The 53,743-nt window shown below is 46.0% G+C and overlaps 1 protein-coding gene and 1 pseudogene across 3 annotated transcripts; both read left to right on the top strand.

Moving 5' to 3' along the window:
- The first annotated feature begins 17,006 nt into the window (after nucleotides 1-17,006).
- On the top strand, nucleotides 17,007-45,015 carry cdk2 (cyclin dependent kinase 2). 3 transcript variants are annotated; one of them, XM_085972830.1, is made up of 7 exons: nucleotides 17,013-17,782; nucleotides 21,352-21,429; nucleotides 30,092-30,212; nucleotides 32,937-33,107; nucleotides 33,861-33,962; nucleotides 40,579-40,782; nucleotides 41,403-45,015. In XM_085972830.1, exons 1-7 carry the CDS (start codon nucleotides 17,454-17,456, stop codon nucleotides 41,505-41,507), a joined length of 1,110 nt encoding a protein of 369 aa, XP_085828956.1. In that variant the 5' UTR covers nucleotides 17,013-17,453; the 3' UTR covers nucleotides 41,508-45,015. The 3 variants fall into 3 exon arrangements, with proteins under 3 accessions (XP_085828957.1, XP_085828956.1, XP_085828954.1); XM_085972828.1 differs by having other exon boundaries at nucleotides 17,017-17,782; nucleotides 33,861-33,977; XM_085972831.1 differs by lacking the exon at nucleotides 21,352-21,429 and having other exon boundaries at nucleotides 17,007-17,782; nucleotides 33,861-33,977.
- A 1,991-nt stretch (nucleotides 45,016-47,006) lies between these two features.
- LOC147097058 (uncharacterized) lies at nucleotides 47,007-48,282 on the top strand (annotated as a pseudogene).
- Nucleotides 48,283-53,743: the final 5,461 nt, after the last annotated feature.

Genomic DNA, 53,743 nt, shown 5'->3' with positions numbered 1-53,743 from the left:
CATAGGCACAGCGCGTGCGACTGCACAGGCAGCGCTTGCGCAGTGAACTTCGTAGATTTCATTCATGGATTCAGTGAGGGTAAGTCCTTACAAGTTACACTTGAAAAAAGCAGGTGTAAAGTTGTTCCAAGGCTGCGGAGGAAGATATATTTTATCGTGGAGCTTCTGAAAGGCAATATTTTTGTTTGGGAAAGGGAGGGAAGTTATTTTAAGAAATTTTAAGTAAGTTTTAAAGTTAAATTTTTTTTTTTTTAAACGGGTTTTCAGAACGGTAGGTAGAAGGAGCAATTGTGGCTGTGTGAATGGAATGTGAAAATGAGTGTTCTAAAATGAGTAATGTAACATTTCCAGCACTTTTAAGAAAGAAACTTTTCATCAGTAATAAGTAATTATGTATGTATGTCCGCATATATTCCTTTACGTATATGTATGTATGTTTTATATTCCTTTACTTATGTGTATGAATGTATGTTTTTAATTATGATTTTCCAATAAGTTACTTTCTCTGAAAGTCATAATTAAATAATACATTCATACACATAAGTAAAGGAATATATACATAACACGCAAAGGAATATATACAGACATACATACTTTCAGAAGCTCCACGATAAGAAATATCTTCCTCCGCAGCCTCTGGAGCAACTGTACCCATGCTTTTTTCATGTGTAAGTTGTAAGGACTTGACCTCACTGAAAGCATGAATGAAAGCGGCGAATTTTACTGCACACGCGTTCTGCCTCTGAACCCCTTCGTTCAGAGGACAGGAAATGCCGGTTTTCCCCGCATGCGCTGTGCATGCTGAAAACCGGCATTTCCTCCGGCCAGACGCGTAAGTACCCCGACCGTACTCGCGCATTTGGAAGGGAATTACTGGGCCAACATTTTACATGTAAATAAAATGAAAAATTTAACAATTGCACGATTTGCCCCCTCGCATCTGCGACTGAGGGTCCAAGGAGGTGCATTGCGCAAGAGGTCATCGTAGTACGTATCCTCACACTGTTCCCTTTCGGGAACTGTATGAAGTGGTGGAAGGATTTATGGCCGTGATTAACGCTCATTCCGTGACCGTAACCATCTTTGAACCAGCCATTAGGGTGGTTAGTCCTATGGCGTGAGGGTTTTACGGGCTCCCACAACCCATCTGAGGGGGGGGGGCCACCCACACCCACGGACGCAAGTATCCCGCTGGATGTCCACCCAGAATTTATAGTTGGAGCTCCGACTCCACTTGCCGGGACTGTCTGGAGTGGGGTTCGAAACCCTACTCCTTCTGGCCCAGCGGCGGGGATGCTTACTGCTACGCAAAAGGCCCACTCCGCACAAAAGGTGACACCCATACGTTTCCTGCGCCTTTTCCCTCCCCGTGACTGGAGCCCTATGCTGCCACTTGAAAGACCAAGCTATCATCTGCCCTTTTTGCGGCGCCTTTGACTTCTCATTACCAATGATGAGCAGGCCCTGTGCCTCCACCTCCTTGAGGAGATTGCTGAGGTCATCATCAGTTCAATTGTGAGTTCTTTTAATGCCGTGAATTGTGCTCATTCCAGCCATTTCACGTTGCTAATCGGATTGGGCCTTTGGCATAGCGGTAGGATCCCCGCCGCTGGGCCAGATCAGGGTAGGGTTTCGAACCCCGCTCCAGACAGTCCCGGCAAGTGGAGTCGGAGCTCCGGCTCTAAATTCTGGGTTGACATCCAGTGGGATATTTGCGTCCGTGGGTGTGGGTGGTCCCCCCTCCTTGTATAGCTTGTGGGAGCCCGTAAAACCCTCCCGCCATAGGACTAACCGCCCTAATGGCTGGTTCAAAGATGGTTATGGTCACGGAATGAGCGTTAATCATGGCCATAAATCCTTCCACCACTTCATACAGTTCCCCAAAGGGAACAGTGTGAAGACATGTATGACGACGACATTGCTAAATAAATAAATGGAATTAAAAAAATTCTTTTAGGGCTTTTAAAAGTCTTTAAATTGCTTTAATTCTGTTTAAAACTACTTCAGATTCTTCAAAATAATGTAAACATTTTTAAAAGTTTATAAAAGTTACCAAAATCTTCAAAAAACTTCCAAAAACCTATTTAAACTGCTGCTTTGCATGTAAAAATGCTTAGCAGCTTGGCAGAAACATTGGGGGCGTGTCCTGTGAAACTGAGACCTCAAGGGGCGTGTCTCAGTTGCACTGCGCGCTCCAGGCTTCGCGCTGGCTGCACTCCTGGGCGGCGTGACATCATACGCTGCCCGGGATTCTTTTTTTGAAACACCAATTCCAGGCATCCCTGGAGGTGATCGGCAGGAGCGTCGGGTAAGTGCATATACGGGGCTTGCACGCGCGGCAAGCCCCGTTCACGAATTTCTGGCCCATTGTCATTTTGAGCTTGGCTTTAAGTGATGTGATTTCATCTAGTTTGCATACAGTCAGTCATCTTTCACTACATGCTGCACCGTTTCTGTCATCCTAGTGACCAATATTTGCCTATACACCCCTGATGGTTAATAATATTCAGTAATAGCAATTTTGTGTTCTTTATCGGTCTTTCTGTCTCTCTCTTTTTCTCTTTCTTTGTTTGTCCTCTTATCTCTGACTTACTCTTTTTTCTGTGTCTGTTTCTCTCTCTTTCCCTTCTCTTTCCCTTTGATTCTGTCTCGCTTTCTCTGCATATTTCTCTCTCTCTCCCTGTCTGTCTCCCTCTCTTTCTTTATTTCATAGAACCATTGAAGTTTGCAGCACAGAAAGGCGCTATTTAAGAACATAAGAATTAGGAGCAGGGGTAGGCCATTCGGCCCCTCGAGCCTGCTCCGCCATTCAATAAGATCATGGCTGATCTTCAACCTCAACTCCACCTTCCCGCCCGATCCTCATATCCCTTGATTCCCCTAGAGTCCAAAAATCGATCGATCTCTGTCTTGAATATACTCAACGACTGAGCCTCCACAGCCCTCTGGGGTAGAGAATTCCAAGGATTCACAACCCTTTGAGTGAAGAAATTTCTCCTCATCTCAGTCCTAAATAGCCGACCCCTTATTCTGAGACTGTGACCCCTTTGGCCCATTGTGTCTATGCTGACTCTTTGCTAGAGCAATACAAAACTAATCCCACTGCCCTCTTCTGGGGACCGGGAGACGGGGGACGATCGTGAGGGGGTGATCGGGAGGGAGGGAGCTGGGCAGTATCAGGGAGGGTGGCACCAGTGATCAGGGGAGGGGGTGGGGAGTGTTGGTTGGCAACAGCCCGCCATTTTAGGAGGAGCACTCCTGGTCCTCCCAGCTCCACATTCAGGGAGTTGTATTTTAAAATCTTACCTTTTAAAGATGGCCTGTTAGGCCACACGTACATCTGATTTTCCTGAGTGCAGCCGGCACCGCGATGGCTGCCTCAGGGCAACACAATATTGCAGCGGGAGCCTCAAACAGGTGTCAGGCAGAATGGTGCAAGCACAACAACCTCTCCCTCAACATCAGCAAAACAAAGGAGATGATCGTGGACTACAGGAAGCGGCAGGGGGAGGGACACACCCCAATCTACATCGAAGGGGCTGAGGTGGAGAGGGTTAGCAGCTTCAAATTCCTGGGTGTATTCATTACGGAGGACTTAACGTGGTCCAATCACATCGACGTCGTAACCAAGAAGGCATGCCAACGCCTGTTCTTCCTCAGGAGACTGAAGAAATTTGGAATGGCCCCCCAGATTCTCACCAACTTCTACCGGTGCACCATCGAGAGTATCCTGTCCGGCTGCATCACTACCTGGTATGTCAACTGCACCACCACAGACCGCAAGGCTCTACAGATGGTGGTGAAAGCTGCACAACATACTATAGGAATTAAACTACCTGCTGTGCAGGATATCTACTACGAGAGGTGCCGGGGGAAGGCCCTGAGAATAATTAAAGACGCGAGCCACCCCAGCCACAACCTCTTCGCCCTGCTCCCGCCCGGTAAGAGATATCGAAGCATGCGGTCTCGTACCAGCAGGTTTCGAAACAGCTTCTACCCCCAGGCCATAAGACTCATGAACGAATAATTTATTATTTATTACTGTTGTTTTATTTATTATTACTGTATTTCTATTAGTATTTTTATCATTGCTATGCCATATTTATTCCAATGTTGGGAGGACTCGTAAAAATCAACATTTCATTGTGCAGTACACACGTTTGCTGCATATATGACAAATAAAATTGAATTGAATTGAATTGAATTGAATCTCCCTATTTGCATATGCAAAGACCCCCAACGCCAGTTTCAGCCGTGGGCCCGAGACACCTCTTTTCTTACCTACACCAAGCGGGTGGCACGCTTCCAGCTCGTAATGAGCATGCGCTTCCTACCTGCCATATTGGAGGCTTAGGCACCCGAAGAACGGGTACGACATCATCAAATTTCTCGGCCTATGTCCTTTCGGTAATGGAGTGCCCAAAACTGCACACAGTTCTGTAACTGTCTTGTATAAATTTATCATTACCTCTTTACTCTTGTACTCTATGCCCTGATTCATAAAACTCAAAATGCTATGGCCTTTTTATGGCTATATCTACCTGGACTTGCAGTTTTCAAGAATTATGTATTTGAACCTCTGGGACGCTTCAATGTCTTTCCATTGAGTTTATTCTCACATTCCTTATTTTGCAATACCCTTCTCTCTCTCATTTTTTGTTCCCTTCTCCCCATGAGCAAAAGGACCTTGTCCACGACTCCGATAGTACAGTGTTATGTCTCCCTGACTGTAACAAGGAAGACCACAGTTCGATTCGGTTGGGCGATTTTTAGCTAGTTAGGTTAGTACACACAGGGTTAGTACACACAGAAATCTGTTTCACGGCTGTTGTGTGATAGGTGTGTTTATTTTGAAAGCTGCAAAGGACACTCAGTCCTTGCAGGATTCAAGTACTTGCGATGTGTAAAATGCTGATTTGTTTGTCTTTACAGGCACTGATGCTTAGTGCCAAATTGTGAGACACAAAGTTCACACCTGCTTGTGTTGCTGAGTTCCCAATTTAGCCGTCTTTCCATTTGGAAGAACAGAGTGAAGGACAAACACTTCCCCACGGCCAGTGAGGAAAAAACTGAAGAGAAAGACATTAATGGCCTGAAGGTATGCACCTCCTCATGGTTGGTTCATAGTGACAATGACAGAGGCTTGGGAGTAGGTTACCTACCGACCCTCTCAGCTGCAATAAGTGTATGGCCCAGGAGAAAAAGGGTTTCAACCCTTACAAAAAAGAGCTTGATACCAAGCCGTATAAACTAGGAAGGTTCCAGGGTTGACCCCTCATCTTTCTTGAGCTAGCTGATCTGAAGAGGGTGCAAACTTTTTCTCAGTGTCCCTGAACTGGGGAGCGGAAAATCATCCAGAGTTCTTGCTCCTGACCAATGTTCCCTCTCATTTTTTTTAGTGCGCGGTCCCTTTAACTGGCTGCGTGGCCCATTCAAATTTTCGTGCATGTGCGGTTTCTTCCCTGTAGAAGCCGGTGAGCGGCCTGCGCGGGACCTCCAGACTGCTGCACGGCCCCACAGCTTAGCGGGAACGTTGCTCCTGACCACGAGCCAGTGACTCCTGCTGAAAAGTACCTATGTATTAATGTGGGGTAGGTCATGACTGTGATCTCTCTCCCTCCCACTGCCTCTCCCTGACTGACACTTACCATCTAGGTCTGTAAATGAGGCATGGCACCTGGGTGAGCTACTGGATGGCTGCTGTAATCCATGGAACCACACCCAAACATGAGTTCGGACCTTCGGGAGACAAGAGGATGAGTTGGGCGGGGAAAAAGTAAAGGGAAAAAAACCTCACACAGTACGTCATGTGAACCAGAAAAAAGGCTTCTTTCATTGACTTCAGTGAATGCATCCATTCTGTTCAAAGATCAAGAGATGGGATCGCTCAGTTGCTTAATATTTGCTCTATAAAAGTACTTAAAAGAACATTGCATTGGGTGTAACTCCCGCCTCGGAGTCAGGAGGTGAATCTAAAAGATCCCATGGCACTATTTGAAGACAAGCAAGAGAGTTATCCTGGTGTCCTGGCCAACATTTATCCCTCAACCAACATCACTAAAAGAAAGAAATGATCTGGTCTGTTGTGTGCAAATTGACTGACGCATTTTCCCTACATTACAATTGTGACTACATTTCCAAAGTAGGCTGCGAAGTGCTCTGGGACATGCTGAGGTCATGAAAGGCGCGATAGAAATACAAGTTCTTTCTTTCTATCATTGTTCCTGTAAGGTTTTTAATATAGCTTTTGAGCTATGAACATACATGTGATAATGGCATCGATGATATGGTTACATAATTTGAGAGAGTACAGCATCATAATGACACAGCGAAACTTAAAATGACACTCACTCCGCCAGAACCACCCAAAATTGACATTGACTCCCCGAACCAGCATTGATCCCTCTTTTTTACAATAAAAGCTTATTTTGTCTTTCTCTGCTTAATGCCGCTACATTTGCTCCTTGATCCAGACAGGAAGGATGGTTTGCACTGTAGCCTGTCAATTATTATTCTGTCATCACCCAGACGGAAAGGTACATCAGCCCGCTCGAACTTGTCCTATTTTCTTTCCATTTTTCTTTCACCCACAGTTTATCACAGCTTATCCACAGTTTCACAATGTCTACCATAGAACCGTCAAAAGCTGCCATACAAAGAGACTGGTGAATTTGAATGAGTTCAGGACAAGGTTTGAAACCCGTGGACCAACAATTGTGACTCCAGTGATCTACCATGAGAGTTATCGTGGTGTTGCCGGCCTGTAGTTCACTTCAATGGCAGAACTACCCAACAGGACAAAACTTTGCGCAATGACAAATCGAGCAGCAAATGTATTGGCCATTTATCTGATTGCTGTTTGTGGGACATTGCTGGTGTGGAATGGCTGTCAATTCCGCCTACATAGCAGTTACTGCACTCCAGAAGTAACTCAATGTATGAAACTCTTTCAAACCTTTCAACAATATCTATATATATAAAGCAGTATGTCTGTCTGTATGTCTGTCTGTCCGCTATACACTCAAAAGTTATAGAGTGTACCTACACATATGTTATATCAAAAGAAAGCTGATGATCAGGGGAGTGTCATAGGTGTATTTACTTTTTGGTCAGACAAAAATTGTTCGGACAGTATACAAAAAACGTTCAAAAATCCGCTCATTAGCGGTTGACCAATCCTACCGCTCATTAGCGTTGAGTGACGTGATGGTTCACCAATCCTACAGTTCAGTGACCTGATGGTTGACCAATCGGTGCATCACGGGCGGGACCTAATCTTGCAGCCTCCCGAAACTTCGCCGCCATTTTTTCCCCTGCTTTTCCTCAACAGCGAGCGGGGCAGCTGCGTCGGCCCGCCGGAGCGGGAGGTGAGTTGGGGTCACTCGGGTCGGGCCTCACAACCACTCGGCCCGAGACACAGAGCGGGGGAGCGGCAGCGGGCGGCCGTCAACCGCGCGGCCCGACACACAGAGCGGGGGAGCGGCAGCGGCCGGCCGTCAACCGCGCGGCCCTCTAAACTGCCCTGGCAACGCCGGGCCCCCCCTGCTAGTGCTATATAAATGCAAGTGTTGGAACATAAGAACAGGAGGAGGCCATTTATCCCTTCGAGCCTGTTCCACCATTCAATGAGATCGTGGCTGATCTGCGACCTAACTCCATATAACCCACCTTTGTCCCATATCCCTTAATACCTTTGGTTAACAAAAATCTATCAATCTCAGATTTAAAATTAACAATTAACTCAGCATCAATTGCCATTTGCGGAAGAGAGTTCCAAACTTCTACCACCCTTTGTGTGTAGAAGTGTTTCCTACCTTCACTCCTGAAAGGTCTGGCTCTAATTTTTAGACTATGCCCCCAAGTCCTAGACTCCCGAAAAGTATTTTTTTTAAGCCTCCAACTCAAACGTCTAGATTCAGATCATCGCTTCTAATTTATTCTTTTCCAGGACCTCAAGACTGTGGAACTCCTTTCCTCCTTCCACAATCTATAAGCTTTTCAAATCCAAACTCTGCATCAACTAATCCCTACATCTTGACTTACCTCGTCTTCTCTCCTACTTGTCAATTGAGCGGACCCATTTCCACCTCATGGCTGGGCAGCTCAAACTACAGATAGCATGACATGGTTCAATCTAAGTTCAGCCAAGCCACTGAAAGTGAATTAAATAACCAAATAAAACTGCTTCCTTCACGTCAATAGTAATGTCAAAATTTGATTAGGTGCCAACTCGGGCTTCACTGGAGGGAGTGGGGAGAAATTCCAACTACTCCAAACCTAAGCCAAAGAAAGCTCAGTTTTCACTTGCCACTTTGTACCAACCAAGTTATGTGGAAGTCTATATTTATTCTTTCGGCCCGACACTGCTTTCTTCCACTGACAGATATAGAACCCATCCATCTTTATGTGTACGATAGCAAAATACTGCAGATGCTGGAAATCCGAAATAACAACAGAAAATGCTGGAAAAACTCAGCAGGTCAGGCAACATCCGTGGAGAGAAATTAGAGTCAATGTTTCGGGTCAAAACCCTTTTTCAAAACTGGAAAGGAAATAAAATAGATCGAAGGCAGGGCTGCGATAGAACAAAAGAAGTAAAGAGGTATTCAAAAATGTGTAACTGGTTGTGCAGGAGGATATTGCTGTGTCTCAGACTCACATTCATATTTTAACATATAAACCTTCAACTTTTTGAAGTACAGAAAGTTGCTGGTTGGAATGTCCTTTCAGAACTCTATTAATCCAGATTTACACGTGATTCGCAGCATTCCTCAACTACTTTTTTTTAATTTAGTTGGTCAGGAGTTGGAACCTCTCCTGCTGAAGGAATTTCTTGCTTTGAATTTAGTACGACTTGTGCTTTAATCATCTAACTCTGGCTAACACAAAGTGAGCAGCAGATCAGGAAGATTAAAGCTGGTGAAAAGAATGCAAGGCTGTTGAGCTTTTAAGGAATGAAGTTGTTGTTTGTGATCTGCACAAAAGACTAGTACACGCTTTCCAAGTTTTTGTGATGTAAAAAGACTACTGAGCACTTGGTTTGAGTATAAAACAAGGCTTTAATCAACTGTTTCACAACCATGAGATCCTAGTTACATCACTAGTTCCTGGTTACAGAAACATCCTGAGCAAGCTGGGCCCACGCCCGAGTATTTATACTCCTTGGACGGCGCCACCAGCTGGCCGCCCAGTGTTACTTCATGAGTCATGATAAGATTCATGACACTTTGCAAGTTTGCTCAACTTTCTCCTCTCTTCTCCTGAATGCACTAACTCGTGCTCGGCAACAGTCTCCTGGACGCTGCTAGCCCACTGGTACTTTGCCTAAGTGCCCATTCTGCATGTGTGAGTCTAGACGGTGAGTGTCGGCAAGCTATTTGATGATGAGGGTCAGTACAACTGAGCCTAGTATTGTCCTATCTGACGTCCATGCACACTTTCCAGCAGGTCACTGGATAATGATCATGTTTATTCTTAACGATAGCAAAATACTGCGGATGCTGGAAGTCCGAAATAACAACAGGAAACGCTGGAAAAACTCAGCAGGCCAGGCAGCATCGGTGGCAAGAGAAACAGAGTTAACGTTTCAGGTCGATTACCTTTCGTCAGAACTGGGAAAAAAGCAGGAAATGGAAAGCAAGTTTAGGGGCTGGGAAAAGGGGGAGGGGATGAAAGAACAAACGGGAAGGTCAGTGATAGGATAGAAAGCAGGAGAGATTAAGAGACATTGAGAGACATTCAAGGCAAGGGGAGGTGGAAATGGGACAGGTTAAGGAATAAAAGATGGCTCTAGATGGGGTGTGAATTGCGCTGGCAGAATGAAGGACAGCTGAAGGGAGGGAAGAAAAAACAAAAAGTGTGGATTAAAAAAAGAAGAAAATATATATATGTGATAGGGGCCGAGGTTATGATCTGAAATTGTTGAATTTTATGTTGAGTCCAGAGGGCTGTAGAGTGCCTAATCGAAAGATGAGGCGCTGTTCTTAAGTAGCTTTAAGAGGGTCAAGAGTCAATATAATTGAAACAAAGGTCACATCCAAACATTAACCTGTCTTTTCAACGTTGCTGTACATTTCACAAGAACATAGGAGCAGGAGTAGGCCGTACGGCCCCTCGAGCCTGCTCTGCCATTCAATAAGATCATGGCTGATCTTCAATCTCAACTCCATTTTCCTGCACTATCCCCATATCCCTTGATTCCCCTAGAGTCCAAAAATCTATCGATCTCTGTCTTAAATATACTCAACGACTGAGCCTCCACAGCCCTCTGGGGCAGAGAATTCCAAAGATTCACCACCCTCTGAGTGAAGAAATTTCTCCTCATCTCAGTTCTAAATGGCCGACCCCTTATTCTGAGACTGTGACCCCCTAGTTCGAGACTCTCCAGCCAGGGGAAACATCCTCTCAGTATTATATATTTTCTCTTTTTTTAAAACCTTAAAAAAGATAAGGCTAGAAATCAGTTAGTGATAATAGTGAGTGCTTAACACATTTATAGGATGGTCCACTGTCCATTATTTGAACAGAGACGTTAACCTGTTTAAAATACTTGGGCTGATCTGATTGGTTCTGACAGCTACCAGTCCTGTCCTCCGAATGATCTGATTGGTTAACAACCTCCAATCCAAGTGGGAAAACAAAGTGTTTTCTTATGACACGCTAGCGAGCAGACACATTTGAAAAGCTGACAATTGGCATGCATGTTGACATCTCTTCTCTCTAGCCTAGCACACTGAGTGAGACCACTTCTAGCAAGCCCTCCTGCCACCATGACTGAGAGCAACTAAATTAGCACAGACCGAGGATCAAACCTGGGACCATCCTGGTCTGTGTGCCTGACTTGCACCCCAGCAGCGTGTTTAGTAACTGGGCCTTCAGGATGCCAAGCAAACAATCAGTGGCTAATTCCATGCTCCAAGTGGGGAGCAGCGATGGGAGGGAGCACAATGCAGGAAATCTTGGGTGAGCACCGGCAAGTTGTTGTTGTTTCATATGACACATGTTCGATGCTTTCATGCTTTTCAGACCGGGAGGCCACTTGCGGGCGTTCGGTCATCTTCTTGATGACGTTGGCTGGCACGTTCTCGGTGAACTAGTTCACACACGAGACCACATGTAGGCTGTCATCACATTCCTGTGAGGTGTCCCCCACACCCCTGTGAGTGCTTTGTTGAATCGAATCGAACCTTGATGGGGAAATCTTAAAATATAGAAAAACAGGGCAAATAATGTGGTAATAAGAATGGTGGCTTTAATCCTTGTACAGGAAACTTTTTGGTATCCGGCACAGACGGGACCGGGATGTTGCTGGTTGATTAAAAATTCCGGATGACGGAGAGGGTTATCTACCGAGGCTATTTTTAACAAACAAAAATGAAAAAATCAAGAAAGGTGCAGTATACTGTAATTGGGTACTCACCTACAGAATGTTGTGTTAAATGGATGGTGGAAGATGCTTGGTTAAGTACAGTACTGCCAGTTGAGTGTAATCCATAACTCTTTAATTACTTAACAGTAAAACAAAACTTATACAGTAAACGACTGTATACAGTACTGTAGTTGACTGTACACTTATTTCAAGTCCTTTTGCTTGGACCAACTTTTGGGAATTCCATAATACAAGATGGGGGAGATAATTCACGATAAAGATGGAGAGACACACAGAAAAATGGTGGATCGGAAGAGACTACCGGCAGCGCGGGAGAGTCAGACTCCTGTTATTGAGGTGTTCCGACTTCCGACAGCACCAAGAAGCCGAGTAGTGGCAGTTTGGAGAACTACCCCCACTGACTAACTCGGCCACCGCGGGAGACTCGGACTCGGCAACATTTCCGGTTATTGAGGTGTTGTTTTCGGAGTGAGAATTTTGCCGGTTAATAGAGAATTCCGGATATTTAGGTGCCGTTTAAATGAGAGTTTCCTGCACTATTATCTATGTACAACACTCGCTCTCTGTGTCACAGTACAAGAAAATAATAACGTTTGATTTTCCAGTCCAAACGACGTCTTATGTGGCACTGTGAGGAAAAAATGTTAAAAATTCAACTTTATCAATTTGCATGTCAGATAAAACTTTCTTTTATTTGGTCTTGGAATGTGGGTGACACTGGCAAGGCGGGATTTATTGGCCATCCCTAGTTGCCTTGCAAGTCAACCACATAGGCCGCGATTTCGCCAGCCGTGGCGAGTCCGGTGCGGACAGAGTAGGCAGCTGTCTCAAAGCCCGCTCCCGTCTTCATCCCGCCTCCTCCAAGTGATTTTGCCCTGATTGGGCTTGTTAAGCCCGCCCTGCGAGGTTCCGGGCCAATTAAAAGGAAGCGGGTCTGATGACATCATCTGATGCCGCGTCATCAGCCGGTTTCCTTAAAGGGGCCACGTCCACTTTCGTTTTGACAGTTGTGCTGTCAGTGTTCTACAGCACTGAGGTGCTGCAAACACTGACAAGCACTGCCCAGAGGTGCACGGCTGCTCCCAGGCTCTCCCATTACTCCCTCCATATGCTTATGGAGGGAGTCACAGCACGCAGGGAGGTCCTCTTCCCTTCCAATGGGTGGAAGAGACCTCCCGAGGAGATCGACACAACCTGGTTGCACATTGCACAGGAGGACACAAGCAGGAATGTTGTCAGAAGGACCTGGGAGCAGTGGCGCAAACCTTTCAATGATCTCAGTTGATCATGAAGCATTACTGCCAAGCCAACCTCATCCTGCTGTGCCACTCATCACATCCCCATCACCCTGCCTTCCCTACCCTACTCCTGCACATCCTTACTCACACCAGCTTACCTTGCACCTCCACTCATTCCTCTCTATTTACATTATCACTTCCCCTCTCACTAGCCAGCTCTCACACTCACCCTCATCCTTGTCCAATCATTCAAACTAACAACACACAAGGGTAGGCACTTGGGTGCTTTAGCTAATGTTCGTGTAAAGTTTCTGTTAATGTGTTGTCAAGCATTGAAATCTTTATTTTCACCACTTTGCCTTCTTGGACAGATTTGTGTGCACCTTTGGAAGTGGCTTAGTGAGTTCCAGTGAATGGTGAGACATAAGGTCCTCCCCCCCCAATGGTGATGAGTGTGAAAGGAATGGCTTGGACATTGTAGGGCTGCTTTATGGTGCTGGTGTGGGGTGGTGCCAACCTGGCGCATCATGTGGCAGCCAGGGTGTATAGTGTCAAGTGAAGTAAATCTGGCCATGGTGAGGCCATCGCTGGCATTCCAGGCAGCAATGTGCACGGGTGATGATGCCCTGTGTCCTGTGCAGCATTAGGCGATTGCGGAGAAGGTTGGTGTTGTTGTTGTTTCTGCTGGTGTGCCCGGTAATGCTGGTGTTGGGGCTGATCGTGGTGGGATTCTGAGGACCAAGGTGAGATTTTTTTCAAGGGCACCGATGCTGATGGAATAGATGGCAGGTGAGGTTGAGATGACAAAAAGGATCTGTCAGTGGTGAGAGAGGTTGTTCCAATGAGGTGACACTGGATAGAGAGTTTGTTCCAAACACTTGCTAGTTGCATAAAGGGCAATCTGTCTTATAAATGCAGTAAGCAACAGCTTCTAACCTTGGAAAGTGAAGACCTATGAAATAGGAGCTTTCAGAGACCATTTGCAGCTGTCAGGTTAGTAAATCATCCTATGCTGACACAACACCCGACCTACTTACCTGACATGATCCCCGCTCTCCAGGAAACTCGTTAAAAACCTGGTAAAATGGTAAGTACATGGCAAAATCCTGCTAGACTACCTTTTAACAAGCTTTTAAGTATCTAAATTGTCTGACCCGCCGCTTGGTGTCGGGTCTGTTCAGGAATGACAGACCCGACACTTGGGAAACTGACAAGGAGGCAGGTTTACAGTGGTGTACCAACCCGCTGTCAATCTTTGTGATTTTGACAGCGGACCCGCCTCCAAACCCACCCTCTGAGCGCCGGCAAAATTCTGGCCCTAGTGTGGGACTAGAGTCACTGGTAGGTCAGACCAGGTAGGGGTGACCGGTTCCCTTCTCTGAAGGATGTTAGTGATAAATTGGGTCTTTATGGCAATCTGCCAGTTTTCATGGACATTTTCTGGTGCCAGGACACAAATTACTAAATGTATTAAATTCAATTTCACAACTTGGCATGGTGGGATTATTAGCTGTTAGTCCAGTAAAAGACAGAAAGACTTGCATTTCTATAGCGCCTTTCATGACCACCGGACACCCCCAAAGCACTTTACAGCCAATTAAGTGCTTTTTTTGAAGTGTAGTCACTGTTGTAATGTAGGAAACACGGCAGCCAATTTGCACACAGCAAGCTCCCACAAACAGCAATGTGATAATGACCAGATAATCTGTTTTAGTGATGTTGGTTGAGGGATAAATATTGGCCAGGACACCGGGGAGAGCTCCCCTGCTCTTCTTCGAAATAGTACCATGGGATCTTTTACGTCCACCTGAGAGAGCAGACGGGGCCTCGGTTTAATGCCTTATCTGAAAGACAGCACCTCCGACAGTGCAGCACTCCCTCAGCACTGCACTGGAGTGTCAGCCTAGATTTTTGTGCTCAAGTCTCTGGCTTAAACCTACAATCTTCTGACTCAGAGGCGAAAGTACGGCCCACTGAGCCACAGCTGACACTTCATAACCATTAGGCTTCTGTGTCCCACACTGTGCAGTAAAAATCTGATCCATGGTAACAAATCTCAATTCTTGCCTTGTTACTCCCTCCCGACCACAAAGTCTGGTGACGTTCTCACATTGCGGCATGTTTCAGGTGGAGTGACTTGTTTTCCCTTACAAAATCACAAGATCATTATGGATGTAGAAGGCCATTTGGCCCATCCATCCAGCCAGAATGACCCTCAAGTTCTCCCATTGCAGTATTCAATTGGTCCTTAAATGATGCCAGGATTTTTGCCGCCACTACTCTATCTGAGAGTCCATTCCATAGATTGATCACATTGTGTGAAGAAGGACTTAATTCTATCAGTCTAAAATTTGCCTATTATTAATTTGAACCTGTGTCACCTTGTCCTACTCTCACAATGTAATTTAAAGTAATTTTCCAGATTTACCAGTTCCATGCAATTTAGTAACTTATATACTTCTATAAGATCACCTGTCAGATGCCTCTTTTCCAGGCTGAAAAGCCCAGGTTTCTCCAATCTTTCCTCAATATTCAGATCTCTAACATTAAGGAGCCGCCTCATGGCTTTTTTCTGCACTGCCTTCAATGTTTGAATGTCTCCCTTGTGTCTCATGACCAGGACTGAACACAGTACTCAAGATAGAGTCTGACCAGAACAATACACAGTGTGATCACAACATCCTTTGGCCAGTAGTTACTGTTTTGGCTGCATAGTTCACATTCTATTAGCTATGTTGATTGCCGCTCTTCATTGATTGGACCTGTAGAGCATTAATTGGACTGCACATCTTGTGGCTTCCATATTGCACAGGGCCACGAAACAATCATGCATTACATTTACCCACTTTGACTCTAGACCACTTGGGTTGATTGAAGTCGCTCATTAAAATAAATTCCCTTTTCTCGCATACCCTTCCTATCTCGTCATAAAATGAACTGTCTTTCTTCTTGTGCTGACCTGGTGGTCTATAGCATACCAATAGTGTTAGCTTGGATTTTATTTTTTGGATTGGAAATAGCTAACCAGGGTAGTTCATAATCCTGCCAAGAAGCGAGATTCTCCCCTCAAAATGCAGAAACTGAAAACCTAATTCACAGAGTGTTCACAAGATTAAAAAAATTAAAATTGCAGAAGCGTGCATGTCAACCATTTCCACTCCCGCCCTCCCGTTTGCGCTGTTGGAATACAGCTGATTTCAAACTCATGGCTCAACTCTTCTGTGCATGTGAGCCATAGTGGATTATGGGCGATTTCAGAGAGCCCCAAACCAGCTATTTTCCAGTTACCAGCACAAAAGGGCCGAAAAAGCTGATGTCTGTGTAAAAAGCATGTATGGCAATTCAAAGAAAGAAAGACTTGCATTTCTATAGCGCCTTTCATGACCGCCCGACATCCCAAAGCGCTTTACAGCCAATGAAGTACTTTTGAAGTGCAGTCAATGTTGTAATGTAGGAAGGGCGGCATCCCATTTACGCACAGCAAGCTCCCACAAATAGCAATGTGATAATGACCAGATCATCTGTTTTTTAGGGATGTTGGTTGAGGGATAACTATTGGCCAGGACACCAGGGAGAACTACCCTGCTCCTCTTCGAAATAGTGCCATGGGGATCATTTATGTCCACCTGAGAGAGCAGACGGGGCCTCGGTTTAACATCTCATCCTAAAGACGGCACCTCCGACAGTGCAGCACTCCCTCAGCACTGCACTGGGAGTGTCAGCCTAGATTTTTATGCTTAAGTCTCTGGAGTGGGACTTGAACCCACAACCTTCTGACTCAGAGGCGAGGGTGCTGCCCACTGAGCCACAGCAACTGAGAAGTCCAGGTTTCAATTTTTCTTTTTCTTTGCACTTATCATTGTGCTATTATTCTCCTCTAAAGTGAATTTACACACCCGCCCAGGAGTTTAAAACAGAAGAAAATACCTCTCAAGCACCCAATATGGAAGGAACACCACATTTAGGGGGAAAGGAAGTCGGTTATGAGGGGACTCACTTTTTTTATGTATGGGGCTTACATTAGTGTATTATTGCCCATCCCTAATTGCCCTTCTCAAGGGCAATTAGGGATGGGCAATAAATGCTGGCCTTGCCAGCGACGCCCACATCCAAGGAACGAATATTTTAAAAAAAATCACTAACTGGTTTTGTATGTGTGTATCCAGCCCGCAGTTCCAAAAATAATTGGACATCCCTGCCCTACTGCAAAGTATTTTTGGTAGAGAATCACCTGCACACCCACTGTACCAGAATTCTTTTTAATTTTAGTTCCTGGGATGTGGGCGTCGCTGGCAAGGCCAGCATTTATTGCCCATCCCTAATTGCCCCATAGAAGCTGGTGGTGAGCCGCCGCCTTGAACCGCTGCAGTCCGTGTGGTGAAGGTACTCCCACAGTGCTGTGAGGGAGGGAGTTATGGGATTTTGACCCAGCGAGGATGAAGGAATGGGTGATATATTTCCAAGTCAGGATGGTGTGAAAATTGAGCATACTGTTTGGAATGGCCACCTAAGAAGAGATGGAAATTAAAAAGGGAGGGGAACAATGTAACCATAAAAACAACCACCTTTTGGAGCCCTCTGATATGCAATTGGAGTCCTAGTTTAGTGCATGTTACCAACTATAGGCTGAAAATGGTGGCTTTGGGGTAAGAAAGCGGGCATCACTAATATATAGCGGACAGCCTGACCAAACAAAAAGTGAACCTCAGTAATTTATATATGTATAAAAAAAAGTCAAATGTGACTCCAATCGCTGAAAAGCAGGTAAGGCTCCTTTAATAGAACAATTCGTTTGATGACGCTTCCATCCAAAACTTCCTGGACCAATGGTGTGGGATGTGGGTGGAACTGAAAGAGCGCGGGAAAGGCAGTGTAATGGCGCGGTTCTAACTGTTACATTGTTACAATATTTGTCAATTTCAATCCCGGCTGAAAGTAACCAGCGCTGCGCCAGATCAGCAGGATTGAGCCGCCGATCAGCTCGCCAGCCATTAACTGGAGCGCAAGGCGGCGGCGGGGGTGGCGGTGGGACAGAGAGGATGGACAGTTTCCAGAAAGTCGAGAAGATCGGGGAAGGGACGTACGGTGTGGTTTACAAAGCCAAAAACAAAGACACGGGGGAAGTGGTGGCCCTGAAGAAAATCCGACTGGACACGTGAGTGATGAGCTGCCTGCGAAAGCCGGTCGAGCGATCGTTCAGGCCGGGGATATACGGGTCTCCGCGCAGACACGAAAGATGCAACCGCTTTTGTGTTTTTGTTCGCCCTGGTTGAGCCATCGTTTTGTGTAAAACTTCTCTTCTGTTTGGGGGTGGGGGAGTTAGGAGTTTTTTTTTTCAAATATTGGAGTCTGCACGCGTTTTCTGCCCTAATTCTGTAACTTTCAGGAATGTAAACCACGTTAACTGTAGCGACAGGCCACGTAATGTGATATGTTACCAGTCCTGTCCACATACCAAACAACAGGGAAATAAAAAGGGCACAGGAGACACAGAGAATAATGGTTACTTCCAAATGAGGGACGAGGCAGTCATCCAATCCAGTTTCCGCATGATGTCATGACATTGAGTCCTCCATGAATGTTCCCTGCACTCTGATTTGATGAATGCCTTCGATTTATTTTTGTGACTGCTGTGATGGCTCGCTGCAGAAGTGCACTGCCTGTTGTGGTCTGGACTAGGAAAATCTTGGGTTTTTGATTCTCTGGGCGGAGTTAGCTCATCTCGGCTACGATGGTACTAAGATTGACCTGAGGGACTTTGGGGAAGCAAGGAGAAATGCTAGCCAGGGTTCCTTCTCCTTCCTTCTTAGGCAGTCCCTCGGAACCCAGAATGACTTGCTTCCACATTAAAAATGAGTTCGTAGGTGACTGATGCGGGACTTACAGTCTCTGTCACAGGTGCGGCAGACAGTGGTAGAAGGGGCGGGTGGGTGGGGTGCTTGGGTTCACTTGCGCTTGGCTTCCGCTTGCTCCCGGCAAAGAGACTCGAGGTGTTCGGCGCCTTCCCGGATGCTTCTCCTCCACTTTGTGCAGTCCTGGGCCAGGGATTCCCAGGTGTTGGTGGGGATGTTGCACTTTTTCAAGGAGGCTTTGAGGGTCTCCTTGAAGCGTTTCCTCTGCCCACCTGGGGCTCTCTTGCCGCGTCGGAGCTCCGAATAGAGCGCTTGTTTTGGGAGTCTCATATCGGGCATGCGGACGATGTGGCCCATCCATCGGAGCTGATCGAGCGTGGTCAAAGCTTTGATGCTGGGGATGTTGGCCTGAGTGAGAACACTGACGTTGGTGCGCCTATCCTGCCAATGGATTTGCAGGATCTTGCGGAGGCAGCGTTGGTGGTACCTCTCCAGTGCTTTGAGGTGCCTGCTGTACATGGTCCATGTCTCTGAGGCATACAGCAGGGCGGGTATTACTACTACTCTGTAGACCGTGAGCTTAGTGCCGGGTTTGAAGTCCTGGTCTTCAAACACTTTTCCTCAGGCGACCAAAGGCTGCACTGGCACACTGAAGGTGGTGTTGGACTTTGTCATCGACGTCTGCCCTTGTTGACTAAGGGCTTCCGAGGTATGGAAAGTGGTCCACATTGTCCAAGGCTTTGTCATGGATTTTGATAATCGGGGGGCAGTACTGTGTGGCGGGGGCAGGTTGGTAGAGGACCTTTGTCTTACGGATGTTTAGTGTAAGGTCCATGCTCTCGTACGCTTCGGTGAAGGTGTTGACGATGGTTTGGAGTTCGACCTCCAAGTGAGCGCAGACGCAAGCGTCGTCTGCATACTGTAATTCGACGACAGAGGGTGGGACGACCTTGGATCTGGACTGGAGGCGACGGAGGTTGAACAGTGTAGCCAACGGGATCCTGGTGGTATGTGGGGTGAGGACAGCTGTCATATTTCCCCCCACCCTCCCCCAAGCTGAATGGTCTGACACTTGCTCTCTAGGCTCACATATGAAATCTGGTCACTTGGTTGAGATCACAGGACTGCAAGGTAGATATGGACAAGGAATGCTATTTTACTCCCAAGATCATCCATTCAGGAAAAAAACCTCCTCCTTCGGGTCACAGTAGCCAGCTGTTTCTTAACTGGCTCCAGGACTTTTGTCTCCACTACCCTACCCAGAAGTCCATTACGCGATATACTGACTCGACACTGTCTTGCAGATGAGACATTAAAACAAATCCCAGTCTGTCTGCCCAAGTTGACTTAAAAGATCCTATAATAGTATATGAAGAAGAGCAACGAGTTCTCCTGGTGTCTTGTCCAACATTCTTCCCGCAACTAACACCACCAAAATTAGATTAACTTGTTATAGAAGCTCTGGAATTCCCTACCTAAACCTCTCCACCTCTCTCTCATTTAATGCTCCTTAAAATCTACCTCTTCAATCAAGGTTTTGGCCACCTGCCCGAATATCTCCCTGTGTGGTTCGATGTCAGATTTTTGTCTGTGCCTTGGGATGTTTTACAACATTAAAAGCGCTCTATAAATGCAAGTTGTTGCAAGGGTTTGGTATACTTTGTTAGGTGATCAATCAAATGTGTTTGTGGGCTATTGTTTATATGGGGGAACTGTGAGCTAAATTTGTCACCCATTGATCCATGCCACCTTGGTGTTCTAGATGTCCAAATCCAGTGCCAACTGCTTAACCCAGGGGCTCTGGCGAAGAGGTATGCCCACTGCAAGACTGACCCCCGCCCCCCCCCCCCCCCCCCCCCCGAGTCCTTGGCACTGGAGCCCTCACTCCCTCTAGCTGTTTCTCCTTTTAGTCACACAGCCACTGCATCACATTGTCCTGGATCTTGCACATGGAAGGAAGCCCTTCTATTGCATGCCTAGGAGTTCTGAACCATGATGGTGAACTGTTTGGACACACGTACTGAGCCATGGTGAGTAGCCACGTCCCAGGCTCAGTTCCTGGTCTCTGCTGAGTTGGCCCTGGTCTCGGCTAGGACATTGATGGAGGTGCAACACGCAGCCTCGGTAAGTGGAGTCCCCATCATGTTTAACATTACTCGCACTGCCCTCTATTATTACAGTGCAATATCTGGGTTCTTCCACTCATTACTATGGTTTCGTCACTCATGTATTAACTGGAGTGTCTGCTGTTCTTCGCTATAATATCCTCTTTTTAAAAAAAAAAAAGTGTCTGTTTGATCAGAGAGTTTAATGCATACCAGGTCCGATGTGCAATGTCTTCATGCATAGGTGGCTGAATAGAAACGTGACACAGACTCTTCCAGTTCTGTGATGATATTTTGACGACTCTGATGATGATGATGATGATGATGATGATGATGATGACACGTGCCCCATGTACAAGTGAATTTAATGTGCAATTTACTGTGATTTCCTCACTCCTAATTGGCCCGTCGGGTGTAGTATATCTTTGATTGGCAAACACTGAGCAAACGCAAGATGCATGAGTGTGCGGGGGACACGAAGCCCCGAACGCTGCCTTTGCTAAAGTTTCGCTGTGAGCAACTTTAAAGGAGTGAATGAGTAGGTAACCCCAAGTGTTGTAACTCCATTACTTTCAGGCAATAGGATGAGGGTATTGAGGCTTCAGACTTTTGCAGGAGGGTGTGTAATGTTCTCTTGTTAACGACTGATGGGGTCCATTTATTTGACGTATGAAGAAAATGAATGCTGTTTTCTTCTCTCCATAGTTGTGCTATGCAGTTAATCATCTTCATCTTACTAATGATCACTTATGCATGATATCTTTCAGGGAAACTGAGGGGGTGCCAAGTACAGCAATACGAGAAATCTCCCTTCTCAAGGAACTCAGCCATCCCAACATAGTCAAGTAAGGACTCTATTTTGTGGTATATCTTGAGTTAAAGGAAACATTTCCTAAAAAGAAAGCCCTTATATTCTTATAGCACCTTATGACTTCTCTCAAACATCTAAAAGCTCTTCACACTCAATGAACTACTTTGAAATGCAGTGATTGCTATGTGGGCAAATGTGGCTGTCATTTTGTGAAAGGTAAGATCGTACTAGCGGCAATGAAGTGAATGTTTGCGCAAAGTAAGATCGGACGAGTGGCAATGAGGTGGATATTTGCGCAAAGTAAGATCGGACTAGCGGCAATGAGGTGGATATTTGCGCAAAGTAAGATCGGACTAGTGGCAATGAGGTGGATATTTGCGCAAAGTAAGATCGGACTAGCGGCAATGAGGTGGATATTTGCGCAAAGTAAGATCGGACTAGCGGCAATGAGGTGGATATTTGCGCAAAGTAAGATCGGACTAGCGGCAATGAGGTGGATATTTGCGCAAAGTAAGATCGTACTAGCGGCAATGAGATGGATATTTGCGCAAAGTAAGATCGGACTAGCGGCAATGAGGTGGATATTTGCGCAAAGTAAGATCGGACTAGCGGCAATGAGGTGGATATTTGCGCAAAGTAAGATCGTACTAGCGGCAATGAGATGGATATTTGCGCAAAGTAAGATCGAACTAGTGGTAAATGAGGTGAATGTTTGCGCAAAGTAAGATCGTACTAGCGGCAATGAGATGGATGCAGTAGATGTAATTTATCTAGATTTTCAAAAGGCCTTCGATAAAGTACCCCATAATGAAACTAATGCTAAACCTTTATCGAACCTTGGTTAGACCACACTTCGAGTACTGCGTACAGTTCTGGTCGCCATATTATAAAAAGGATATAGAGACACTGGAGAGGGTGCAGAGAAGATTTACAAGAATGATACCAGAAATGCGAGGGTGTACATATCAGAAAAGGATGAACAGGCTGGGTCTCTTTTCTCTTGAAAAAAGAAGGCTGAGGGGTGACCTAATAGAGGTCTTTAAAATTGAGAGGTTTTGACAGAGTGGATACAGAGAGAATGTTTCTACTTGTGGAGAAGAGCATAACTAGAGGCCATCAATATAAGATGGTCACCAAGACATCCAAAAGGGAGTGCAGAAGAAACTTCTTTACCCAGAGAGTGGTGAGAATGTGGAACTCGCTACCACAGGGAGTGGTTGAGGCGAATAGTATAGATGCATTTAAGGGGAGGCTGGACAAGCATATGAGGGAAAAGGGAATAGAGGGTTATGCTGATGGAGTGAGATGAGGAAAGACTGGAGGAGGCTCGAGTGGAGCATAAACGCTGGCATGGACTGGTTGGGCCGAATGGCCTGTTTCTGTGCCGTATATCCGATGTAATCCTGTGTGATATTTGCGCACAGTAAGATCGTACTAACGGCAATGAGATAAATGCTTACACACAGTAAGATTGAGCTAGCGGCAGGTCCCTGGAATTCTGTGCTAGCTTAAAGCCAGTTTATGTGACCAGTCCTACCAAATTCTATGGTGGGAGAATGTAGATTCTGTGGCACGTTACCAAATTGTCTACATATCTAGATATAACTGAAGATCTACATAGCCTAGAACCAGGGGTCACAGTCTCATAATACGGGGTTGGCCATTTAGGACTGAGATGAGGAGGAATTTCTTCACTCTGAGGGGGGTGAATCTTTGGAATTCTCTACCCCAGAGGGCTGTGGAGGCTCAGTCGTTGAGTATATTCAAGACAGAGATCGATAGATTTTTGAATATTTAAGGGAATCAAGGGATATGGGGATAGTTCAGGAAAGTGGAGATAAGGTAGAAGATCAGCCATGATCTTATTGAATGGCGAAGCAGGCTCGAGGGGCCAAATGACCAACTCCTGCTCCTATTTCTTATGTTCTTATCCTATTCAGGGGATAGTGAAGCATTGTGGAAAAGAGGATATTTAAGTCGTAAGAAAAGTGCAGCAGCAACAATTTTTAGATTTTAAAAATCCTCAAGTTTAGAGAATGGCACTTCTAGTCCTCAATTAGGAGGAGAGAAGTCAAGAGCAGCAGCAAAATGGGAAATCAAGACCAGAGCAATCGGGCAAATTCACCAGCAATCAGCCAGGTGTTTGCAACCTTATAACCTTACCTGATGTTGGGTGGGGGAAGGCCCTTTGACCAAAGGTTATTACCCCATGACATTTGCCATTAAATTTGGGGCTTAGCTGCAGTGATGGAATTCAATCCAGAGAAGTGCGAGGTAATGCATTTGGGGGAGGGCTAAGAGGGAAAGGGAATACACATTAAATGGTAGGACACTGAGCAGTGTAGAGGAACAAAGGGACCTTGGAGTGCATGTCCACAGCTCCCTGAAGGTAGGAGGACAGGTAGATAAGGAATGCTTGCATTTATTAGCTGTGGCATAGAATACAAGAGCAGGGGGGGTTATGCTTCAACTACATAAAACACTAGTTAGGCCTCAGCTAGGGTACTGCGTGCAGTTCTGGTCACCGCATTACAGGAAAGATGTGATTGCACTAGAGAGGGTACAGAGGAGATTTACAAGGATGTTGCCAGGAGTAGAGAATCTTGGCTATGAGGAAAGACTGGATAGGCTGGATCTGTTTTCCTTGGAACAGAGGAGGCTGAGGGGAGACCTTATTGAAGTGTATAAAATTATGAGGGGCATAGATAAAGTGGATAGAAAGGACCTACAGGAAACTTCGCGATATCCGGCACCGACGGGACCGGCGTGATGCCGATCTATGAAAACTTCCGGACAGACCAGCGCTAATGTTGAAGGATACGGAGGTTTTCATCTCCGTATCTGACAACAAACACTGTTGCTTAGCAACAGCTTGTAAACAGTCGGCCCATACCTTGGAAGCGTCTCTGTAGCTTAGCAACAGCTTCAGAGAGACTTTCCAGGACTGACTGTTTAAAAAAAAAAAAATGCTAGGAGAAGAAAAAAAAAGAGAAAAAAACGAACAAAACGGCTGCTGATTTCGAGGTTTCTGGACATACAACCTCTGAATAAACCAAAGTTTCCTGTATTTCCCTTGGCAGAGGGGTCAAAAACCAGGGGGCACAGATTAAAGTAATTGGGGGCAGGTTTAGAGGGGATTTGAGGGGAAATGTCTTCACCCAGAGGGTTGTGGGGGTCTGGAACTCACTGCCTGAAAGGGTGGTAGAGGCAGGAACCCTCATCACATTTAAAAAGTACTTGGATATACACTTGAAGTGCTGTAACCTACAGGGCTACGGACCAACAGCTGGGAAGTGGGATTAGGCTGGATAGCTCTTTGTTGGCCGGCGCGGACACAATGGGCCGAAATGGCCTCCTTCCGTGCTGTAGCTTTCTATGATTCTATAGTGGAGGTCTTACCCTCACACCTGTGAAAGCGCCCTAGAGATAGTAGATGCATTACTGGTCATCTTCCAGAACTCGATAGACTCTGGAACGGTACCCATGGATTGGAGGGTAGCTAATGTTACCCCACTATTCAAAAAAGGTAGTAGAGAAAAAGTGGGGAATTATAGACCGGTAAGCCTGACATCGGTAGTGGGGGAAATGCTAGAGTCTATTATAAAAGATGAAATAGCAGAGCACTTGGAGGGCAGTGACAGGATCGGACAAAGTCAACATGGATTTACAAAAGGTAAATCATGCTTGACTAATCTACTGGAATTTTTTGAGGATGTAACTGGTAAAATGGATAAGGGAGAACCAGTGGATGTGGTGTATTTGGACTTTCAGAAGGCTTTCGATAAGGTCCCACATAAGAGATTAGCGTGCAAAATTAAGGCACGTGGGATTGGGGGCAAGGTATTGACTTGGATAGAGAACTGGTTGGCGGACAGAAAGCAAAGAGTTGGAATAAACGGGTCGTTTTCCGAGTGGCAGGCAGTGACTAGTGGGGTACCGCAAGGATCGGTCCTAGGACCCCAGCTGTTCACAATATATATTAATGATCTGGACGAGGGAATTGGATGTAATATCTCCAAATTTGCAGACAACACAAAGCTGGGCGGGAGGGTAAGCTGCGAGGAGGATGTCGGGAAACTCCAGTACGATTTGGACAGGTTGGGTGATTGGGCAGAAACATGGCAAATGCACTATAATGTGGATAAATGTGAGGTTATCCACTTTGGTGGCAAAAACAGGAAGGCAGATTATTATTTGAATGGCAATAGATTGGGAGACGGGGAAGTGCAAAGAGACCTGGGTGTCCTTGTGCACCAGTCGCTGAAGGTAAGCATGCAGGTGCAGCAGTTGGTTAAGAAGGCAAATGGTATGTTGGCCTTCGTAGCAAGAGGGTTCGAGTACAAGAACAAGGATGTCTTGCTACAGTTGTTCAGGGCCTTGGTGAGACCGCACCTTGAGTATTGTGTGCAGTTTTGGTCACCTTACCTGAGGAAGGACATTCTTGCCATGGAGGGAGTGCAGTGATGATTCACCAGGCTGATACCTGGGATGGCAGGAATGACGTATGAGGAGAGATTGTGTTGATTGGGCTTATACTCACTGGAGTTTAGAAGATTGAGAGGGGATCTCATCGAAACCTATAAAATTCTGTCAGGCCTGGACAGACTAGATGCAGGAAGGATGTTTCTGATGGCCGGGGAGTCCAGAACCAGGGGTCACAGTCTAAGGATAAGGGGTAAGCCATTTAGGACTGAAATGAGGAGGAATTTCTTCACCCAGAGAGTGGTGAACCTGTGGAATTCTCCGCCACAGAGGGTGGTGGAGGCCAGTTCATTAAATATATTCAAGAAAGAGTTGGATATATTTCTTGAGGCTAAAGGGATCAAGGGATATGGGGAAAAGGCAGGGACAGGGTACTGAATTTGGAAGATCCGCCATGATCTCATTGAATGGCGGAGCAGGCTCGAGGGGCCGAATGGCCTACTCCTGCTCCTATCTTCTATTCTTTACACTGCCCCCCCACTGCACCAGCCCATCCATAACTGAAAATCTGAAGCACCGCAACACCAGCCATGCAATTGTGGCAGGGGGGAAATTCCAGGCCGGTTACCACGGCCTTGCAATCGCGAAGCACTGGGGACACTGCCTGTACCTGACTGTCGTAATGCTGCTTAATTAACAACAGCAGCAACTTGTATTAATATAGCGCCTTTGACGCAGTAAAACATCCCAAGGCGCTTCACAGGTGCGTTATCGGACAAAATTTGACACCGAGCCACGTACGGAGATATTCGGACAAGTCAGAGAGGTAGGTTTTAAGCAGCATCTTAAACGAGGAAAGAGTGGTTTAGGAAAGGGGATTCCAGAGCTTCGGGCCCAGGCAGCTGAAGGCACAGCCGTCAATGGTGGAGCGAAGAGAATTGGAGGAGCGCAGAGATCTCGGCAGGTTGTAGGGCTGGAGGTGGTTACGGAGATAGGGAGGGGCGAGGCCCTGGAGGGATTTGAAAACCAGGATGAGAATTGATTCAAGTACTTCACTTTTTGAGCAGTGAAGCCTAGTAATCTAATCACGGTTGATGCTGTCTGTATATTGTAGGTTATTTTTTTATCAGATCTGTGCATGTCTTCATCCTCTGCTGCACTTTGTACCAAAATAATTGGAGCTCAGATTGTATTTTTTAGTAACCCATTGCATATATCTCCTTTTTTGCCCAATTCTAGGACTTGTGAAGGAATGTTAAATTTTAATGTTAAAACACTGTTTCTAAGAGGCCTGTGACTTTCAGTTTGTTTGGTTGTGTTCTGTATAGTCGATCTGAAGCAGGGCTGGAATGTGCTTCCACACAGGTGGACACACTGTACCTGTACTGTTAATTGGAGACACCTCAGTAGGTGCAACTTGCCACCACTTTAAGCAGCTCAGTTTAAAAAGGAGTAAATTCTCCCCGTAATGTATTTGCACCATTCCCTAATGGAAAAAGCTAGGGTGAGCAACATGTTTTTATCCTCTTATACCCTGCAACAGACTGGTAGACTGTGTGAGAGCAGTGTTGGATTGTTTTTGCCCTCATTGTTTTTACTGGTCATCATTAACCAGAAACTTAACTGGACCAGCCACATAAAAACTGTGGCAACAAGAGCAGGTCAGAGGCTGGGTATTCTGCGGCAAGTGACTCACCTCCTTACTCCCCAAAGCCTTTCCACCATCTACAAGGCACAAGTCAGGAGTGTGATGGAATACTCTCCACTTGCCTGGATGAGTGCAGCTCCAACAACACTCAAGAAGCTCGACACCATCCAGGACAAAGCAGCCTGCTTGATTGGCACCCCATCCACCACCTTAAACATTCACTCCCTCCACCACCGGTGTACCGTGGCTGCAGTGTGCACCATCTACAAGATGCACTGCAGCAACTCGCCAAGGCTTCTTCGGCAGCACGTCCCAAACCCGTGACCTCTACCACCTAGAAGGACAAGGGCAGCAGACGCATGGGAACACCACCACCTCCAAGTTCCCCTCCAAGTCACACACCATCCTGACTTGGAAATATATCGCCGTTCCTTCATCGTCGCTGGGTGGCGTTAATACGCAAGTCATTTGTGGTGAGGGTGATGCTGCAGTTCACTCGCCTGTCTCGGTCCCGCTCTTGCGACTGCCCTGAACTCTCCACCACCGGTCTCCTACTTCCCAGCTCTGTTCTTGTGCGGCCCACGTGTTAAAGTCCAACTTCCCATTTTCTGGGGGTCCGTGGTGACTAGTTGAAGACCCCAGTCATGGATTCCGCCTTGAATTGGGTTTCCATCGCCAGTAAGTAAATAAATCCTTGTAGCATTCTGCGACTGGAAAACCGAATTACCTGTTGGTCAAATAAAGCAGCCAGTACCGATGGGGTATTTTAAGCTTCTGCAGGATTCTCATTGAAATTTGGATCGGCTGCTGTTTGAAGGTAGGGCTGCTTCTCTCATCTGTTTGAAGGATCTTTTGGCTGAAATGATGAGGTGGGGGTTGTCTTCTGCACAGATATAGCTGTTCAATGTAATTCCCGTGGCTCAATTAAGACCTGTCATTTCAGCTTTTCGACTTGCTGCTCCGCTCTGGGTGCTGTCAGTGAGTGGCTGTGCATGGTCCGGAGTCTCCTAGCCTTGGATACCTCCTGGCCAGTATCTCGGGTGGAACTGAACGCCAGTCAGTGCCCGATGCTGCGTAACTGCTCAACGTAACAGCTGAGCGGGTCTGTGACAAGTTTTGAGATCTGAAATGGCAGTTCCCTACGGAGCTGGGGAATAGCTATAAGCACCCGAGCATTCCTGTAAGATCGGAGACATGTTTAAAGGGAGGCCTTTACACTGTTTACATGTTTCCTTTACGGCCCCAACTTGCCTCTTTAAATCAGTTGTTGCAATAGGAGGGATGAGAGTGGTGGAGCGCAATGACTTGCTGCATCTGGCCCTGTAAAAGCACGGGCTGTCATTTTAATTCTTTTTGTAAAGCTGGTGTTGGAAGTTTCTCACCGGGTGCACTGTTTCCTCCCCGCTCGGGAGAGTTCACGGGTGACTAGCGTTAATTTTTTGACCAGTTTGAATGTGCGCCAAATGCGCTTTGATAAAATTGTAACCGTTCCTGTTTTTGTGATGGAGGCAAATGAAGTGTAAATCTGGAGTAAAAACAGAAAATGTTGGAAATACTCTGCAGGTCAGGCAGCATCTGTGGACAGAGAGGAAACGGAGGTAACGTTTCAGGTCGACGACCTTTCAGAACTGGGAAAAGTTAAGAGATATAACTGGTTTTAAGCAAGTACAGAGGCAGGGAAAGAGGAGGGGGGGAAAGAACAAAAGTGAAGGTCCGTGATCGGATGGTGGGCAGGAGAGATTAAATGACAAAAGGGATGATGGTGCAAGGCAAAAGGGGAAGGTAATGGGACAAGTAAAGAAACAAAGTATGGGTCTAGAGGAGCTGTAAATGGCACCGGCAGAATCATCACCAACAGCTGCTGTCCAAAAAAATGGGAGCAGAGGTTATGATCTTAAATTGTTGAACTCTGTGTTGAGTCCGGAAGGCTGTAACGTACCTAATCGAAAGATGAGATGCTGATCCTCGAGCTTCATTAGAACAGTGTAGGAGACCAAGGACAGAGTGGGAGTGGGGCAGAGAATTAAAACGACAAGCGACCGGAAGCTCAGGGTCACACTTGCGGACTGAAAGGAGGTGTTCCGCAAAGCAAGTGTAAATCTGGACCTGCTCTGTTCTTGCACTCTGGCCATATTCGCAGCTCTCACCAGTGTGCAAAGGAACTCATTTCATAAAGGACCTTTACAGGTAACAGGGAAGCCTTTAATCTCATCAGCCTGGACTGGGCTAGGGGAGTGTGACAAGTGACCGATCCATAAAGGATGTAGTTAATTGTCTTCCTCTAGAGTTGTGCAAGAGTGTCATCACAACAACAGCTTGCATTTATGTAGCGCCTTTAATGTAGTAAAACGTCCCACGGTGCTTCAGAGGAGCGTAAACAGACACAAAAAAAATCACCTCACCAGTTTTACATTTTGCTACTTACAAAATTAAAACAAACAGTAAGATTTGCCAAATGTATTTTCTAAAATGATTTAATCTACTGTTCCTACAAGTCTCTACTTTGTGACCATACAGTGGGTGAGGACGAGGTCGTTGTGGAGAAGAGAATTAGGAATGACGTTGGAACCCATGACTGGATTACTAGTATTCCTCTTTTCCCTTCCCTCACCCCCCCCTCCTTCAGGTTACTTGATGTCATTCACACGGAGAATAAACTCTATCTGGTCTTTGAGTTCCTACATCAGGATCTGAAGAAATTCATGGACGTCTCCTCGGTCAATGGGATCCCATTGCCACTCGTCAAGGTAAAATCACATGGGTTTCATGGGACGAAGTTCAAATGGAACGGAGCAAGAACAGGTCAACTGCTAGAGGGATGCGGTGCAGTTGGTCTATCCCCCAGTATGTGCTTTGCTGTACGGCGGCTTAATGTATTACTTTGCCAGCCAACATGGTGGCTGTATCTGTGGTGTAAATTAAACTGTTTAATGCACAAAAGTGTAGACGTTCATTAGCCTTTGTAGCATATTGGAGAACTTCTTAAAGATGGATTCTCCACCCTGTTAAAGTGCCAAACATCTATTCCTCAAAAGATCTTTGGCAAGCACTCCATCGGGTTAATTCTGCGATCGGTGGGGAGCTGCACTCAAGCATTTCACATTCTTGGGACATCCCAAAGCGCTCTCGCAGCCAATAAATTACTTTTTGAAGCTTTGTCATATAGGCAAACACGGCGGCCACTTTGCACCGAGCAAGGACGCACCAACAGCAATGAGATAAATGACTATTTGATCTGTTTTTGTTGGTTGAGGGATAACTGTTGGGAAAATGGCTCTGCTTTATTTCGAATAGCGGCGTGGGATCTTTTACATCCACCTGATCGTCTCATCCAAAAGACGGCAAAAAAACCTCCGACACCGGTTTTCAAAATTATTTGCTAATCTGGGTAGCGCAATAGTGATGCACTTCATCAGTTCCTGGTACAACGGAGAATGCATGGCGTTGGCAGATGCGTATGTTGAGGGACCCGTGCAGTTCCGTACACTTGGGTTAGTATTCTTCATTGACTGAGGCAGGGAACCATCCTTGGCAGGGGGCTTGACTGGGGAAGGATGGATGAGTCGGAAGACATGTTGAGCATTCTGTTGAGGCGGTATGTGGTCCCTCTGGGTGTTAGGAGGGGAGTATGGTGCTGGGCCTCCACATGAAGTGGCCCCATACCTCCTGACTCCCAGCTCCAGGCACAGCCTGCACCACTTGTAACATGTGCTAACCTCCCGTTGATGGTGGAATGTTTAACTCTGCAAATCCTCAGACCGCATGTGTGAGAAAGTAATATCCGTGCTACTTATAAAAGAATAGCAGGTTTCATATATATATATATATATATATATATATTCCAGCTTGTGATCTTTCAGCCCACATACAATCTGGAGTTTCACTCCATGCCCATGTGACCCAGAACCTGCCCTTTGAAATCTTGTCTGTGTGTCATTTCCTCTGACTGGGGGGAATCCAGAACAAGGGGGCGTAATCTTAAAATTAGAGCTAGGCTATTTAGGAGTGAAATCAGGAAACACATCTTCACACAAAGGGTAGCAGAAATCTGGAACTCTCTTCCCCCGAAAGGCTGTGGATGCTGGGGACAATTGGAGCTTTCAAGACAAATTGATAGATTTTTATTAGGTAAGGGTATCAAGGACTATGGAGTTGAGGTACAGATCAGCCTTGATCTAATTGAATGGCGGAACAGGCTTGTGGGGCTGAATGGCCTCCTGTTCCTATGTGTGTGTTTTATACATTGTTTCATTAGATCCTCGCATACAAATGATTTTCAGTGTGTTCACTAATGTAACCGCAACCCCCCCCCCCCCCCCCCCCCCGCCCCTATACTATATGGTGGCCCCTTCTTCGAATTGCAGAAGATATCTTTCACTGGGCGAGGGAAGGACCACGTGCAGGTTCAGCACTGGTGTTGACGTTACTGAATCATTCAGTGCCCTGTTTAAAGCTGTCCACTCTGGTCTCACTAACTCCACATCCCTCTATTGTACTAAGTGCACGTGAGTTTAACCAGTTCTCTAAAATAAGGTCTTCGCTCGGAGCAGGGGCAACATTATCCTTTTCACCCCTTTTTGAGAGCGAGTCTTGTTATTGTCCTTTTCTGATATTCAAACCGGAAGACAACTGCTGGGAAATGAGATAGAGAAGAATCTCCATATTCCTGCTATTTCTTTGCTACTTTTACAGCTGTGAATATTCACCGCCCCCCCCCCCCCCCCAAATATTATTGCTTCATTTTTAACTCAAACTTATCTTAATGTGTTTAATTATGAGCCCTGTGGCAAGTACAAGCCCCTATGGCCACAGTACTCTCTAAGCACCTGATCTTGGTAGCTAAGCAGTGTGAGGCCAAGTTAAAGAAAATAATTAAAGACTTGTATTTCTATAGCACCTTTCACCACCTCCGGACGTCCCAAAACGCTTTACAGCCAATGAAGTACTTTTGAAGTGCAGTCACTGTTGTAATGTAGGAAACGCGGCAGCCAATTGCGCACAGCAAGCTCCCACAAACAGCAATGTGATAATGACCAGGTAATCTGTTTTTGTTATGTTGATTGAGGGACACCGGGGATAATGCTCTTCAAAATAGTGCCATGGGATCTTTTACGTCCACCTGAGAGAGCAGACGGGGCCTCGGTTTAACATCTCATCTGAAAGACGGCACCTCCGACAGTGCAGCACTCCCTCAGCACTGCACTGGAGTGTCAGCCTAGCTTTATGTGCTCAAGTCTCTGGAGTGGGACTTGAACCCACAACCTTCTGACTCGGAGGCGAGGGTGCTACCCACTGAGCCATGGCTGACACTATTTGAATGGGAGTCTGGAATGCCAGATGAAGTTGGCTTAACAGCCGTGGGATGTTTTGCTGTTGCAGTTCTATTTCTCATTAGACCTAGCACAATGGTTGGTGTATGGTATGTTTTATTGTTGTGTTGGTTAATTATTGTGCGTTTTTCTCCCATTCAGAGTTACCTATTCCAGCTGCTGCAGGGGCTCGCGTTCTGCCATTCTCACCGGGTGCTTCACCGTGACCTGAAGCCCCAGAACCTGCTGATCAATGCCGAGGGTGCCATTAAACTGGCTGACTTTGGACTCGCGCGAGCTTTCGGAGTGCCTGTTCGCACGTACACCCACGAGGTATGCCGTTCCCAGAACGGGGTGCAGTGGCTCGGATGGGTCGCAAAGTGTTCTAGCGCGTCACTGGGTGGGAAATGTTAATTATGCTGCAAGTTGCGTGATCGTTCCCGGGAGCTGGGGCGGGGTCCCAGGTTGCAAGCTACAATGGGCAACCAGAGGCAGGAGCACCTTGGTTCTGTTGGTAACAGTGCCTGGAGGTAGAGGCCTGTCAGTCAAACTCCTTCTGCTGTTGAGCGGCACTGAGTTTAATGACTACGTGTACTTTTCTGTTTAAGACCCATTTGCTGGTGGCCTTTGACCTCCCCCTAAAGTTATTTTTACTTAACTTGAGTTGTAACCAAAATAATACAAAATGGACCACCTTTTAATATTGAGCAAGAGTTGAGAAGATGTAACCAGTCTCCAAGGGTTTGATGCGGCCTGATGCTTCCACAGATGCTGCCTGACCTGCTGAGTATTTCCAGCATTCTCTGTTTTTATGCCAAGGGTTAGAGCCTGGGGAAATGGGAGAAATCCGAGACACTGGGGGTTAGTATTTGTGAAACTGAAAGCAAGTGAGTCTTTATTTTTCTACAGATTTGCCTCAATGTGGAATCACTGAAGATGCAATCTTCAAACAATTATTTTCTTCCATTGTCAGGGACTGCATTACTAATAAATATCACTGTATGGACTCGAGCATCCAAAGACCTGTCTGAAAAACTGGTGGTGGGGGGAATATAATGCGTTTGAAATCATGTGTTTTTTTTGCAGGTTGTCACACTGTGGTATCGAGCCCCTGAGATCCTCCTGGGGTGTAAATATTACTCCACTGCAGTAGACATCTGGAGTCTTGGCTGCATCTTCGCAGAAATGGTAACAGATTCTAAAGTTAGTGCAGCTCTGTGATAAGATAATGATTAAACTGAGAAATACATTAAAGAGCCACTTCCTTTAAAAAATTATATATATATATATATATAATTTTTTCCTCTTTGTATCTCCTCTTCTGCTTGATTTCACCCCCACCCCCACCCCCACCCTCCTTCCCCAGGCTGTACATCCTGGACAGGGGCTAGAGGGGAAGATGCAGTGTTTGTCAGCTTGGCTTTATAGTCTGGCAATATGGAGGTGTTGAAATGTAATCCGAAGTGGGACACTTGCTAGTTTTCCCCCCCTCCCACTTGCCAGGAAGTTTCAAGTCCTCAAACCAAACTTTTATCGGGAGACGGTCTGGCGTGAATGCCCATTTGAGGTGGACATTTGAGCGGTGGTCCCAGATGACGAGGGAGAGGGAGAGGGAAAGATCGATCCCATCTTTAACTAACACCGCTCTAATGATGAATGCTTTAAGGACGTGGAATGATTTTTTTGCACACTAGTCAGTTCCCCAATTCAGAGCAATTGACATGCTCCGTGGTTGTGTATCTTTCACCAGTTTGACATGATCTTAAACTTTGGAAATTGTACAGGGAACAAGCTTCCAGAAGTGTGTCTATTGACCGTTTGAATACAGAATGACTTGCACTGGCTTTAAATGCTTAATGTAATGAGTGATCTCTGTACCTGTGGTCTTTGAGGAGGTTTGAGAATCTACTTGTAAGACACTTTTGCACTATATAATGGTGCAGCCAACTGCAGACACATTGGTCTCCTTCTGCCACTGCACCCCATAGTGTGAACCAGTCCAGCTAGCTAATCCCAACAGCATCTTAGATCCACAAAGGTGTTGTGAGGATAAAGGAGCTGCTTTTATATAATGTATGTGTGGGGAGATGGTCCTGTGGGTTGCTCCCTGTGGGATTCCATATAAAAGAACCCAGCACCCCCATTGACAGCATCTCCTCGGCCCGAGTGTCAAGCCAGGAGCGTGGCACATGGACGTCGGTTCTCTGGAAAAGCCCAGCTGAAGCCCCTGTGTAACGTTTATATCGAGTGCCATGACGGGTGCAGCCAGGGACTACTGTAGCAAGGACAGATGTCCCACAAATTTAACGCAGTACGTTGCTGGGAGTAACGATTTGGAGATGCTGTATGGTGCCAACAGGTACGTCCGATTGAAGTTCATGGGCACACGTGACTTGCCCACCCGTACTAAGCAAGTCGTTCCCAACACCTGCCCTTTAGTGATCTGCACCACGTCTGTATTTCCTGGTTGCTGCCATAGATGAAGGGGACAAAACAAGGCAGGTTCAAGGTTTAATCCGTGGTCTGTTCTGAGTTGGCAGACCTTGCCATGGTGGTAGTAGTGGATCTCCGTCTCCTTGGGCTAGGGAAGGTTCCAGTTCCTAATGACTACCCAGTGATGTCTATTGGAAAAGTGTATGTTGTGCGGTCTTTACATTGGGCTCGGCTGTAATACCCGCCACCACTCGTGGCATTAGTTGTCTAGGCTCACGTGTGACGTTGGTTAAGGTACTCGAGGGCAGCTTGTGCTAATGGAACTGTACCCCAAAAGCAGTTGGCACCTTCAGGAGAGCAGGTTGAATGTAGATGTGGGAGAAAGACTGGAACCTGAATCTTGCTTCCTACGAATGGTTAAGTTTCTTGCACTCGAAGCACAGTTGTACAGCTCGGACAGCTCAGCTGCTCGCAGCGCTGATGTCATCCTTTTTAGATGTTCAAATTCTGTTGGCTGATTCGAGGTAATTGTGCAAGTGTTCCCAACATTGAAATGTTCCGTGTTGTTAAATATTTGTGTTCAGGATTGCATCAAAGCACAGTCCTGGAACACTGGCTGGCTGGTGCATGGCACGTAATTTCAGTTCAGTCTCTTGTCAGCTACACCTGACGCCAAAGGAAATATGCAGACTAGGTAAAACTTCCTGCATGTTGTTATTTTAGACTCTCTCCCTGCATGTTTAAAACCTCAGTGCCTGCATGTTTAAAACCTCAGTGCTGTGGCATGATGAGATGTCCACTTTTGAAAATGTAAGAAGTCGCACAACACCACATTATAGTCCCAACAGCTTTATTTGAAATCACAAGCTTTCGGAGCGCTGCTCCTTCGTCAGGTGAAGGACGAAGAAGCAGCGCTCCGAAAGCTTGTGATTTCAAATAAAGCTGTTGGACTATAACGTGGTGTTGTGTGACTTCTTACATTTGTCCACCCCAGTCCAACACCGGCATCGCCACACCATGGCCACTTTTGAAAAGGCTTCCATTTGCTCACCAATGTGGTTGTTTCTTTGTTGAATTGTTTTGCTGGTCAAGAGCTTCTTTTGCCCCCATGACTCACCTGTGCAAAGCCCATTACTTCCACTTGGAAGCATTGAGAACCATAATGGATGGCAGTCGAGCACAGACCATTGTCGCCTGCAATATGTGGCAAGGATTAAATGCACAATCTTCACTTAAATATAGAAAGTGAGATAGCCATGTGGTGAAGGGAGGAGGAAACGCATCTTTTCATCTGATTTAATATATGCCAGATTGCCTGGAGTGTGGTGGGATGGGACACAAAGATGTCTATTCAGAGTCCTGTGTTCCCAAGGAAATATTTCAGTGCCTTTGATTACGATCATTAGCACTCAGATGATCTCCCAGCCTCTCTCTCTACCCTGGTGCCTGTGTGATCAAGCTCATCAGGTTTTCCCTTGGGGCAGTGAGAGTAGGTCATGATGTGGTGCGTGACTTTGGTGTGATAGGGTTGGGGGGAAAGTGGGGGGGGGAAACATGAAGAAATGTTCAAAGCCACTGCCTTATCTCCACTGAACCATTTCTCATAAAGACTAGTTTTAACTTTTTTAATCTGGTAAAATCACTTCAATATCCTCCATTTGATTTTTGTTTTCATTTATTATTTCATTGAAAGGCAACTGGGCGCTACCCCCCCCCCCCCCCCCCACCATTTCCTTTCCTGCCCGTCCTACCGCCCCCATTCATCAGACCGGATAGCTGCTCCTAGCCCTCTGCCATTATTGCCTCTCCCTCTCTGGAAGCATCAATCCTCTGCTTGGGAGCTTGCTGTGCACAGGTGAACCACTCTGTGTGGCTCATGTGCCACCCATCTTGATGCATGTTTTTTTCCTTAACCCTGCAGTACTAGCTTCAGCTCTCTAAAGAAAATGACATCGAGTCTACAGCACAGAAACAGGCCATTCGGCCCAACCAGTCCATGTCGGTGTTTATGCTCCACTCGAGCCTCCTCCTGTCTTTCCTCATCTAAATCTATCAGCGTAACCCTCTATTCCCTTCTCCCTCATACGCTTATCCAGCCTCCCCTTAAATGTATCGATACCATTCGCTTCAACCACTCCCTGTGGTAGCGAGTTCCACATTCTCACCACTCTCTGGGTAAAGAAGTTTCTTCTGAATTCCCTATTTGATCTCTTGGTGACTATCTTATATTGATGGCCTCTAGTTATGCTCTTCCCCACAAGTGGAAACACTCTCACTGTATCTACTCTATCAAAACCATTCATAATTTTAAAGACTTCTATTGGATCGCCCCTCAGCCTTCTCTTTTCAAGAGAAAAGAGACCCAGCCTGTTCATCCTTTCCTGATAGGTATAACCTCGCATTTCTGTTATCATCCTTGTAAATATTTTTTTGCACACTCTCCAGTGCCTATGTATCCTTTTTTATAATATGGCGACCAGAATTATGCACTGTACTCCAAGTGTGGCCTAACCAAGGTTCGATACAAGTTTAGCATAACCTCTCTACTTTTCAATTCAATCCCTCTAGAAATAAACCCTAGTGTTTGGTGAGCTTTTTTTATGGTATTGCTAACCTGAGTCACTACTTTTAGTGATTTGTGTATTTGTACCCCGAGATTCCTTTGCTTGTCTATCCCATTTAGAATCTTCTTTTCCAAGTAATATGCGACCTCCTTTATTTTTCTCATATTTATGGCTCCTAGTTTTGGACAGAGCTGTCCCCTTGAGCATCCTACCTGTCTTGGGGCAGCTGGATGGCAAGGCCTGTCTTGGTTTGCGCACCGCCCGTTACTGTGCTGGATGACCCAGCAAAGCTCTGCACACAGTTCATTGTTGAGCGCACCAGAATGACCACCTTGTGGCTTGGATCGTGCTGTAAAAATCCTTGCTCGGTACAGGTGAGGTGATCAGAGATGTTCACTTAGCCCCACTCTAATATCACTATGTTGAAGGATCATTTTGTATTAATAGGGTAGATGTATCCCAGTTTGTACTATCGTTCCAATATTTGTCTGTGTTTTTTTTGGAATAGATTGTTGATTTAGTTCTGAGTTGCTTTGTTCTGGTCAAGTACCGTTTTGTTGTTGGATAATTCAAAATGGAGATCGTGATCTAAAATCTATAAACGTACCAGAAACCCAAGATACCATTGATTTTGGGCCCTACCATTCATTTCGGGCACTACCTCGGCGCCCCTGGGTTAGGGAGAGTAGAATCGGATGGGATTCAGTGACTGGGAGGACAAAAGTGTGAATGTTATGGAGGACAGAGTTAGGCTTGGCTTATGATGTGCTCCACAGTTGAATAGCCTTCCAATGCTTGTTGCCTAGGCTCGCACGTGAAGAATGGTCACTTGGGCGAGGTAGTGGAGGATGCCTGGCGCCCGTGGAACTCTACCCCAGTAAGGAGACAACCTTTCGAGAGGAGAAGGAGGCAGAGGAAGATATCCCTGCACAAGGAAGACGCCTTCTTGTCTAACCCTGTGCTACCACAGAGAACCTTTTTGCACCCACAGTGAGAGAGGGGAAATTTAGGTTGCTGACTGTTGTCCCATGCATGTTCTATCTTGCAGTAGTGTTCATTGTACAAGGAGCAGAATAAACAGAGCTCCTCTGAAATCTGCTTTCAAATGGCTGTATTGTTTAAGTGTGGTGCATGATTCCAGTGTGCTGGGCTCATGATGTAACGGACCTTGTTGACCCAGTCGCCTTGGGGTAGAAAGTCTTGCCCTCCATTCTACGCATAGTTTTGCCTTTTTGTTGCATAGTATAACCACTGTGTTTTGTGGAATCATAAGGAATTCGGTGAAGCAGTAATTGTGTGCTTCACGCTGTGCGGTTATTGGAGGTGGTGGGGGGGGAGAAAGAGTTCACTGTTAATGAAATATTCAAACCAGTTGAGCTCAATCTGTAACCATTGCACAACCAGATTACCGTGCGTGTGTTGCAGTGAAACCATATTTCTTTCATCTGCAGCCCTAAAGTTGCAACCTAACTGTATAATGTGGAACACTAGATCATACCTTAGTATGGCAAGAGGACACAAGCACATTGGTGGCACCATTGCTGTGTCAGACTTCTTAACCTTTCCAAGTCAGGACCTGGATGTTGTTATCATCCATTTGCAAAAATGGATGTGGAAATGGAGATGTTAATTGCTTTTTAAAAAAAACTTCTTGGAAAGGGCCCTGATGGTGAAACTTCCATTTTAAAGATGGGCATTGACCCCATGTCTGTAGACTGGAGATTCTGCATCCAGTGGCTCAGTGGGCCGCACCCTCACCTACTGAGTCAGAAGGTTGTGGGTTCAAGTCCCATTCCAGAGACTTGAGCACAAAAATCTAGGCTGACACTCCAGTGCAGTACTGAGGGAGTGCTGCACTGTCGGAGGTGCTGCCTTTCGGATGAGACGTTAAACCGAGGCCCTGTCTGCCCTCTCGGATAGACATAGACGATTCCATGGCATTATTTCGAAGAAGAGCAGGGGAGTTCTCCCCGCCCCCTCCCCCCTCCCCCCCCCCGTGTCCTGGCCAATATTTATCCCTCAATCAGCATAACTTAAACAGATTATCTGGTCATTATCACATTGCTGTTTGTGGGAGCTTGCTGTGCGCAAATTGGCTGTCGCGTTTCCTGCATTACAACAGTGACTACACTTCAAAAAGTACTTCGTTGGCTGTAAAGCGCTTTGGGACGTCCGGTGGTCATGAAAAGCGCTATATAAATGTAAGTCCTTTTTTTTGGTAAAACAATATAGTGCCTTCAATCTATATCAGTAATTGGCTGTCTATTAATATTGTACTGGGCTGCTTCTGGTGGCTCAGTGGGTAAATGCATTGCCATGCAAACCAAGAAGGCCCCAGGCACAATCCTTGGTCTGTGCTGACTGCACTGACCTCTGCCAGGGAAGCACTGGGGGGCACTACAATTAGCCTTGGTGTCCCTGTTCCTGGCCTCTGTTGGAAAGTGTACGTGCGCATTGTGGACAGGATCAGACTCGGCTTTGATTTGCACCACCCCCTGCTTGCATGTTTAAATGGTCTGCTGACGCTTGTTGTCTGGACATGTGTATGAAGCATAGTCACTTGGCTGGTGTGCCAGAGAGTTGCTGGCCTTTGTAAAACTGTACCCCAGCAAGAGTCAGCAACTTCAGGACACAGAGGGAGGAAGGGAGGGGATTGGGTAGGGGTGGATGCTTGAGTTCCCATTTATCTGATGCTCTAGAGGTAGACTGGATACTTCCCTGTGAAACTCCAGGGGTGCACTGTTGTGGCGAGACAGCAGGCTGGTTTACTAAAACAATATTGACCATTCTGTTTTTGTTGGTCTCAGATCACAAGGAGAGCCTTATTCCCTGGAGACTCTGAGATTGATCAGCTGTTTCGCATTTTCCGAACCCTCGGAACGCCAGATGATGTGGTCTGGCCCGGAGTAACCTCCATGCCTGATTACAAACCCACATTCCCAAGCTGGATTCAGCAGGATCTTGGTAAAGTGGTCCCCCCTCTGGACGAGGTTGGCAGGGACCTGTTAGCGGTGAGTAATGAGATACGAGTGCGAGCAGCACGTCATGTAAAGGTTTCAAATGGATTTAGTAACCTACAGATGAGCAGTCTGTGGAACTCCATCCAGAAGCCCAGGATGCCCGGGAATGTGAGAAAATTGGGAAGGGAATTTTAAAATGTCCGTCTATAGCTCTGCATTGGTTTGAAATGAAGAAGCCAATATAGTGGTAGTTATTTAACAGTCAGAAGGTCACTGACAACTTTCACTCTTCTAACTTTAACTTTGAAACCAGAGCCACCTCAGAACCAAATGCAAGCGTAGCTTGGAGAAAATGGAAGTTTTCTATACTTCTATCTTCCTCCAGTGTACCCAAATTATAAAAACCTGGAAATAATTTACACTTGGCTCTGGTACAAGTATGGAGTGGGGCGAGAGTTTGTATTTGAAACAAACTGGTAACCTCTATAAAGACTTGATGCTCATTCTACTCACCTCAATGCTTCACTTATTTTATCTCTACTTTCTGTCTTAATTTTTAGCATTGAACTTTATATAAAAAAAAACTGTGTTGTTGAAAGTTCTGACTCAATTTAAATGTAAGAGGTGTATGTTACTGGAAACTGACCCACTTCGATTCCTCTTTCTTGCAGCAAATGCTTCAGTACGATCCAAGCAAGCGGATCTCGGCGAAGAGCGCCCTGTCCCACCCGTTCTTCCAAGATGTGACCACACCCATCCCTCACCTTCGAGCTTAAAATTCAGCCGATCGATCGCTGGTCTGGAAAGCCTGAAAAGTCACTTGTAGGGAACTGCCGAGACAGTGTCTATTCGTACTGTCTGCTCAGTCTTTAGTCGCAGAAGTGCCAAAGATCCATGCGTTGACCATTCACGTCTCCACAGCTTTTATTTAACAAGTTCCATATGATTTTTGTGAACATTGAGATTTAACTTTTTTATTGAAGTATTTTTCACATTCCTTGACTAAATGGATGATCCCCAGTTGGCCTTCTTCGTGGGACCATCCTGGTTGGGACTAATTCAATTGGAAAGCTTCTGATTTATCGTATATCAATCTATCGCAGTACAGAGGGCCACAATAATTGTGCAGTTGTGCTTTATTTTTCCATTCCTAAAGTAAGCTGTGATAATTGTGACCAGTCAACCAGAACAATACTAATAAAACCCTGTTGCGATCCTTTCATCTAAAAGGAAGTTACATTTCCATTATAGAAATGTCCCAATGGCTCAGAGATGCAAATCTCCATCTCTGAGCCATATAAACCAGGAAGGTTCCAGTTTGATTCTCGGTATCTACTGATTTCAGCCAGGGCTAAGGTGGGGGTGTTACAATTGGCTGGGTTAGGGAGAGGCCAAGGTTCCACTTCCTGGTTGCTATCTAGCGACCTTTGCTGGCAGTATGCATGTATGGATACGTGATGACATGGATGTGATACTCCCCACAGTTGGATGGTCAGCTTGCACTCATTGTCCAGGCTGGCATGTGAAGAATGGCCTTTTAGGCAAGGTAGCAGAACCCCCCCCCTCATTGAGCTCAAGTGAGAGTTGATGTTTGGAGAGGAGAGTAGAAAATTTAAAAAGTAACGGGATGATAGCTCAGTGAATATATGCAGTGCACGTTGTGCTGCTGAGTCGTAAAGGATTCTGGTGCTAAATTAGCTAATCGCGGCCAGGTTAGCAGTGAGGACACTATATAATTGGCCAGAGTGACACTGGGCTAGGAAGGGAGAAAGGGAAATTGGCCCGGGTTCCTGTTCTTGGTCACTATCCAACCATCTCTACCAGAAAATGTGTCTTGTGTGGATGTTGGGTAAGCACAGGGTGAGGTATGAGTCAGGAAAGGAGAGGGGGTGGAAATTGGTCGAAAGAGGAAAAAAGATTACCAGAGATTACATCAATAATGTTGTAACAATATGAATTGACCAATTGGGTGTTCACCTAGCAGGTTTATTTTGTAGTTGGAGCGGGTAGTTTCTTGTGGCTAGTTGGGAAGGTCACGTTAGATCAATACACAATAATTAATTCAGCTCAATAACCTCACATTGAGGCGTTTTGTCTCTCCCTGCAGGAAACATGACTGCTGTCATTCAGTCATTGTCATGTACTAGATGCTGACGCTTGGGGTAAAGACTGTGCTGTAGGTCCTGATGGGTGAATCTGATCCACCTCTTTCCTGTTCGTCTGAGTCGTAACTCCAGTTGGCACAATCCCGAGGGGCAGACACGGGTCTAACATTACTGAACAATACTGAAGGGAACAGGGAAAGCACGAGCACTAAGCACGGGAAACAAAGAGGGTATTGATCTGCACTAAGAAGATGTGCAAGCTAATGCTCAGAAACTAAAATTATATGAAACTTTTGGAGTGTCTGGTCTTTAATTCAGGTTGCCTACACTTTAGTTGAGTCCACAATTTCACAAAAGCTTAATTAGAACTGTGCAGGTTAGGATGAATGGATACTGTCACTTCAAGATTATATGGAAATGTGCATTTTTGAACCATTTCTTTGATGTTTTAATCTGTTGTATGTAATTCTAATCTTGGATCTATGAAGGGATATTTTACAGTGTTGTGAGACTGGATATAAATATTATGTTATCTACACAAGCTCATCCGAATCCTTATTGGAGTTTAACCAGCGCTGGTCCATGTGAATGCAATCTAGTTATTCTGGGCCAATGTTGTGGCCAATTTACCCTACATTGGTAGAAGGTTCAGTGTTTGAGATTAGTTGGCGGTTTGCACTGGGAACCAGCATCTCTCCCAACCCAAACATACCAAGCAATTATATAAGCGTACGGCCTCCACTGTGCTTTGCTGATGGTGGTTTCCAATTAACCCATGGACTGGATAATGTGGTCCTAATGGTCAACAAAACACGAGAGTAGGGTTCTCCCTAAGCAAATCAAACCCAGTGGGTAATCTGATGAAGAAACTGTTGCCACTTGGCCTAAATCGCCACGGCACCTCCCTGTGATATCTTCAAAATGGCAGAAATTCTGGTAAAATGATTGTTCCCAAAATCCTACAATGTCTCATTTGGGAAAATCTGGGATGCAGCAGCAGTAGCAGCAATGGAACTGCAGAACCCCTGAGGAAAAACAGAATGAGATCATTGACCCAAATATGTAAAGTGGTTGAGACTCTGGGGCCCCTTCAGTAACTCCGGTATGTCAAGGTACTGCTTGGTGTGGAACTGAGCCAGGCAGATGAGGAAAGTCCCTGGTCCAGTCCTTAGTCTGTACTGAGTTAGGTGGTGCCACTGTTGGTCTTGGTGTCCCTGAGCTAGAAAAGGGGGATGCTTCAGTGAACTTTGTCTCCTGCTCCATTGTAAAGTCTCCCCTGGCCATTCACTAAAGCCTTGGCCCAAGGCGCTAACTCACCCCACAGTAGTAACGAAATCCATTTCAGACTGTGGGCTTGAGGTATTTTAAAAAGCGGGAAATTGATAAAGCAATTGAAGGTAAATTTATATTTACGAACTTAAATCTTGTTCAGATGTAAATTGGATGGTTATTTAAATATTTCATGCACATTAAAATTATGCCTATGAACAGTTTCCTTTTAATTTAGGGATGTTGCAAATTCTGGTTTCCTTGGCGATCTGTTTCTGTGCTTCTCCCCTTTTGGGAGATGAACTGTGGTTGCAATGGGGGCCTCGTCTGTCCAACCTTTGCCAAAATAATGGGCTTAAGTATAACTTTGACTGTTGTCACCAAATGTTGAGTCTGGGGGTGAGTTCTGTCTGGTCTTTTTTAACTGAGAGGGAGATTCATGGGATTTGCATTTGCCCTGTTTTAACTCTGTGGAAAATTAAAAATATTTGTTGACTGAATTGTCTGTCTGCTGAAAAAGTTGGATCCAATACCACACACACTTGGATGGTAGAAGGAATCTGGTGTCTGCATTTCTTGTGTGAGCCAGAAAAAGAAGAGGCGTTTTGATCTCCATTTCGAGTGCTTCGAGCTGTGACTTTTCTTGCCGAGTTTCTAATCTGGACTTCAGTGTCCCATCATTAGTTGGACATTTCAATCTGGAGATGTGTTGAAGCATGTCACTCTTCAGCTATGATCATATTGAATGGCGGAGCAGGCTCGAAGGGCCGAATGGCCTACTCCTGCTCCTATCTTCTATGTTTCTAAACTGCTAGGAGGCCTGTCTTGAGCACTGCAGGCTTGGTATCAATAGATATCATTTTATTTTATTGTAATTGACTATTACCAGAATAAAGGTCCTGTGATTTCATCACAATTGTTGATCTTTCAATAATTAAAACTGAAAATGCTGGAACTATCCAGCGAGTCTGTCACTTCAGTCGGTGTGGTGCCCACCAGTCCCAGGAATGCCTTATAGACACCAGAAATAAGATAGTTTTGTTTTATAAGTTTCATTTTGTCTTGGTGAAAGTTTATTTTATGGTTAAGTTCTTTTAGTTGTGCCTCTTTATATTAAAAAAGGACCCATTTAAAATTGGTTCTGTTGATGACACTGGGGCAACCCATTGTAATCCTTATGGATTTGTTAGAAAAAGGCAAGAAGTAAGGTTGAATGTTTCCACTTTTATTTCACATATTTATTAAATAAAGTGCTTTTATTTCAGGTTGTAAGCAGTTTTCAATTTCTATTAAACCTTTCAGTGTTGTGCAGAGAGCACACTTGCTGTCTGTATCTGCTGTGACAGCCCCTGATGCCGAGATCCTAACCCCTGTGCTTGTTGCATTTATTTCATGAGACTACTGTGGTACACAACCCATGAATCTTGCACTGCCATAAGAGGAAGGAAGGAGGATTTGTGACTGGGATTGCAACCTCAAGATATCTATTGGTTCTAAACCGAAATAGACTGGCAAAGCTGGGGGAGCTTAGTTGCTGGAGTACTGGACTTGGGGTCAAAATCATTACAGTGCAATCAACCTTTAATCCTTCTGCGATGGATAAAAATCAATACAGTGCTTGGGCACACTCGGTATTTGTCCTTCGATGCTCCCAATTGTTTGGAAACCTAGATTTATAGCATGATACAGCACAGAGGGAGGCCATTTGGCCCGTTGTGCCTGTGCTGGATGGATCAGCACTCCAGCCCCTCGCCATTTGCGTCTAGTGCAGACTTTCATGGGTTTATTATCTCTCAATATTGGTACATTATTTTGAATTCTGTTTATTGAACCAGCATTATGCTTTTATTTCACCCTGTGCACGAATAACACAGGAAGATTGTTCTTCATCCTTGCCACATATTGCAGGCGTCACAAAGCAGGGAATATTAATATTAAAACAGATCCTGAAACCTCATCACCATGGGAACTATCAACCTTGGTGTTATTGACTAAAGATAAAGGCCCTGAAATTCCATGTGGTGCATTGTGCTGGATTTGCACCAATAAGTCAGGACTTGAACCCATCAATGCTGTGCAGAGCGGCATCTGCTAAGACTTGCTGGGTCAGTCCATTTAAATAGCCATTGATGGTTCTCTTGTGTAAAACGGGAGTACTGTGCTGGGATGATTGGAAACCAGAGTGCATTCTTTTTAAAAAGCCGATTCTGGCTGGAGATTGCAACAGCAAGCTGGGGTAGCAACAGATAAGTAGGAAAATTGACGGGCAGGTAGCTGCAGTAACTAGATGGCGTGTGTGCATTTTGTCCCACTTTTCAAGAATGTCTTTCCGGGGAGGACCTGGCAGAGATGGCCAAAGAGGCACAAAAGAAGAGCATACAATTTCAATGAGATTGACCGCTGAACCCTCCTCGAGATTCAGCAAAGGAGAGGGAGACTACTGGGTCTCCCATGAGAGCTAGCTGCAAAAAAATGCCTTGTGCCATGTGGAGGGAGGTGACACTTGTACTGAGTGCCAATTCTCTCACCTGCAGAACTCCAGACTAGTGCTGCAAGAAGTTCAATGACCTGATCAGGGCAGGAAAGGTAACACACCGGCCACACTCCCTTTTCTTCCTTCAGCACCAGCGCAGTCTTAATCCTCAAAGTAACTGCTGTACAACTAACCCTTCACAATGCACTCTGGTAAGGGGGATGCTAACTTGGGAAATTACAGTATATGTCACCATCTCCCCAAACAGTAATTGCATGCACAACCGTAAAATCCTTTCCTCTGCTTTGTAACAGGTTAATGCCGCCAGCTCTCTTGCATCAGTTGACTGATGCTACCTAGGAGACAGCTGTCAAGTGCTAGTTTTCACCTCATTCACTCAATCTTGTCGCAGGAGAAACTTGCGCACAATGCCGATGAGAAGCAGGGGCACTGTAGGGGGCATCCCCGACAGCATGGAGCTCGGCCCCTACGAGACGCAGGCCAGCGAGCTGCTGGCGAGGTGCTCTGCTCCGGTTGTAGGAAATGGTAAAGCTGGGGCCAAAGCGCCGGCAGCAGTTTAGTGGGGTGCACATATGCACAGTCACCGCAGCGTCTCTGTGAAGCAGCACACTGCCACAATCTTCTACCTCTTCTCTGTCTCTTTAATCCCAGCACAATTATGGTCACTCATTCTTAGCTTGTATCCTCCTTTCCTGCAGGTCCAGCACAGCAGAGGGGAGAGGGGGGGTTTCGGTAGGTAGCTGATGAGGAAGGTGGTGATAAAGAGCAGGGAAATCATCCTAGAAGACAATGACCATGATGATGCTGAGGAGGATGATGATAACAAGGCAGAGGATGTGAAGGTTAAGCCTACCCATGAGTCTCTGGATCCAGATTGTGCCCCATGTTCCTCTGTTGCAACCCCCTTGATCTCACCCCCTGCATCACTTACTTTTTCCATTCCCACGTACCACCTCAGATACTTTCATTGAGGGGGAGTTAGATAGCATTAGTGTGGATGTGGCCTTCGGTCGCCTGAGGAAGAGAGTGTTTGAAGACCAGGACCCTCAAACCCGGCACTAAGCTCATGGTCTACAGAGCAGCAGTGATACCCGCCCTGCTTTATGCCTCAGAGACATGGATCATGTACAGCAGGCACCTCAAAGCACTGGAGAGGTACCACCAACGCTGCTGCCGCAAGAACTTAAGAGAAGGATGTGGCACTGGGTGATTGATAGAGCATGAAGGAGCCAGAGGAATGGGCGAGGATGTGTCACCTTGCCAGGGGAGGCCAAGGAGGAGGCTGCCCATAGCTTTGGAGTCAGAGGATCCCAATCTCATGGGTACTTGCCTGAAAAGAAGGAACATCCCACCTCAGTGCAGGCTCTGAGGTCAATCTCCGAGCATGTGCGGCAACTGACAGATGTGAATTTCGAGTCCACAGCTCTCATATGCAACAATATCACGGAAGCATCGTCTTCGTTGCAGCCACTAGTGGAGCGAGTGGCAGCGTCACTGGAATCCGCAGCACACCCCCAGCTAAGAAGCGACCAGAGACCAGTCGGTGCTTCCATCACCACAAACGCACTGATGGCAGCTCTGATGGCAGTAGGAGACAGATTAGGCAGCACCCTGCATACTGGCTTCCACACTCTGGGGACTAGCATGCAGGCTGCTGTCTCTCAGGGTTTTTTTGGGAGCTGATAGCTGCCGTTAAACCATCCGGGCCTGCTAATCAGTGGGTCACAGATCCAGGGCCCAGTGGAATGGTAAAAGAAAAATGAAAGACTTGCATTTCTATAGCGCCTTTTACGACCACCGGACGTCCCAAAAGTGCTTTACTTTTTGAAGTGTAGTCACTGTTGTAATGCAGGAAACGTGGCAGCCAATTTGCGCACAGCAAGCTCCCACAGACAGCAATGTGATAATGACCAGGTAATCTGTTTTAGTGATGTTGGTTGAGGGATAAATATTGGCCCAGGACACTGGGGAGAACTCCCCCTGCTCTTCTTCAAAATAGTGCCGTGGGATCTTTTACATCCACCAGAGAGCAGACGGGGCCTCGGTTTAATGCCTTATCTGAAAGACAGCACCTCCGACAGTGCAGCACTCCCTCAGCACTGCACTGGAGTGTCAGCCTAGATTTTTGTGCTCAAGTCTCTGGCTTAAACCTACAATCTTCTGACTCAGAGGCGAAAGTACAACCCACTGAGCCACAGCTGACACTTCATAACCATTAGGCTTCTGTGTCCCACACTGTGCAGTAAAAATCTGATCCATGGTAACAAATCTCAATTCTTGCCTTGTTACTCCCTCCCGACCACAAAGTCTGGTGACGTTCTCACATTGCGGCATGTTTCAGGTGGAGTGACTTGTTTTCCCTTACAAGATCACAATGGATGTAGGCGGCCATTCGGCCCATCCATCCAGCCAGACTGACCCTCAAGTTCTCCCATTGCAGTATTCAATTGGTTCTTAAATGATGCCTTTGAAGGTGGGTGAGCGCCTTGGGACGTTTTACTACGTTAAAGGCACTATATAAATGCAAGCTGTTCTTATAACATAGGGAAACGCGGCAGCCAATTTGCACATAGCAAGGACCCACAGATAGAAATGAATAAACGACCAATTAAAAATGTTAGTTTTGGGGATGAATGTTGGTCACGACACAGGGAGAATTTCCCTGCAATTCTTCTAAACTGCCAAGGGATCATTTATGTCCAGCTTGAGGGGGCAGACAGGGCCTCGGTTTAATGTCTCATCCGAAAGACGGCACCTCCAACAGTGCAGCACTCAGTACTGCATTGGAGTTTCAAAAAAAGACTTGCATTTCTATAGCGCCTTTCACAACCTCAGGACGTCCCAAAGCACTTTACAGTCAATGAAGTACTTTTGAAATGTAGTCACTGTCGTAATGTAGGAAACATTGCACCCAATTTGCGCACAGCAAGGTCCCACAAACAGCAATGAAATAAATGACCAGATTACTTGTTTTTTAGTGATGTTGGTTGAGGGATAAATATTGGCCAGGACACCGGGGATAACGCCCCTGCTCTTCTTCGAAATAGTGCCATGGGATCTTTTACGTCCACCTGAGAGAGCAGACGGGGCCTTGGTTTAACATCTCATCCAAAAGACGGCACCTCCGACAGTGCAGCCCTCCCTCAGTACTGCCCTGGAGCGTCAGCCTAGATTTTTGTGCTCAAGTCTCCGGAGTGGGACTTGAACCCACAAGATATTAAATGGTGTAGAAAAGTTTATTCTGGAATATTACTTTAAATTAAACTGTGTGAATAGGACAAGGGGATGCAGGTTCAAAGTAATAGAATTTTTTTAAGACTGAAAGCAAGACGTTCTCCTTTACGCAGAGAATGGTGAATACTTGTAACGGACTTCTGGGAGACTGGTGGAGGTGAAAACCCTGGAATCATTTAAGAAACAATTAGATGCAGCAATGATGGGGGAGGGGGGAGTAAGGGTCATTCTGGATTAATTAAGATGGGCCAAATGGCCTTCTTCATTGGTCAGTATCTTGTAATCAACACCATCATCATCTTGTTCCAACACCATCATCAAGTTTGCGGATGATACCACGGTAGTAGGCCAGATCACCAACAACGATGAGTCAGCCTACAGGGAGGAGGTCCAGCATCTCGTGAAGTGGTGCGCCGATAACAACCTGGCCCTTAACATCAAGAAAACCAAAGAAATCATTGTGGACTTCAGGAAGTCTAAAGGCGGAAGTCACACCCCCATCCACATCAATGGGGCTGTGGTGGAAAGGGTGGACAGCTTTAAGTTCCTTGGAGTCCACATCACGGAAGATCTCTCCTGGTCCCTCAATACCTCCTCTCTGGTGAAGAAGGCCCAGCAGCGCCTATATTTCCTAAGGAGGCTGAAGGGATGTAACCTGTCACCCCTGATCCTCTCTAACTTTTACCGCTGCACAATAGAGAGCATCTTGACAAACTGTATCACAGTATGGTATGGCAGCTGTAGCTACTATGACCGGAAAGCCCTGCAGCGGGTAGTCAAAACTGCCCAACGCATTACCGGCACCCGGCTACCGACCATAGAGCACATATACCAGAAACGCTGTCTACGGAGGTCACGGTCCATCATCAAAGACACTACCCACCCCAGCCACAGTCTGTTCGCCCTCCTGCCATCTGGGAGACGCTACAGATGCATTCGCACCCGAACGACCAGATTTAGGAACAGCTTCTTTCCCAGGGCTGTCATCCTACTGAACTCCACAAATAAACTCTAAAGCCTGCACATCTGCCAATGCACTTTATTATGGTTATGTTTATTTTAATGTATTACAAGCCAAATGTATGTTGAATGTTTAAATGTCTTAATCTAAATGTACACTCTCGGGAGCCGCAAGCCTACATTTCGTTGTACTGCACTTGTGCACTAACAATGACAATAAAAGTTGATTTGATTTGATTTGATTTTGATGTTGAATCAGAGCATTTTCTGCAGCTCTGGTGAGTAACTAGACTCTTGCACTGTCATTTCTGGCCCCTTGATGGCGCCAGTCCAGTACTTATGGTCATTTCCAAGCTCATTCTGTGTTTTATAAAGGCGCAGCAGTGAAAGGTGTTTGTGAGGTTTGTACAACTATGAAAATGAGCCAATTACTGGGGAGCTTTTTTAGGAAGCTCAGCTCCTGGTTAACCAGTACCAGCTTGCTGCAGAAATTAAATTTGAATGCTGCCATCAGGGACCCTTTGTCTTTGATCAGATGCTATAGGTTCTACAGCGTATGGTTTTGTAAAGTAGTTTTCACTGTTTTATTTTAATTTTTATCAAAACTATGATAGAAAGAAAGATTTTTTGACAATGAGCATGATCTACACGATGATGTCTTTATGTCACCCATTGAATGACTACAGTCTCACCTGTGTACAAACAACTTATATATTTATAAACTGCATTTTAAAGAAAGACATGCATTTATATCGCACCTTTCACATCCTCAGAGTGTCCCAAAGCGCTTTACAGCCAGCGAAGTACTTTTTGAAGTGCAGTCACTGTTGTAATGTAGGAAACGCGGCAGCCAATTTGCACACAGCAAGCTCCCACAAACAGCAATGTGATAATGACCAGATCATCTGTTTTTAGTGATGTTGGTTGAGGGATAAATATTGGCCCCAGGACGCCGGGGAGAACTCCCCTGCTCTTCTTCGAAATAGTGGCCGCGGGATCTTTTACGTCCGCCCGAGAGAGCAGGCGGGGCTTCGGTTTAACGTCTCATCCGAAAGACGACGCCTCCGACAGGCCACGGCTGACACCTGAACATAGAAAAACATCCCGAGGCGATTCACAGAAGTATATAGTAAGACAAAAATTCACACCGAGCCAAAGCGGGCGATATTAGGTGAAATGAAAGAGATAAAAAAAACAAGCAGTTTTGGTCGCCTTACCTGAGGAAGGACGTTCTTGCCATGGAAGGAGTTCAGCAAAGATTCACCAGGTTGATACCTGGGATGGCAGGAGTGACGTATGAGGAGAGATTGTGTCGATTGGGCTTATACTCACTGGAGTTTAGAAGATTGAGAGGGGATCTCATCGAAACCTATAAAATTCTGTCAGGCCTGGACAGACTAGATGCAGGAAGGATGTTTTTGATGGCCGGGGAGTCCAGAACCAGGGGTCATAGTCTAAGGATAAGGGGTAAGCCAGTTAGGACTGAAATGAGGAGGAATTTCTTCACCCAGAGAGTGGTGAACCTGTGGAATTCTCTGCCACAGAGGGCAGTGGAGGCCAGTTCATTAAATATATTCAAGAAGGAGTTAGATATATTTCTTAAGGCTAAAGGGATCAAGGGATATGGGGAGAAGGCAGGGACAGGGTACTGAATTTGGATGATCAGCCATGATCTCATTGAATGGCGGAGCAGGCTCGAAGGGCCGAATGGCCTACTCCTGCTCCTATCTTCTATGTTTCTATCTTGCACCACACTGGAGCATCATGGCAATGTACTTTTATGTGCCTGGCAGATGGCGTTTCTGCCAACTACACAGCGTACGAGGTGAAAACTGACGGCAGCATTATCTGTGAAGGGTTGATTAACTATATGCATCGAATAAATAATACTTGCCAGAAATCTCTGAATGCGCAGTTGGTAAATGCAACCCCGGTGTAGTATTGAGACAGATCACAGAACTTCCCTGTTCAAGCCCCAATCTGTGTTCAGTTAGTTGAGCTGAAGTTATAGTTGTAGGTGTCAGCTGTGGCTAAGTGGGTAGTGCTCGCGCCTCTGAATGAGGAAAGTCTATGGGTTCAAGTCCCACTCCAGAGACTTGAGCACAAATTCTAGGCTAACACCCCTCGTCCACATGATTGGCTCAGTGAGTAACTCTCTTGCTTTTGCCTCAGGAAGTCTGTGGGTTCAAATCACATGGCAGAGGCTTGAATGCATAATCTATGCTGACACTTCAGTGCTGTACCAAGGGAGTGCTGTTGTGTTTCCTACATTACAATAGTGATTACACTTCAAAAGTACTTCATTAGCTGTAAAGCACTTTGGATGTTGTGAGGTCCTATAAATGTAAGTTCTTACTTATGGTTAGTTTGGAAATAAAAATACCAAATAAAAATATGGTGTAGTAGGGGGTGCTCTTCAGAGATTGGTGAGCAGTGTACTTTTTTTTTGGTGCACATAAAAACAAATAAACTGTAACTTAACTTACAACTTTAAATGAAACTTAATAAATTAAATTAAAATTTGGTTGCCGGGGGTGATGATGCACTCCAGTCCCCGCGGCATCCACCGGTCGCAGAAGGCCTCGAGCGTGCCGGCGGACACTGCGTGCTCCATCTCCAGGGCCACCCGGGCGCAAACGTGGCCACAGAAGAGAGGCAGGCAATCGGGCCGAACGACCCCCTCGACCACCCGCTGCCCGGACCAGTTAATGGCCACTTTGGCCAGGCCCAGGAGCAGTCCCACGAAGAGGTCCTCTGACCTGCCCGCTCTCCTCCGCACCGGGTGACCAATGATCAAGAGCGTGGGACTGAAGTGCAGCTAAAAAATCGAGGAGCAGCCCCTTCAAATAATGGAAGAGGGGCTACAACCTCTCACACTCCGTATATACATGGAAAACAGACTCCTGGTGAGCAGTGTAAAGTGAGCTTTACTCTGTCTCTAACCCATGAT

This window comes from Somniosus microcephalus, chromosome 33, assembly GCF_052327205.1.
Source record: "Somniosus microcephalus isolate GS21.2 chromosome 33, FLI_Smic_1.0, whole genome shotgun sequence".
In the NCBI taxonomy this organism is placed as follows: domain Eukaryota; kingdom Metazoa; phylum Chordata; class Chondrichthyes; order Squaliformes; family Somniosidae; genus Somniosus; species Somniosus microcephalus.
Note: the sequence above shows the minus strand (reverse complement) of the source record. Positions and strands in the feature narration are given on the sequence as shown.

What these genes read in the sequence shown, in the direction of transcription:
- cdk2 (XM_085972828.1), top strand. Translation starts at nt 17,454, where the DNA reads ATGGTGTGGGATGTGGGTGGAACTGAAAGAGCGCGGGAAAGGCAGTGT. An exon ending in TTCGCACGTACACCCACGAG is followed by an intron (nt 33,108 to 33,860) that starts GTATGCCGTTCC and finishes TTTTTTTTGCAG; the next exon opens with GTTGTCACACTGTGGTATCG. An exon ending in AAATGGTAACAGATTCTAAA is followed by an intron (nt 33,978 to 40,578) that starts GTTAGTGCAGCT and finishes TGTTGGTCTCAG; the next exon opens with ATCACAAGGAGAGCCTTATT.